The following is a 72089-nucleotide window of genomic DNA, read 5'->3' as shown; positions in this document are numbered from 1 at the left end:
AGGGCAATCAAAATGGGGTGCAACTTTTACCATTTTTTATATGTGTTTCAGTTGCAGAGCTAGGATACATCTAATAGTTTGTGGGGAGCAACTGTTAATGGCTCTATATGTAGTATATCTGAACTGCAAGAAGTACTAGGAAAAGTGTTTGAAGTACTAGGAAAAGTGCTTGAAGTACTAGGAAAATCTAAACAATTAAGTGACGAGTAGATTTTCCCGTGATTTATAGTTTTATCCTCTGCAAATAGTTCTTCAAACATATTAAAATATTCCCAGATGATGCGTCCTCTACAAGTGCTGGACTTTTTAATATTATCCTTGATTGTCTTATAGTGGTGTTTTAAATTTCGCATTTTTCTGTCAAGGTCTTCCTCACATACCGTGTAATTCACCTTATGGAAAACTTCTTTGATTTTACCCCATGTATTTTTTTTTTCATTTTTGGATTACGAAATTCAGAAATATGTTTACCGTATATAACACACCATATTAGAATTATTATTAGCTGTTAATTAATTGAACTCACCATCGAATCTTTTATGAATGTCTTCGATAGCCGTTATTTTATACACAAAACTATTATAAATATATACTATAATTTGTATAATTTTCATTTCCGCCATATTTTTCCTAATAGTCAACAAGTTTAGAAAGTTCAGCGTAAATATTTAATGCTTGCAAAAATGGCGATCGCTTTCCAAGCAGTACAAATTTATGGTTCTAATTATTTTTAACACAAAAATGATTAGGTAGTTATCATAAGAAAAAAGAGTTTTTTTTTAATTGATAAATAGGCCATCAATAAGTATGGATACAAGTTGCGGAACTTGCAAGAAGATTAAAGCATAGAAACAGATTATTCTTTGTAACTGTTGTTACCATTTCAAGTTACAACAAACTAACACCATTAAGATTATTAAAACAATGACCAGTTATATTTTTCTGCAGTGATTGTAATCTCTTTAAACAAATTCTATTTATAAACTAGAAAGTTATTTACAGCACCTTAAATGTCAAGAATTTAAAGCTAGAAAAAGAACTTTGTTTTAAGTAAGTTAAAGTTAAATTAAAAGAAAGTACTACTGCAGCATTCAATAATACATTGGAAATTATTTGTAGATGAATAAACATTATATTTGGATATTTGAATATCATTGGAAGCTATTCATATTAATTTACATCTTAGAAAACTACAGTATTATGCACACTACACCAAAGTATAATGTATACTTGTTTAATTAATATAGAAGTTTCATTATTCAAAAATCTTTAACAATGTAAGAATTCTGTTAGTTATAGCTGTTCTATACCAGTATACAAAATTATTTAGATTTTCTAACTCACCTGATTATCTTAATCAAATACAAAAATAACTTTTAAATAAATATATATTACAGAAATGTACTTTTTTTTAGAACAAAATTGCAATGCCTATATAATTCTTTTTTCAATAAAATTAAAAGACTTCAACACCACTATCAATACAAAAATCATCATCATCATCATGATCATCATCTGCTAAATCAATAACTACAGGGCTAATGTCTTCACGATCAAAAACAATTTCTCTATCAAACCAGCGCTTTATCTCAGATTCTGTACTCTTTATTGTATTGTACCGTTTACTTATTCCCCATATATAATTGGATTAAAAATACAATAGTATGGAGGAAGTCGAAGAACTCTATGCCCATATTGTTCAGCTATTCTATCTACTTCATATATTGGTTCTGGTTTATTCCTATAAGCAATGAAATATTAAAAGCATATCTAGTTGCACAAATTTAATTAAAAACCTACCTCTTGACCAGCTCAAGCAATTGAGGTTTTGACATTGTTTGTTTGTGTGCAATATTGTTATTTTCCAACCACTCTCATATTTCAGCTTTTTTTGAAACATATGTAGGAGCTTTATTAATTTTTGTGCTATGTTATGGAGCATTATCCATTATAATAATTGATGGTTCCTCTAAATTATTCAACAGCTGATGTTCAAACCATTGCAAAAAGTTATGATTTCTCCATGGTAGTCGCAGTTTTTTGTTTTAGATGAAAAAACCAATTCAGCTCTCTGAATAAATCCATTACAATTTCCTGCATGGAGAACAATGTATCTAAAAAATAGTTTAAATTACTAAATAAAATATATACCTAAAATATAATTTAGATTACCAAATATAATATAACTATTATGCAATTAGTTGTCTTGGCTATTATTGAAGGTAATGGTAAATGCTACAAACAATGTTCTTGTGTAGTGCAGCAGTATAATATTGATGAGTTCGATGAGTCAGTTTTGTTAAATAAACATGGATGAAACACATCCATCCATTTTTTTACTTCCCAATCCCCCAATGAGGTGGTGCTGCTTTAAAATATGTAGATAGAATTCTTTCAAATTTGTACATTGTTAATGGAGGAGCATAATAGCCCTGCGCATTCACGGCAATTAGAGTGGTGATGTTTTCTTTGTCACTGTTCGATGAGGTGGCATATACATGTTTACCTTTTTCTGCAATTACCCAACTACCTGAAGGGTTAAGATAAAATGATGTCTCATCCATGTTCCAAATTCGTTTGGGATCTTCCAATACTGCAACATTATCTCCAAGATCGACTAAAACATTTTGGAACCATTTTTTAATTTTTTCTGGTGTGATAGCTGCACGAGCTTTGCTGATGTACTCGGATTGTTTGACTGAAAGTTCTGGGTGTCGCGTCATGAAACTATCAAACCATTTGCGGCCGGGCCGATTGTTGGTGAAAGGATTCTTTCTTTTATTCTCATTCAATATTTTTTTAACAGAATAGCACAGTCCATCTTTGGTCACCGGGAAGCCTATTTCACACGAAGTTTTCATCCATGAGCATAATGTTTTTTCGAGATCATCTCCCAACACACACGTTGGTCCTACTTTATCAGTTGTTTCCGGCCGACTACCATACAATTTATATCTAAGGGTACTTCTGGGAATATGAAAGGTTTTGGAAGCGGTTTAAACAGGCATGCCAAGTCTAACTGCATCTAAAGCATTTTTTAATGCTTCTGGTGTATAATTAAACAATTGGCGTTTTAATTCCTTTTCTTTTCTTCACTTTTCATTTTTTTTAATTGTTGTCGTTTTGTCCCTGAAAAAAAAACATTGAAACACATTTGTTTTCAATGGGTTTCTAATTATAGATAACCAAATAATGAAATTCTTCAACTTTTAATTAGTTTTATTAAATAGTTTAATAATAAAAGCATTAAAAATTATAGGAAACGTACAATTTCAAATCGTTTTAAAATATTTTGTTGATATTGCGATTAATATGATTTTTATCCGTAAAAAATGTAAACATTTCTATTTGTTCTTCCTTTCAGTATGTCGAAATATCAGTGAAGAGGGTTTAATTTTTTCAAATATTAATTTATTACTAAAATTCATAAAAATGTGCTAATTCTGGCCACAGTGGCCCCAAATGAAAACATACCTACCCTGTTGAGGCCACAGTGGCCGCAAATCAAAACATGCATACCTGGTTGAGGCCACAGTAATGGCCTAAGCTGGAGCTTAATTCGATTTCCAAGTACCGGTTCCGGCCACAGTAAATATTAAATAAAAGGTTGATTTTATTTGAAGTTATTGTATGAAAACTGATATAATGAAACCTTTTAAAGACATTACAACTGATTATTTGGATATATCTTATAAATACAGAGAATGAACTACAAGTAAACTTACCTTTGTTCCTTAATAAATTTTTTAACAAATCTATAGAAGCTGCATACACACACTTTCATAATACGCCTAATTTAAACCAGCAGCGTCACCTAATGTCAATTTTTATAATTAAAAGCAAAAGTATTTGAATTTCTCGTTTTAAGATGTCGTTTTACATTTGAGTAAAAATGCAACTTAATAAATACAAAATAATAGACGGATGGTCGCAACTGGTGTATTGGCCGCAACCGGTACCTCTACCCTATCATAACAAAAAAATAAAAGGCAAATAGTTCGTCAACAAAGTTATAATTGAGGTATAGTAGTTAAAATAAATGCACTATAACAATTTTTTAGCACGAGATAAGTTGTGTGTGTGTGTGTGTGTGTGTGTGTGTGTGTGTGTGTGTGTGTAGATAGTGGATGGCATTAGAACTTGTCTATTTGCCACAGAATATTTGTATTTTTTTTTATTATTATTATTAAGGATAGGATAGGGATAAAAACATGGCCACTCGTTTCTTGTCTAGGGACCCATCAAGACATTTTTATTAAGACAAACTAGACTAGGTCACGGGCAGGAGGTATTAACAAATGGGGTAAAACAGAGGTTTGGATTCTAATTACATAATGTTTGTAAACACATATTTATATACACATATATACATATACACATATTTAACCATATATGAGCTAAATATCTATTTTTGCTTCTAAAACAAACTTGATTAAAAGGTTGTATATTTCTTTCTCTTGTTGTGCTAATAAAGTAGGAATGTTAGTTGGTAGACTTACAAACTTTTTCAGTTCTTGGTACAGCATATCTGTATGTGCAGTATATTTTTGACACTCTAAGAAAACGTGATTTATATCGGCTAAAGGTTTTTCTGGACAGTGAGGACAACACGGAGAATCTAAGATACCAATCCTAAACAAATGTGCTGGAAAGCGACCATGATTAAGTTTTAAACGTGATATAATTGATGACTTATATCTATTATAATCCCACGAGTTGATGTAAGGAATGTTCGTCGGTAAAACCGGTTGAAGTTTAAAATAGAGGTTCTCTGATGTAGTTGAAAATTTACTGTACTCAGTTTCCCATCTAACCCTTACATCAGCCTTATATAAATTAATAAGATCTGATGGGTTGCACATGTTTACTTTCAATTCTGAGTCAAGTGCTTTTTTAGCTGCGATATCAACTGCCTCATTCCCAGTTATCCCTGAATGACCTCTAACCCAGACTAGTGTAACTCATACACCATACTCCTGCAGTTTATATAGACTATTTTTTATAGATAGAAGAATATTTTTATTATAATGATTAAAAGGAGGGCTTTTAATGGCGTTCAAAACTGAGAGAGAGTCTGTTACAATTACCACAGATAAAGGTAATTTCATCTCGCACCAATCTGCACAAGAGAACTGCACAATTCGGTGACGACATCATAATTCCTAGACTTATTTTAATTGCCTTATATTGAATTCTGTCTAAGATTAATAAGTTTGATTTGCTAGTTGAGGCATAAATAGTACATCCATAATCTATTATTGAGCGGATGTATGACTTGTAAAAAGTAAGAGATATTTTAACATCTGCACCCCATTTATATTTAGAAACTACACGCAGAAGATTGAGCCCTTTCTCACATTTTTGCTTTACGTGTTTTATGTGGCTGGTCCATAGGAGTTTATTATCTATATGGATGCCAAGATATTTATATTCTTTCACTACGGGTATAGTAAAATCACCTATGGTATACAAATCGGGTGTTTTAAGTCTGTTCCTAGTAAGACACATAACCGCTGTCTTTTGCTGTGAAACACTAAAACCCATAGTATGTAACGAATCACGCATGCAGCAAAAAATATACTCTAAATCTGTAATACATCGTTCATATGAACTATGGATAGTATAGAAACAAATATCATCCGCGTACTGTATAACTTTTATAGTGTCATTCATCAAACTATGCAGCTCTGCTGTGTATACATTAAATAAAAGTGGACTCAATATTGATCCCTGCGGCAAACCGTTATATACTGTTCTTGGCCCGTGGAGTACATTTCTCTGGTCACGAATATAAATTTTTCTGTTTAGAAACAAATTCATTAAGTTATTTGATACCTGTTTGCTGATACCCATTTTACACAATTTTGTTTTTAAAATACTCAAATCAACCACATCATATGCATCTTTTAGATCCACAAATAGGCATAACATGTATTTGTTATCAGATAAGCATATTTGTGCATCTGTAACCATATGGGTCAATGCATCTATCGTACTACGGCCTCTCCGAAATCCATACTGTGTAGTGGGTAGGAGAGAATTGCTTTCAATAAAATGTTCTAGGCGAAACTTAATCATGCGTTCAAAAGTCTTGGTCAGACAAGACATTAACGATATAGGTCGATATGATGAGGGTAATTTTGGATCTTTAGATGGTTTTTTAACATATAACAATATTTTTTAAATCCTCAGCATAATCTTGTTTTACCCACCAGTTGTTAAAAATTTTTAAAATTATTTGTTTAGCTGAAACTGGAAGATTGTGTAAAATTTTATATGTGAAACCATCCAAACCGGGAGCCGTGCTTCTGGTTTGGTTTAGTGCCAAAATTAACTCTGAATAAGTAAAAGTTTTAGACATAGTATCTAAAGTAGAACCAAAATGAAAATTTTTTTGATTGTCTACATTGACATTAGAGACCGAAGGCGGGGCCAGCTGATTCAGAACATCCTCAATTAAATCTTCGTGCAATGGAGGTTTCTTTTGTTTATGATATTTGTTTCTTATAGCTTTTACACAATTCCAAATTTTTGAAAGGGGTGTAGATCTATTGAGTTGATTAAGAAAGGTTATCCAACTATTTTTTTGTTTTAACTTGAAAATGAGTTTAGCCTTTGCTGCGATATTTTGGTAATTCAGATAATTTGTAATATTTCCTTGTCTTCTGAACAATTTAAGTGCGTGGGAGCGACTTTCAGCTATATCAGAACATTCTTTGTCCCACCAATAGGGCCTTGGGACAGAAGGAATGAAAGGTTTTTTAACGGGCATGGATGCAGATGCTGCTGAAGATATAACTTCAAATAATTTTTTTGTTATTTGACAGTTATCTGCATCATTTAGAGATAAATTTGAACTGATTTCATTTTCAATAAATGCTTGAAAGGCTGACCAATCGGCACGACCGTCATTCCACTTGGTTGCCGGATTGATTTCGATAGATATGGGAGCAATTTGAAGCTGAATCTGAATAGGGTAGTGATCAGAACCTAAAGTGTCTTGATATACGGACCAATTTACCAAATCTGCCAAAAAAGGGGAGATAAGAGTTAAATCAACTGCAGAGTGATTACCATTGGGATTAACTCTAGTGGGCGATCCATCATTTAAAGTAATTAGTTCCAAAAAATCTAAAGCTTCTGTTAAATCCTTTCCCCCGCGATCTTCCGGAATAGGGCCCCACCTGTAATGGTGTACATTAAAATCGCCGCAAAAAATTGTACGAGAGATATCAAACTGTACCAATAAGTTTAACCAATCTTTTTTTGTGGCTGCTATGTCTGAAGGTTTGTATACTGAAACGAAAGAAATATTTATATCTGGAATAAATACTGCACATACTTCAATGCCCCTTGAAAAATTTTGAATTATTTCACTTTCTTGGTAGTTAATTGTTTGTAAGATAAATATACCAACTCCGCCATATCCGTCATCACGACACCTTTTACTTACTTACTTACTTAGTCCTAAGCCTTTCTACCGTTAGGTGTAAGGCTGGTGGGGTTAAGATTTGCACTGTTGTCTCCATGCTATCCGGTCTTGTGTTAGATTTCGTGCACTTTCCCATGTCAATCCTTTCTTCTCAACTTCTTTTCTGATTTCGTCTACCCACCTAACTCTTGGTCTTCCTCGTTTGTTTTTCCCTTGCATTCTCGTTTCAAACACTCGTTTTGTTAATCTTTCATTCGACATTCTACACACGTGTCCGAACCATCTTAGTTGCCCCTCTACTATTTTTTCGTTTATTGGTTCTAGTTTTAGGTTTTGTCTGATTGTTTCGTTTCGTATTTTGTCTGTCCTCTTTCTGTTTGCTATTTTCCTCAGGAACCTCATTTCCATAGCATTGACTCGAGATTTTTGTCTCCCAGTCAATGTCCATGACTCGCTATTATACATGATTGTAGGTCTAACTACTGATTTAACGACTGCCATTTTTACCTTCTTCGGTATTTCTTTTTTTCCCAAAAATGTTGTTTTCATAGTGTTAAATAAGCTTCCTGTTCGTCCCATTCTCTCATTTATTTCCATGTCTTGTTTACCGTTTGATTCAATTATTGCTCCTAGGTATTTAAAATGTTCCACTTGTTCTAGTTGTTTTCCGTTTAATTGTATTGCGTGTGTCTTTCTCTTATTTGAAATTATCATTGTTTTTGTTTTCTCTGTATTTATTTTCATATTTATGTTTGACAGTTCTTCTTCTAGGATTTCAAGGTTGTTCTGAAGGTCTTCTCTGTTTTCTGCTATCAAAACCATGTCGTCTGCGAATAGAAGCTCTGATAGTTGAGTCTGTTTCATTTGCCAGTATCCTAATATTAGTTTTCTCATTCTTCTCTTGGCTTTCTTTATTGCTGTATCCAGTACCACTGAGAACAGCAGTGGGCTCAACACGCATCCCTGTTTGAGGCCTTGACTTGTAGTAAATTCTTCGGATTCCTCGTTGTTGGTTCTCACCGTATTTGTATTATTATTGTACATATCCTTTATTACATCAATTGTTATCCTGTCAACTCCTCTTTCCTTTAATGTCCTCCATACGTCCTTTCTTTGTATTCTGTCAAACGCCTTTTCCAGATCAATAAAGCATATATGTATTTCTCTATTTTTATTGATTACTTTCTCACTTATTTGTCTTATTGTGAATATGTGGTCTTGCGTGCTTCTGTCCTTCCTGAATCCACATTGTGTATCTTCCATAGTTGGTTCTATTTGGGTTTTTATTCTTGTTTCTATTATTCTTGCGAATACCTTCCCAGGAATACTTGATATAGTAATACCTCGGTAATTATTACAGTTTCTCTTGTCGCCCTTTTTGTGTATTGGTAGTATAATGTCTTTCTTCCAGTCCTGTGGTATTTCTGCTCTTTTTATGATATCATTCATTAGTTCTTTCATGCTGTCCACTCCCTCTATTCCCATGAATTTTATCATTTCCGGGGTGATATCATCCTTGCCTGGTGCTTTGCCTAATTTAACTCTTTCAATTGCCTTTTCTAGTTCCTCTGTTGTTATGGGTTCTACTTTTTGTTCTTCATTAATTTCTTGTATCTCCACTATGTTGTCTACGTCTGTATGAGTTAGCTCTTTGAAATGTTCTCTCCATCTTTCCATTATTTGGTTTTCTTCTGTTATTACCTTTCCATTCTTGTCTTTTATATTCGGCATCATGTGTTCTTTCTTTTGTCTGAGCTGTTTTAATGCGCCATAGAAGAGTTTTTGGTTTTCTCTATAATTATTTGTCATTTTTAGTCCAAACTTTTCCCATGACCTTTCTTTTTCTGCTTTTACAGCTATTTTAACCTCTTTTCTTTTTTCTTTATATGCCTCATAATCTTCAGGGCGCTTTGTACTTAGATATCTCTTCCATTTTTCTTTTTTGTTCTTTACTTTCCTTCGTATTTCGTCCGTCCACCATTCAGTTCTCCTCATGCTATTATTTGCTATTTTTGTCTTCCCGCAAGTTTCCTCAGCAGCTATGATTAAGCTGGTCTTGAGATTTTCCCACTTTTCCTCTATACTAGCAGTTTTTGCCCTACCTTTCAAAATATTGTCTAATTTTTCTTGGAATATCTGCTTATATCTTTCTTCTTTTAATTTGTAGCTTTTTACTTTTTCATTTACTACCTTTCTCCTCTTTTCTTCATTTTCTTTTGCTGTTCTCATTCTCATTATTACTAGATGATGATCACTGCCAATCTCTGAGCCTCTTTTTAATGAAGTTATATCCCTTAATATTAAAATTACTATTAGACCTAAGCCAAGTTTCGGAAAGTATGATAATATCAACATGGTTTTTATTAAGGTAATTTAACAAATTATTTTTATTAGATGTTATTGATCTACTATTCCACTGCAAAATTACTAATTGGTTTTTAATTGTTTGTTTATTAGCCATTTTTAAAGTTTAATCAGTAAAATAGTTTTTCACTTGAATCTGATTCACTATATGTTTCCATGGCATCATTTGGATCACTTGGAACAAACGCACTTTCTACAAAGTCCCGGATATTAGATTCCATGAGAGTATTTGGTGGTAATTGAAAATTTTTTTGAAATTTATTTATGAAGGAGGTAATTAACATTATAGTTTTCTCTTTATAGTCCATAAATTCTTCTCTGTAGGGGTTAGGTATAATGGGTTTAGGTTTTTGACTAGGTTTAAAAGATTTTTTTACAGGCATCGTATCTGGTGTAGGAGAGGTTGGGTGTGTTCGTTTAATTGTTTTAACAGTATTCACTTTAGAAGCTGGTTTTGGTTTTTTAAAAGTACTATTAGATGATGGACTGTCGCCAGAAGTATTCGGTAAAGTTGGAAAATTGTTATCGTTGTTTAAAATAGAGAAACGGTTATTCGTAGCCACCTTCGCATATGATGGATTATTGTATATATTTTCGGCTTCTTTAAAAGAAATGTTTTCAACTGACATAATTTGTTTTATCCCCTTTTGCTTTGCATATACAGGACAAATACGTGAAATTGAGGGGTGGTCGTTATTATTACAATAAATACACAAATTATTTTCTTTACAATCCTCTTTTGTATGACTTGTATCTGTACACTTTTGGCATCTCTCATTTTTTGATTTACATTGTCTAGCTGAGTGGCCATATCTCAGACATTTGAAACACTGTACAACGGGTTGTATGTAAGGTTCAACATGAAAATTGCATAAATTTATTTGTATACATTTTGGAATTTCATTTCCTAAAAATTCTACTATTATCATTTGTCTATTTACCAAAACTACGTTTCCATCAGAGTCTATAATTTTCCTTTTCATACGATTGACACTTGATACCTGTTTGTTTGATTTGATAGCCGTTAATAAATATTCTTCAGAAAAGAAAGTATCTACCCTCCTGACAACTCCTTTTTTGTGAGTGTAGAATTTAGGTATAAATGCTATTAACTCATTTTTTAATATAACTTCGTGGTTAACTAAACTATTGGCTATTTCTAAGGTATTAAAAATAACCTTTACCCTATTAACTCCTACCGGTTTAATGTCTATTACATCTTTTTTTAAAATTTCATCTTTAAGTAGAAAGTGCCCTATTTTAATTGGAAAAAGTCTTCCTAAATTTTTATTTTTATGTTCCACAAACACATAAAATGGGCCATTATCTCCTGGTCTATAACTGTTATTCATATCTATTTGCTGAACATACCTGCTATTATCACTATCAGTGTTTTTTTCATCGGGCGGCTTATCGCCGCCCGTTTTTTCTGACATCACTTACGCCTTAAAAAACTCTAATATGCTCTCCGTAAATATCAATACCAAAACTAACAACTAATTACACTTCTTATATTTTACAAGAAACAATCACCAGCTAATTCACAAAACTCGAATACGTCCACCCACCTTGACTAACGAATTCGAACTGAGTCGAGATAAGTTATTGCACAATTTATTATTGAATACAGCAAAATATATCTTTTTTGAAAAATAATTACGAATAATTTAGTATTCCCAAGAATAGAAAAAAAAGCAAGGACTATTATAAATGGCGGTACGGCGGGAAAAGAAGTATAAGTACAAAAACATTGTTTTGAGTTATTAAAGGTTTTGTATAATTTACTTGCATTTTTTAAATACATAACCACAAAAAAATCTGGTTATTCCATAGAAGTAGACACAATGTGTTTTTTTAATTGTCGTAAAGTTAACATTATATTATTAATATTTAAAAAAAAAAGGATACTTATACTATTTGACACATTTATTTGAAGAAAAATACTATACTACTGTTCACTATTTCCAGTGGTAAAAAACTTAAACATAACAGAATATTGACAAATTAAAATAATATGAATAATAATTTTTGGAAAACAAATAAGTAGGTAATATTTGAAGTAATTTTATTCACTCTATATCGCTATCGCCCTCTATTGTGTCGGGTATTGTATTCTTGGATGGTAAATTCCTATAGAAATCGTGGAAATTTTTATCAACGATGGTAAAAGGTCAATAAGATTTTTTTTCTTTGCTTGACTAATTGGGTTTTCAGACTTTTATAAAAATGGTAAAGTTATATTTTGCGGTAAATTATTACGCAGATATCTAATTTTTTGGAAAGGTGCGCTTTCGTCTAAAGTAGTTTTATATTCTACTATTCCAATATCTTGGGAGTAGCGTAACCATTTTATATCTTTCCAAACAACTTTCTGGCCAGTTTCGTTAACTTTTTTTTGGGAAAAGTACTGCTTGAAAATACCTGAAAACTCATAAAAAATTTTGCTATCCATTTCTTTTACAATGAACGGTTTTTTGTTACCGCAAGTCCGGACCAACTGAAACCAGTCTCTTGGATGGTCAATGGAGATTGGATATTTTTTTTAGATTTTTCTATAATATAGTGATCGGAGTCACACTCCATATGAGTGTGACCAGGAACCAGAAACTTATGGTTTATGTAAGATATTCCTGGATTTTCTTTGATCACCATAAAAAACATTACAAGATATGAGTTTTTATTCTGTCCCGGGCGAGTGTCAGAATACAGTGTGATTTCCTTAATACTATTACTCAAATCTGACGAGAAATGATCGTAAATACATGATGCTATTTGACTACTTCGTGCCACATGTAACAGAAACACTGCTTATCATCACATCTTCTCATGGTGAAATTAAAAGTCCACAATTGCCGCTTGTAGAATGCTACGGATGTTTTTATATCGGGTGTAGGCAAGCACTGCTGGAGATCGAAAGTGTAAACTAACGTACATGGATCCGTTGCAGATTTTTCTTTATCTCTTCTTTTTGCTTCATAGGCTGCTTCTGCTTCTGTTTGATGAACCTTTAGTTCATCTCGCAATCTCTGTTTATCTTGTTCACCTGAATTTTTTATGACCATGGCGAACTTATCACACGTTGCACAGGTATCCTTATTTGGTTTTTTACTCTTTTCTTGCATAATGACTCTAGTAAGTCGGAATTGAAGTAGTATGAGATCTCAATAATTCTATATCTTCTCGAGGGATTTTATTATATGGTTCTCCTTTTCCTCTCAAATATCTTAGGTAAACTAAAAAACCCGTGACTTAAACTTTTCGGTTTGTTACATGCCAAACCATCTAGAAATTTGATGGAAAAAACCAAACGTAAAGTCACAAGCTTTTTACTATACCTAAACACTGACCGCGTACCCACTAGTAAAGAAATTATTTGATAGTTAAACTTTGGTATGTTAAGAAAATTCTATTGCTACACTTGTTATTATATATAGAGCTTGTTCCGGTTAACCCTTGACTCAGTTGCGGAATCAATTGGTTCGTCAAAAAAAGAACAAAGGATGTCTTTTTTAGCAGGTTGGTAGTTTATAAAAGTAATGTAAAAAAACCATTAGAAATTTTTATGTTGTCTTATTAGAGGCAGTTGGAGTTAACAACAGAAAAGGTGTATTACTTGAAACAAGAACGAGATTACCTAAGATATTGACCGCTTACCCATAAATAAAAAAATCGTTGGATAATAAGTTTATGGTTATTACAGTTTCATCAAAAAGCTTTACTATTCAATCGTAATATGGAAAAAAACACGAGCTTACCAGTAAACACAACTTCTGCTTCACCAACATCCACTGGAGTAACGTCCCTACGTTTTACTTTCACAGATAAAGTTGATGAAACAGTATTTTCAGTCTCTAAGATAGGATCTTCTTGTCCTCCTGTGTAAGTAATTAACTTAGTTGACCCTAAAATATTAAACAATAAATAGTTAACCTTACGAAGTAACAATTTCTATTTTATTTTAACGTGAAAGTCAATTCTTAAGGACAATCACTTTTATTTTTCAGTCAACTTTTCAACGATGTATACTGTCATACTCACAATATTAAAAAAATGAAGTCTTCTTAAGTCAACAGATTAAAAATGTAAAACGTACCTATTACAAACTAAAACTTGTAACTTAAACTTTTAAATTTTCGTTCGTATTCTTTTAATCAATGTTTTTGTCTAATCCCTAGTAACAATTTGGTCTCAATCTGTATTAGGGTGTATCATAATAAATACTCAAATAATGAATTTTCGAAATTCAAACTTTGATACAAAGTTGATACAAAGTTGCCTCTTACATTACTCTTTTAGGGAAAAAAAGTTTTGTTTTAATTAAAACATATTTAGGTCTTTCGGAATCGACTTAAACTTTAGAATTTTTTCTCAAAAACACGATTTTTCATCTTTTTTTTATTGAAAATTAAATTTTATATTTTTATTGTCAACTTAAAAAATATTAAGTACGTGATAACAGTGAACAATAAAAATTAGGATAATATCTGTAACTAAGCATAAAGTCACTCGGAATCTTTATGAAAATCTCAATTGTAACAACGAAAAATCAATATCTTTTCTTTATTATGATTAGGTGTTAAACCTGTTTATTGCTTCTACTTAGGTTAGTAGGATTATTAGTATTCTATAACATAATTAATGAACAATAAATTACATATTTACTTATTTAAACTTTAGGATATTTTATGTTAAAACAATAAAAGACTATTTTTGAGGTACGAAATTTATTAAAGAAATACAAAAGTTTACTTAAAGATTACAGATAAAAAGTTGACAAAGAAAAATTTTTAAAATGGTTCTTTATTTCATCTTAAATGATGTTGGCTAAACAAATCCAGTTAGCCTTCAAAGCCACAGGTATTGTAATGCTTCTTCGATCTGGAACCAAGGGAATTTGTTAGGGCGAGTGTTAGATTGTAATTATAGTACTAATACTAAGTTACTATTCAGAATAGAATGCTGTGATGTAATCCTAAATAAGTATGAAATAAATCTTACCTGTAATTTATTTTTGCAATACAGCTGTAGCAGATGTGTACTGGCGCTTAGTTTTAAACTTAGGAAGATACTTTCTGTCCAATAATCTTGATCTTATAAAGCCTTCTCGTTCTTGAACGCCACAAACATGCTTAGAAGCTGCAGTAACTTCCTTTACAACTCGTTCTACCGCTTGAGTGTGAAGTGGTATTTTGAACTCTTTTCTATCACTTCTTCCTGAATTAACAATCATCTCAATCTCTTCTTTGCTGAAGTCAGATATAAGTGGTGGTTCTGTAACTGTGGTGGATTGCCAGCCAATGAGCTAAAAGGATGTGTTCAGAATGAGCCATAAAGGCGTTTCTTTGCAAGGAAGACTGAGCCTTAGCCTTCAGTTCACTGTCTAAAAACTTGGTGCACTGTACGATGAAGAAAAAGTGTGGTGATGCGTGGATAATGTTAGGACGACATTTTATGGTAAACCATGACGTAGCATAGACTTTCATGACGAACTCAGCAAGCTTTCTAAATTGTGGAGTTGGTTCAATAGTCGAAATATACAGACGTAAGATTCTATTTGCTAATGTCAGCCACCGGGCGTGAGACAAGTTTCCGGGGTTTCTACTGGCCAACTCAGAGGGACAATCACCTTTGACTACAGCTTGACATATATCCCAAAGGTATTTCTGGTCCGTACTTAAGTCTTTACTATCGACTTCACTGCTGACAGTGACCCTTTCGCTGTGAGTGTCTTGAGTGGAATGATTTTATGTATTCTTGAGATTTTGCTCTAACATCAGAGGGTTTATATAGAGATACAACAGCCAGTTTGTGGTTACCACAATGATTTTGATTCCACAAACTTCAATTTTTGGATTACAATTATGATTAAATTGAATGACTTCGTATATAATTTTATGTGAAATTAAAATTGCTACTCTCCCATAACCTTTATCTCTATTAACCGCAATAACGTTAAAGGTATTAAACTTAATGTTATCAGTAGGCTTATACAATGTTTCAGAAATTATTACAATATCAAACTTTTCCTACATTAAAATTTGGTAAAAAGAATTTTTGTTAGTTTTAAGAGATCTAGCGTTCCACTGAATAATCTTAAGATTTTGTTTAAAGGACATCTTTGAGTTTTTTTTGTTTTGTTAGGTTTTATATATATTATCAACAATGTTTTTAAATTTATTTTCAAACTGTATATCTTCAAAATTTAAACTACTATTTGATAATGGATTCTGTGAAAATTGGTGAAAAAAAATTTGTTAACATGGTAATTATTTGATGTTTAAGTGTGAAAAATCATTCTGCGGCTCTTTTCTAAACTGGAAGACCAGTCTTGCACAAAAACTAGTATTATATTAAAAAATTAATTAAAATCCTTTGTAAAAGGTATATATTTAAAAACCCAAACGGGCTGTGTTAGACAGAACGTTTTCGGAATACATCATTCCATCATCGGTGTCTAGGAGTACATGAATGTAGCCACTAAATATATGGGTAAAAACCCGTTAACAAATAATTAGTTACATTTGTTCGACATTATATCTTATAAATACTTAAGATGTTAAAGTTACCGTTGGATTAGGTAACATGGCGACATATGACTCCACGTTGAAGTTGCAAGTCCTGAGACGGCGTGTCTACGAGGACTTTATGGAAGCAACTGTTCCTTCCATAAGTGACTATTATTTTTGAAGAATTGTGACTATTATTTTTGCAATAAATACAAAAAATATTGCATGCTTCGTACGCAGATTTATTCTCTGACCCACAATTTCTACACCTTTTCTTTCCCCTACACTGTGAGCCATAGAATATGCTTGTTTCTTTGGGAAGTTATGATTAAATTACTCCACATATCGATTGCCACTATATCTAATTTATTTCTAGAAACGTTCTTTGAGAGACAGATGTTCTTTGCAATATTTTCATTTTTCTAGTTTCTACTTTTATAGCTTTGGTATATGTATCATCTTTGTGTCTCTTTGTATGCATCTTTATGTCATCTTTTTCGCTATGTGGTAATCTTGTCGACAGATATAATAATCTCGGAAAGCTAATCACACCTTCCGGGTTCCAATATATCCGTTGTTGCCATGTAAATTTTCCATGATTTTCTCTGCTAATATGGGTGTTATTAAATACAATTATCTTCCTTCGATTCTTTTAAAGAAAAGATTGTCTTCCCTCTTTGCCCTTCTTTTCTCCTTTTCCTCCACACATTGATCCAATCTTATTTCATTTAGCGAGAAAATCCCATCTTCTTGTGACAAACGGTTTAAACCTACATTTAACGCAATAGTATCCTTTTTTTCTGTATCTTTATCCCTAGTTAGCGCATCGGCTATGATGTCCTTTCCTTTAATGTATTTAAACTCAAAGTCATATTCTTGTAATAACAAACTGCCTCGATGGATTCTTTTGTTTACTACTCCATTCTTCATTATCTGCACTAACGCGGGATGATCCGTCTCGATTATAAATTTCGAACCCAACAGATAGAGTCGTAGCTTCTGCAGACAAAATAGTACACTCGCGAATTCGAGTTCAGTAACGCTACATTTCCTTTCATGAGTCTTCGTCACTCTAGATACAAAACATAATGGTATTTAAATCATGAATGTGTTGCTTGTGTGAGTCCCTTTCAAAAGGTAAAAGAAATAATAAATTAGACTTACAATCAATTTAATTTAACTATCCAGACGACCGGTTTCGCTTTCTACAATATGCAAGGCATCTTCAGGTCTCGATACAAAGTTAAATAAATGCTGAAATAATAAACCCATATTAGGGTGTTGTCTAATAAAGATAAACAAAGATAGATGATATAAATTATATAAATTACAGTAATTATGCCAATATTACATGTCTGTGGTTTTTCAAAATGAATAAAATGTTTAAGCAGACAAGGTAAGACCCACAAATTGGTAAAATAGTCTATTAAATTGTAATAAATTAATGAATGAACAAATAAATAAAACATTACTTATATGCCGGTACTCTATTAATTGATGGTTGAAAGAACATGGTTCAAACTATCCTGTATTGTTGATTGGAGAACTCAAGTCTGCTATTGTAATTGTTTGACAGCAAACGGGGAAGTTGTTGAGGAGACAGATTTTATCCAATGAAGTAGAGATAGGTGTAATGTAATTGTTTGTTTGATGAAAGTAATGTTCTATAACATTAAGTTATTTAAAAGTTATTTATATTTATTCTAGAGATATATTTATGAAATATGTGTTATTTATTGAGATTTTTATTTTTGAAGATGACAGTTGTGAGACAATGAATGAGAATAAATGTACAAATTGTGTGGGTGTGCAATTCTATCAACTTGTAATTATCAAATTTCTTTGATAAAGTTCTGTTGTAATATGTGGCAAATGGTTGTAAAGTCCAATATTTAAAGTTAAAAAATTAAAATTGAGGACACTTTAAGACACACAGAAAACACTTAAAAAAGGGGAGAACGAAACAGACATTAAATTTAAAAAGGGGGAGGATTTGAAAGCACTACATCTCTTACTTGGAGAAAATGAGTTTTTTTATTAGATTTTAGAGGTAAATTTGACAAATGTAGGTTAAATTTGTTAAAACAAATGAAAACACACTTTACATGATTACTTCAGAGTAGATGAATATTTCAAAAAACATTATAAGTAACAAACAGTTGTAACCGTGGTGATTATTTTTTTAAACAATTTTTGATAAGACCAAAAATTTAAAATCTTTTCGGTATATTACGATTATTTTAAAATTGATTCAAATGAGACTAAATATTATTAATAAAAGATTAAGCTCTGAAACTCTGAAGATGGTTAACAATTTTTGTTCAAAACTTTTTTCAATAAACGTAAAAATTTTCTCTTTTTACCCCTTCTTAGATTACCAAGAGTATTATCTCCAAACAGATACAAAGTTGGCTATAGGAATAAAGTAAAACATTTTAAATAACACAAATCAATAATTATTTTCGTTTTAATAAAGAACTTGAGTAGAAACTTAAAACTATAGTAAACTAATACAAAATACATTCTATTGAATAAAATACACTGAAATCAAACAATAACTTCGAATATGCTATAAGCACAGAAGTAAGAATAAACCGTAAACTATAAATAATATGTTTCGTATAAAAACTTTAATTTGGAGCCGTGTTTTATTGCTAAAAATATTTGGTTTTGCTGGATTTAAGTTCTTCACACTCTCCTTTTTTCGGTGTTCTCTTGTTTCTTATGTGATCTGTAAAGAATTTTTTTGGATTTTCTTTTTGCTCTACAGTCCATGGCACAAGAGGATGACATTTTTTGTTTATAGTATAGACATTTTCAGGTTCGCCTTAAACTAACTCACTACCATCTAATTCACTTGTTTAGTCATCGTCTATTACCTCATCCTTCATGTTTAGGTTGATTTCATCTAAAGTCTTGCCTTTATATCCCCCTGCTTCTCCTTTTTCCATCAGCATAAAGAGCTTGAAAATTTTTGCCGTTTGGTATACGTCATCAGGCAATCTATACACCTGTTTATGTACGTCATTAATGTTACCCATAAAAGTTGTTAGTTGTTCGATATCATTCGGCGACATGTTGAAGATTTGGGTGGCTAAATGTTTGCACAATCTCGCCGATATAATGGCACCAGGATTTTATACTCCACTCATTTTGTCATGTATTTCCTTAACTTTATAATCGGTCACGGATTATTTGTACCGATTTTCGGGAACAAATATATATTTGACAAAGTTTTTTCTTCAATTTGTCAAAACACCTGTGTGTTCTTGTAGATCAGTGCTGAAGAGCACTGAAACACCCCTTTCTCGTTTGTCACGAATCACGACTATTTTGAATTTACTTAGCAATGTTTTTTCAGTATGTGTTATGGCTTCTGAAAACTCTTGATATGTTTGATGAGTACTTATTTCAGAATAAACGTGAAGTGCCATGCTCTCCATTTCGCCAACTCTTTCACGATTCAATAAAATCAAACGGCAGACAATTGTTTTCATTAACAACTTGTAGCTTAGTTTACTATTTTTATTATTCTTTAAATGTTGAATAGATTCATCTGCTTTCTTTAATAGATAATTTTTGAAAATTTTTATATCAGTTGCTATTCGCTCCGTGCGTGACCATGGTAGGGGTACTTTGAAACTATGCCAGCGTGCATAGCGGCGAAATATGACAAAATTGGCCCTACCCTTTTTACGCATATATTTTATCAAAAATGTGTGCAAATACATATTGCGTATTTAATTGTGCTAATAATAGCAAAAATAGTAAGTGTAGTTTTTATAGGTTCCCAAAGATTACATATAAATTAGAGAAAAGAAAAAGATGGATCCGTGCTATTAATATGAAAAAGTAAATATCACATAACTTCATTTTTATGCAATTGAAATAGAAAAAAATTTAAATAATTTACCTTAAATGATATTTTATAAGGCTTCAAGCTAACTGCAGAGTGTCTGATGACTTTAGCTTTTATATTATAACTTTTACTATTACTGTTTTTAAATATATGCCCTTTCACGTGAAAAACTTGATTTGCCAGTACAGTTATATTAAAAAAAAGGGTACAAGTATTAGAAAGAGAAGTTGTACAAGTATTAGAAAGAGAAGTTAACGTCATCCTATTTGTGTAAAACCGGCTGGGATTTTTGGAGGTTATCAAATGTCACAGGTTATTAAAAATATAAATCATTGGCGTTGAGCATTAATTAGACGAAACCATTTATTCAATAATTATATAAAGAATAATTTTAATGACTGTTACAAATAGAATTTAGTATTTGGTGATAGAACCGTCTGCTTCTATAACTTTATTTAGTATATTTGGCATACTTTGAATTATATTAGATATCATATTTGGATCAAGATCTTCCCAGCACTCTAAGATTGTATCCCACAATTGATCTGAATTTTGTGGCATAAAATTTCTTTTATATATTACAATTATGCCCCAAATGTTTTCAATTGAATTTATATCTGGACTGTGCGCATTCCATGGCAATACTTCCAGGTTTTGCGTTTGAAACCAATTCCTTACGGCATGGGCAGTGTGGACTGAACAATTATCTTGTTGATATATAAAAGTATTATTAGGATACAATTGCTTAATAGAAGGGAGCATTACGTGCTCCAAAACATTAATGTAATTGTCGGCAGTAAATCTTCCCTCTAATCGCCAACAAACACCAGGTCCATGTATACTAATCCAACCCCATACATTTACAGAAAAACGTCCAGATTTATTATGAGAGTGAATATATCGTTCTTCAAACCTAGTATTGGCTGGACGATAAACACGGATTTGACCGTTATAGGTCGCCTGAAAAGTCTTTTCATCAGTAAAAATGACGTTGTTCCAAAATTGTGGGTTGCGGTAAATATAGTTTAGTGCAAATATTACTCTTGCTTGCCGATGTTCAACAGTTACTAATGGTTTTTTAGTAGCTGGTCGGTTTTTTAATTCAGATTCATTGATCCTTATGCTTACAGTAGGTTGGGCACCAGGAAATCCCGTATGAATCCTTGAATCCTTGGACGTCGCAAATGGATTATCTCTTAAGAATTAAACTAAAGCAGCATCTTGTTGAGGAGTGGATACTTTGGAACGCCCTGAACCAACTTTTCTTTTTAATGATTGTTGTTGGACCCATCGTTGCTTAATTTTGAAGATTGTTTTCAAATTTCTATTATAGAAATTTGCTAGCGCACGAATTGACCATCCTTCTTCCATGTTCGTAATTATTTGAGCCTTTTCAATCTCACTTAAATAACGAGGCATATTAATTTTTTATTGTATGTAACATTAAACCTTCTATCAAATTAAACGTTTTTGACGTCTATGAGTTGCATTTTTGATCACTTATGACATTTGATAATCTCCAGAAATCCCAGCCGGTTTTACACAAATAGGATGACGTTAACTTCTCTTTCTAATACGTGTACCCTTTTTTTTAATATAACTACTAGATTTTTCCCTTCTTTACCGTTTGTGGTTGAAAAGATATATTATGATGAATTTTGAGAAACCCAGTTTTTAATACTACATTTATTTTGTACATAAACTAAAAAAATATAATTAAAAAGTTAATTATTAATAATTGTCAATTCGCATGTATTTAACAATGTCAAACATATGTCATATGTTTAACCTGAAAATTGGTATGTCCAAAACAGTCAGATGAAGGCGGTAGGTGTCGCGTCAGTCACGCACGAAGCGAATAGGTAAAATCGTTAACTTGTGTTCCATTTCTTCGTATTAAAATCTGCAATAGCAACGGTTGATATTTCAAACTTTCAAGTATCCTACAGTAACTGCTTAATAGTTTTAAAATTTGACGCTGCTTTGGCTGTTGTCAACGTGGAAATATGGTATTTTTGTTTTAGAGTAAGCAATATGGCGATATCACAGGATTGTTTTAAAGAAGCTTGAATATTCAATGTATATGTAGGAGAAGCAAAATCTTCTCTGTCGGCATCATACCTTGCTACTTTTTTAGTAGCGTCAAAAAATAAATCGAAATATACTGGCTGAAGTGCATCATATAAATTTTTGAATATTAGTTGTAAAGTCTGTATTTCTATCAAAAATTTAGTAAGCTCTCTCATTTTTCGAGAGCAGACATTGGTAAGGTGTTTTTCTCTGTGAGTTTTTAAATAGCGAGCTCGGAATTTACAAATCAATTAATCTTTCTTTGCCACTAAAGAAACTTTCCTTAACTGAGGATCTACTGGTAAATATTTAACAACTACCCACAAAAATACATCGGAATACACTAGCGTAGTGCGTAGTAGACACTTTTTTTTATTTTGTGTGGCTGTGCTATTATTACTGCATCAGTAGTAATCGTGAGTGTACACCAACCTAACATTTTATTCTTCAGAGATGTCCCTTTAGTGATTTCATGATTTGTTATGGACCATTCATCTTTTAGCAGATTTAAAATTTTCTGACTTCTTGACATGTTCAGTTTTCAGCCTATAGATCAATTAATACTGTATAAAGCAAACTCAATAAAACAATCTTTTTGTTAAATTAAGTAACGTAAGAATATCCATTTAAACTTGTGCATTCGTGTTTAAATTAAATATAAATAATTGTATAAAAATACACATTTTGGAAGTATTTAATTTTGTTCCGAGGAATTGTTTTACTATCGTACTTTTTTCAATTCTCTACTCACAAAATAAAAGCCAACTTCTAACACTGTTAATATCTATTAAAATAGTAAAAAAATCTGATGTTGACTCGTCACGTACCTGACATTGTTTTAAGGTGGGTGGTTTATGCGACTTTCGTCATCAGGTTTATCATGCACAAAAAGATATTAGTATCTAAGTTTTTATCACTGATTAACCACCCCGAATCTGAATATGTTCTTTTACAATATCGAAAGGCTTTTCAAATAAAAGTCGGAAATATACATACTTGAAAAATCACAAAAAACAAAAGTAAAAGAGTAAAGTACCACAACTTGTAGATGAACGTTGCTGTAAACATTTTCAAAGGATGCGATTTTAGTAAAACGATTAAATATGAAATGTCATCAAAGTAATATCGTAAAAATAATATATTTACAACTTAAACTCTATTACCTATATGTTACTGTTACTCCAATGCGAAACATCTATATATTTGATGGTATTTCAGACGGTTAGCAATGTTGCCAAATTGAAATGACGCAGAAAAATCGAGAGAATGAAAATAATATACATCAATGAATTATACTCCATTATTTCATGCGCCTCCTGAAGGAGATATCGTGAACTAATATATACACAAAACATTCATACCAACACCATTGTTGCGTCACTTAAAATCCTCAATAAATTTGTTGCTATAACTTAGGACTATATGCAAATTCGCCACCTCCCTTGTTTGGATTACCAGTGTCCCCTGATGTCAGTTAGGAGAAATTGGTACCGACCATTTTTGAAATATAAGCGATTGTAATACTGCGTCCGTATATTGACGCAACAATGCGGTGGATGCAGCATTACATGTAAAAACATAAATGTAAGTACGCATGAAGGTCTGGAGAATCTATATATATATATATATGAAAAGAGATGAAGAACGTGAGTATGCTGCCCTTTTCGAACAATCAAAGAAACAACCAACAAAGTTTTTTAAATACTCTATAATGTCGCCATTAACATTTGAATATTTACTCGAAAAGCTGCATAGCAGACTGGAGAAATACTAGAATTTTCGTAAATGTATCGAACCTGAAAAAAAATTAATGGTAACCCTTAGGAAAGTATAGATGCGTAGTAATATCCCTTAACTATTTATTTATATTTTCTTAATAACAACTTAGTCTTACGTAAAAGTATAAAAATATCGAGCTGCATTTCTCTCCTGTTCGCTGTTGGATGAAGCATTCAACATTTCGGGGTACTCTGTACTATTAGAGTTTATTGGAACCGATGCTCCAGTAGACCCTGAAGTAAAAGTAGCACATAATGAAATCTGATGAGTAGGAACGGTAGCTTGTAGTGGATTTGAGAGTTGACCAAAACCAGACTGCATATTAATTTGTTCGTTTAAAAACAGTTGCTGAATAATCACACGTATTTGCAAATTTCTCGTAGGTGTAAGTTGTTTCAACTGTGACAAAAGACTCATTAAAAAGTAGTAATCACTATCAGCAGCAAGTGACGACCATGCCGAATATGTTTCTAGCTTTTGTTGCTCAATATGCAAAAGTTGTTTGTATATATTATCGGTTTTTGTTTCTTAGTTGGTAATAACCGATTATATTATGTATATTATAATAACCGAAATTATACAATTTTACAAACTTAAATAAAAAATGTTAACAATAAGTATTATTACTGTTGAACTTTAAGCTATGAAGTGACTCTCAAGAATGAATGAACTTTTTTATTTGTATCTCTATTTATAAGGTTTAAGGTAATAACTTATAATCTAAATGGTGTTGTTGGCTTCCGTCTGTGTGGTCTTGGCGGAGGTCTCGTGGCGTTGGTATTGCGTTGCGTTTGTATAGGTGTTATGATTATATTTCTCCTCCTTCCTTGGGATTGAATTCCGTCTTCGGAATTTCGAGAAGTTCTTGAAGGGCTGCTACCTGATGCTGTGGCATTTTGGGTCCAAATAACAGTCTGTAGATTCTTCTTCTCTTACGAATTGCTACATATAAAATTAGTGCTAAAACAGACATGATTATTAAAGTGAGGATGAGGCTGATGCTGGTTGTCATCAATGGCTGTAGATTCGATGTTTCGATGGGCTCGAGTCGGTGATGGGTTCTTGGAATTTCCAATTTTTCCAATATAAGCGAATGTTTCGGGTGAAGTTTCATTTGTATGATATTTGGAATTTGTAGTTCTTGGATGGTCTGCGGGTTTATCTTTTGTCCCATGATGTATAATGTTTCATCCGTGGAAATCACGCTGGAGTGGTTGACAGTGATTTCGCCAATTTTGAGGGGTTCTGCTAATCCTAGTAGAACGACGTGGTCAGTCTCTATGATGAAGTTTTCTGTCACATGTGCAGTGAGGCATCCTTGTACGTCTGGGATTTGGCATTTTGAATAAACTCTATTTTGGCAAATGATGATGTTAGATTTTGGCGTGCTATTTTCGTACCATGTGTTATTTGCGTAGTACTTTGCAGGTGGGATTATGATTGCTTGTTCGTTGTTCGGTATCGAATATATTTTGGAAGTTGGGTAAGAGTGGAGAATAGGAATTTTTAGGATTATAAGCATACTTCTCTGATTTATACATACTACTGAGTGTGAGGCTTCTAAGAGTTCATAGGGGTGTTCTTCATTAAGTATTAGAGCGTCTCGAGGATAAATTGCGAGAAGTATATTTTGAAGATTGAGTATTTCATGTAGGACAAGAAGTTCGATATTCGGAATATTAGATTGAGAGATTGTTATTGTTCTTATTAGTTTTTTGATGTATTCATTTATGCTTTGTATTTCTAAAATTTTATTGATTATGGCTAATTGTTTGGAAACGTGATCTAATTCATTTGATAATAGAGCATTGTTATCATTTAACTTTTTAAGAAGTATGTCGAATCTGGTATTAAAGGTTTGGCCATCAGAGATTTGATTGTTATACTTTTTTATTATTTCGTTTTGTTCGACTGCAGCGAGATGAGATTTGAGGAGTTCGAAGTCTGAGTCGTCGGGATTGCCAGTAATGTATTTGATTACCTAAGTCGTCCCTAAGAAGTTGAAAAGACCTCGTTTTTTATTCTTTTTCGTGTGATTTTATGTAAATTATCTTCTGCTTCTTTTAGTAGGTGTGTTAATTGGTTTTTTAGAAGTTGTATCGTGGGTATGTTTGGTAAGACGTTGTTGAAGTTGTCGCTACTGTTGGATAGTGTTTGTTCGAGTTTGACTAAGTCAATCTGTAGTATGTGTTTGTGGAAATGAGTTATAATTTTTGAATCTCCTATCGATTCCATATAGTAACCATTATTGGGTATCTCCTGGATTTTGACCAGTGCTTGCAGATGTTGGAGGGCCATCCTGTAAAGAGGATTTTTTGTAGTGTTTTCTTTGTCTTTTAACGTATTTTAGGTGTGTACTAGTTTTGTTATTTTTTGCCGTTAGGCCAGTAATTTTTGTTTTGTTTTGTGAAGTGGGGGTTATTGTCTGATATAGAGGGTCTAGTTTGGGTTGAATTTTCTTTTTCTTTGCGTAAACTTTTTGTGTAATTGTAGGTATTTCTTCTGTGTCTTTGTTGGCTTTTTCTAGAGCTTTGTCTCTTTTTTCTTTTGTTTTTGTATATATGTGGTCAATAAATGGAAGTAGTTCTTTTTTATGTTGTTCATTATAAGTTTCATAGATAGGTAGATCAAAATTAAAATTAATTTCGTTTAAATAAGGGCCGTAAAGTATTGAAAATGGTGAATAACCGGTAGAATTGTGAATGGATTGATTGTACACAAGGACAGCTTGTGTAAAGGTGTCATCTAGGGAGTTTTGCGGATTTTGTGCCTTTAATGTTCGAATTTTTTCTAACAAGGTTGAATGAAATCTTTCGACTGGGGAGTTTGATGAAGAGTTATTAACAGTGGTTGTATGAGTTTCGATTTTGTGTAGATTCAAGAATTCTTTGATAACTGAGGAGTTGAATTCTTTTCCGCTGTCGAATACAATTTTCTTGGGATGGTTATGGTGTGAGAAATAATGTCTAATTTTGCTTAAGATTGATACGGAGGCTTTGTCTGGAAGTTTATAGCATTGTGCATATTTTGAAAATGAGTCGACTAATGTTAGGTAATAAGATTTATTGCATTGTAGTAAGTCTACATGCAAAATATCAAATGGTTTTTGTCCTAATAGCGGACCTAACTGAGGTAGTTTGTACATGCAAAATATCAAATGGTTTTTGTCCTAATAGCGGAGCTAACTGAGGTAGTTTGTATGGTTGGCGTTTATATTTGTTTTGTAAACAAATATCACATTTGTTAATAAAATTTGCTATTGTGGTTTGCATTGAGGGCCAGTAAAACTTTTGTTTTAGGTGTTTATATGTTTCAATTATGCCGTTGTAATTCATAACGTGGTAAGTTTTTGTACATTCTATTTGTTTTTCTTCGCTTTCTATATCTTGTAAGAGTTTGTCACAAAAATTTGCTTTAACATAATTATTTATGTGTGTTCTAAAGAAATTACATATGAACGGTTGGAAGCAATGTGGAGTTTTTATGCCGAATTTTTGGCTGAGTTTTAAAATTGCTTTAAATGCGTCTACAAGACAATCTTGCCAATTTTCAGTAACGTGAACGGAGTATTTATGTTTTTTAAATATTCTTTTCTAAGTGACGTCGTATTTTTCGCTGTTAGGTATAATTATTATTTGGTTAGTTGATAAGTTTAAGAGTTCTTCTGATATAGGTATGCCGTTAATAGGGTCTTCTAATGAAGTGTGTTGGGTTTGAGTTTCATGGAGATTATTTTGAATATTATCGAATGTCTCTAAAAATTCGTCTGGGTCAAAGTCGTTAGTATTAGGTGGTTCGGCTATGACTGAATATTTCGCAAGGGCATTAATTTGTATTCTAGATAGGGCGACGCTAACTTGATTGTCGCGACCTCGGCGATATTTAACTTCGAAGTCATAATCTTCTAATTTTAATCGCCATCTGGCTAGACGGGATGTAGGATCTTTTATTTTATAAATCCATACCAAAGGGTTATGGTCGGTTTCGAGTTTTCGAGTTCCATAAAGGTAAGGGCGGAAATGTTTACAAGAGTCGATGATCGCGAGCAATTCGCGTTCTGTTGTACTGTAATTTTGCTCGGCTGTATTTAGAGTACGAGAATGATATGTAACGGGGTGACCGTCTTGGGTTAACACAGCGTCTAATGCGATGTTGGAAGCGTCGGTTATTAATGTGAATTGTTTTGAAAAATCAGGATATTGTAAAACTGGAGAGTTTGAAAGTAACTCTTTGCATTTAGCGAATGGTTCTAGATAGGTGGAATTTGTTGGGTCAATAATCGCGTTTTTTTCTTGTACACTGTGTTAGGGGAGAAGTGATTTTTGCAAAATTTGGGATGAAGCGTCTGTAATATCCGATTAGTCCTAAGAAAGATTTTATTTCTTTTATTGTCTTGGGAAGTGGATATTCTCTTATCGCTTTGAGTTTTGCGGGATTTGGTTTGACTCTTTCTGGGGTAACAACGTGGCCTAGGAAGGTGACTTCTTTTGTTAAGAATTCGGATTTGTCAAATTGGCCTTTTAAATTGGTATCTTGGAATCTTTTGAAAATTTGCGAGATGTGGATAAGATGTTCTTGTAATGATTTTGAAAATATGATTACGTCATCCATGTAGATGAAACAAAATTTGTGTATAAAGGGGCGTAGAATGTTGTCCATTAATTTTTGGAAAGTTGCTGGACTGCACTTTAGACCGAAAGGCATTCTAAGAAATTCTAAATGGCCATGAGGTACAGTGAAAGCGGTTTTTTCTATAGAGTCGGAATGGACTTCTATTTGATAGAATCCTTGGGCTAAGTCTAAGGTTGTGAAATATGTGGCTTTACCTAAGTTATCTAGAATTTCATGTATTTTTGGGACAGGGTATTTATCTTCGATTGTGTTTTCGTTTAATTTTCTATAATCTATTACCATGCAAAATTTCTTTTTGCCGAAGGCGTCAGTTTTTTTTGGGACGATCCACACGGGTGCTGAATAGGGGGAGATTGAAGGTCTAATAATATTATTATCAAGTAATTTGTTTATTTGTCGCGTAATTTCTTCTTGCATTGATTTGGGGTGTCTAAAGTTTCTTGAGTAAATAGGGTTTTCGTCTTTAGTCCTGATTGTTTTATTTCTGATGTGAAAGTTAGTTTGTATTTTTCATCGTAAAATATGTCTTTGTATTTGTGGCATAGTCTTAGTATTTTTTCTTTTTCTTCGAGGTTTAAATGTTGTGTGCGAATTATGCTAGGGTCGAAATTGGAAGGTATGTCGTTTGTTATTTCGTAGTTGTTTAGATTTTCTACATGTTTGGGTTTTATTTGTTTGGCTAATCGAGAGTGATATTGTCGATATAACCGTTAGTAACGTGGTGAATGGATTCTGGGAAGATTTCGTTGTTTATTCTTGTTTCGGGTAATAATATTTTGCCTTGTTCTATGTCAACGGGTATTTTAAAAGAAAGTGTTTGAAATGGTATTTCTATGTTGTAACGTTGTAGTGTTAATGTTTTATTTGTGTAATTTAAAATGGCTTGAAATGAATCTAATCAAAATTTCCTAATAAAATGTCGAAGTCTTTACTCCAGTCAGCGATGCTTGCATCGATAAAATTGGGTATTTTTAATTCTTTAAATAGGGGAGTTTTGATATTGTCTGAATATTTGGTCGTTTTTTTCATTGATGTAAGTGCGAAGTCTTTTTTGTAAATGTAATGGGGATTGAATAATTTTGAAGCTTTGGGAGAGATGATGGTGTCAGATCCACCAGTATCGATAAGGATTTTTAATTTACTTTTGGGTAATATAAAAAATGGGAGTCTTGGAAGATTTTTGATATTATTTAGATCAATTGAGGTGGACGCTCTCATTGCTCTTGCAATGAGATGTCGTGAAAATTTTCTTCTTGGGGAAGATCTTGGGTATTTTCAGGGTCGTCATAGTATTCGGTCTTTTGGGGATTATAGTAATCTGTTTCGTGGCAATTTTCGGGCAATCAGGGCAGTTTTCTGATTCGACGTTGAAGTTTTGGGTCCATCCAGTCGATGTTGTCATGGGTCGTGCTTCTGTTCGAATTGTTTCTACACCACTCATTGGTCGAGGGTTGTAAGATTGAGGGTTTTGTGTTGATCGAGGTAGATTTGAGTTTTGGTATTTATTCGTCGTGTTTTTGTGGAAATTTGTCTCTGAAGGTCTTGAATTAAATTTATTATTGTTGTGAGGTGTGGCAGGATTTCGATTGAAATTCGCCCTAGTGTTTTGAGAATTCGGTTGATTAAAATTTGAGTTAAAATTTTGAGGAATTTGTCTATTGAAATTTGTGTTGGTATTATGTGGTATTGGTCTAGGTTGATATGCCTGTTTTGGTTTCACTTTTTGGTTTTTAAGAAAGTTCATATAAGAAACTTGATTTCGATGATTATCATAAGCTACACACTTTTGTAAAGCTGTGTCTAGTGTATCGAGTTGGAAGTGCGAAAGGTATTCGCAATAGGGGTTGTTTACACCTGTAGAAAAGGTTTTTAATGCTAAATTTTTAAAGTAGGGTGATTTAAAAAGCACCGTTTCTGCATTATTATGCAGGGAAATGTGTTGTAATAAATCGTTTAAATGAGTAGTTATTCGTTGGTAATATTCATCATATGTTTCGTGTGGTTTTTGTACGGTTGTAGTTAGTTGAGTGACTAGGATTTCCTCGGATCTCCTGTCGCCGTATTTAGCTAATAATGCTGGTCGGACATCTGTCCAAATAGTTTTATTTGAGAAATTTAGGTAGTCTCTGAGCTCACCTTTAATTCGCGAAAGAATATTTGCATTTAGTACAAATGCTTGAACTTCGGTAGGGTTTTGGCCTGCTAGAAATTCAATTAGCGCATCTACTGATCTAATAAATTTGGATAGGTTTTGACCTGTTGTGTATTCGGGAAGAGTAGCACACAGGCTAGAAATATCACTATTTGAAATGGGCATTTTATCTTTATCCTCTATAATCTGAGAAATTTCTTGGATAATAGGAAGTCGATATAAAGGGCTTCTATCACCAAGATGATTTCTTTGAGATTGACTAAGGATATTAGTCAATTCAGTTTCAGTAAACTCAGCAAATGTGCTCATAAGTAAAAATAAAATAAAGGAAAAACTTACAGGAATATAAGCAATGTTGCTGGTTTATTCTGCATTCTTTCCGGTTCGTGGGTCCTCTACCAAACAACTGAAGTTGACCAGGAATGCTTGCAATTCTGTGTAGGGATCCTGTTCGCAGCGCCAATTATATTTTCTCACTTAGAACACTTGTTAAAAATGTTAACAATAATTACTGTTGAAGTTTAAGCTATGAAGTGACTCTAATGAATGAATGTACTTTTTTATTTGTATCTCTATTTATAAGGTTTAAGGTAATAACTTATAATCTAAATGGTGTTGTTTTCTTCCGTCTGTGTGGTCTTGGCGGAGGTCTCGTGGCGTTGGTATTGCATTGCGTTTGTCTAGGTTTTATGATTACATTTCTATATATATATATATATATATATATATATATATATATATATATATTTAAATTATATTTAATAGTTGAATAGCAGAGATTTGATCGGTCAATAATTGGTAAATGAATGTCATCAACTACTTCATTGATTTATTTGAATACGTTTCGCTTTTATTCATCATCATTTCACTACAAATAGAAAAGATCTTAGACTATAAGTAAACAACGAACAGGGTTCATACTTACAAAAACAATTTGTAGGTTTTTTCTAGATGTTATAAAAACTTTACGATATCTTAACATTAAAACTTTCTAACTAAACGAGAAAAAAAAAATAAAAAAACATAAGAAAACCCGTAAAAGAGCACTATTGTTCATTTAATTTTGACCGTTGGCTTCATTTGAATGTTGGTTTAAGCTCTTTCAGGTTTCAAGCTAAGCGGCTTGAAACGTGAAAGTCGCTTAGGTGTAGAGAAAATATGGGAATTTCAAATAAAAGATGGCGACCAGTTGGATGGCTGGTATGTGGCGTTGAGGCCGTAGAAGTAGCCTCTGGGGATGTGGGGGTGATGTACAAGAAATATAAGTATGAAAGAAGTACACCCTATCGTGATAGGGTTGAAAAAAAGGGTGAGAAGTAGAAAATACGCAATATTGTTGCAATGAATAATTTGCTGACAGAGTTGGTTAGGTGGCGTTGGGGCCTGCGTAGATGTACAAGAAAGCCTCCCCTGACGTCAGAGGGGGTGTGTGTTCGAAATGGTAAAGAAGAAGCGGTGAAAAGATGAGTAAAGAAAATTGTATGGTGTTATGTAGATATTTAGTAACAAAATATGATAAATGGGGAAATTAGGCAATGCAGATACGTCGTATATATTGGTCATTAGCAAGCTAAAAAGCAACGATTTAATTTTTTAGTATTAAATAAAATTTCATTTTATTCATATAAAGAAACGAATTTTTGCAATTTAAACCATCAACTAGATACGCCCACTTTCTGATAACGCGTAAAAGTATATACAGTTTTAGAATTAAGAGAAAATGATAATTTCATTTTATTCGAACGAATGTTTTGTAATTTAAAACCATCAACTGAATACACCCACATTCCGATAATGCGTTAATGTATATAGAGTTTTAGAATTTGGAGAAAATTATTATGATTCTTGCTTACGCGAAATTTAAATTAATACGTACATACTATTTAACACATAAGTATTTTATTATTAGAAACAGGTAAGGACTAACGAAAATTTCAAACAAATATAAAATTACTATATATTTATTCGTTATGTTAAACGTGTGTCATTTCATCAATGTCTTCCATACGGTGTAGATTAGAAAAGTTTTACGAAAAAATACAAAAGTTAAAAGCCGATATACAGTGGTACGAAGATAGAACTGCAATTGAAAAACGATTTGCAGACCTACATTTGTCAGAAAGGAAATTACCAACAACAACACAATACCCGTTAAACAGAATTCAACCGACAAGATGCCTCAATTAACAACCTCATTCATCATCCTCACAGCTATTGTTAACAATGTCCTTTATACAAACGTTCCAAACAATGTTAAGAACCTGGCGATATGTTTTAACGATGTAAAAACTGATTGCAATCGAACTGAATGGGCTCTAATGGATCATAATGTGGTAAATTATGGACAGCTTCCAGTATTTTTTAAAAAGATACCAAAGTCAGGAGGAACATTCTACAAGATCATCCTAATATCTCCAAATAACACCGAAAGTGATTCAGAATGGTACAAAACTAATAATGATGTCGTCGGGAAATATGGTTCATCGATTATATTTTTAACTATCGTGTTAGTAATAAATGTATTTCTAACGATTAATATTATAAAATTTTTTGTAAATCGCAAATGTAAGTCATGTTGCATTAAAGTAAATATGTAAAAAAGGAAGACAGTCTTTTTTAATAAAACTAAAATAATACGTTTAATCTTTTATTTAAAAAAGTCTAATTTACATAGGTAATATCTTTTCACAAAACCATTGGCGGAGGTGATCCACATTTCTCTCAGTGCAGGAAAATAATCCAGTGGCGTGGCAATTGTTAGCATTATGAATAAAATTCCCCGTAGCGTAAGGTGTATCATCAAATTTGCAGACATCAATAATTGTAGGAAAAACTCCAATTATTTGACATTTCTGCCTTAAAAAATCTATTTTTTGTTCTCCTCGAACGTAAATGTAATCGGCAGCATACAATAACTTGGATTCTAGTATTTGATTTATTTTGGAATATTCAACATCCCCATTAGAATACCGAAGACCATGAACGTTTTTCTCCAAGTATGCAGCAGTCTTCTTATCTTGATTACTCAATGTAGCAAACGGTTGTGGAGACGTAAATATATAATGACATCGTTTATATCCAATTTCAATGGTAAGCTCTTTAGGTACAAACCACCCATCTACGGTGAATCCCTGAATGTCTACGAACGCTACTCTCATGATGACGGCTTGTCTGCTACTAACACTTCATTCAACTTATCTAATCTTTTTAAATGATATTTTTGATAACTTCAGTTAGAGGAAAGTATTCGAGTAGGCTGTCGTGAATAATTAAACAATACGCTCGAGTGCCTGCTGGAAAACCTTCATCTGCTTCGATTTCCAACTTAACATCAACAGTTCCTGATCTGAATGAAGTATCATCCTGTTTGGAACAGTCGAACGTAAATAAGGCATATTTTTTAAAAGCCTGATAATCCAAGATGGGATGTTTTGTTGACGAATGAGCATAACTGGGAAAGAATTCGGTATAGTTGTAGTGAGCTATAGCATAGTCATTTTTATCAAAACCTAATTGCATTCTCTCGTTAGGCCAATATTCCCCATTAATAACCACTCGTATGCTTGACATTCTAATGTGATCGAATAACGTTGGATTGGCGTGAATGTCATCTCGTTTAGAAGTTTGAAAAGCTACAATGACATAGCGTGGACGTTCAACAGCTGAAGTTGTCTTTACACTCCATATCTCACATCGAGATCCTGCCTTAAGTGAAGGTAGTTCATTGAGCTCCCATTTACGGAAAAGTATAGTTATCGGCGTATTATTCTTAATCGGAGTCATTAATTCAATTTTCACATTATCATTCGGAAAGACATGTTTGACCTTGAGTTCCATGCTTGTAACAATTAAAGATACTGCCGTTGTCGTTGTGGCGTTAGGTTCTTCCACTAAAATACAGTCCCTATCATTACGTGCTCGAACAAATCGAAACACTTGACGGCCATAGGTTAATTTATTGTAATCATTGAAAATGTTAAAAATATGTTTTATCGGAATCAGTAAACTAAAGCCGTCTCCTGATAAATGTGGATTATTTGGATGGTTCCATCCTGCGGTACTGAGAAACTTAGAATCTTCAGGAGTATAACACAACAAACTGCGAATAGTGCTAACTACACCTGGATCTCGAACTATTTCTATATCATGTGAACTTTGGATATATGTACATGTATCAAACAAGAAGGCTCCAGCATTCGGTGCAAGAGAAACAGTTCCATTACCCGCTTTCTTTATACTTCCTTTAATTTCCAAAAGTGTTTCGTGTATAGCAAAAAATGCATCTGATTGATTTATGATAAATTCAACAACGTCGCTATTGTTAAATGACTTGATGTAAGGTGTGTATGTACGAAATTCTTCTTTTCTAATAGTATCGTCGAACAGAGGTTTTTGGTAATGTCGAAAATAGGTGGCTGAGGTTCCTGAACCTGTCGTCGAATATATTGACGTTTTGGCATCCTTCAACTTTAATCCAATGGAAACAAGAAAAGCTTTATTTGCAGCAGACACGTCACGCCGCTTGTAGGATTTCCGTGAGACTAGTGGATATTGATGTGTAGAGTTTTGTTTTATAATTAAACCCATCTATATCGTTTCCTTAAAATCCAAATGCAGCGTACTTTTCTCTCCTCTAAAGTTGACAGGTCTTAATTCTTGATCGACTACACTAACGGTAATTTTGGTAATTTCACGTATGTTGTTGCTTACTGGTATGTATATAGGATTATGAGGACGTTCGTCTATAGAAAAACCAGGATCCCCACTTATCGGAAAATGTAGAATGGTGTGCGCAGGTTTGTCCTCGTAGAAGGCTCCTTCGGTAATGTTGCATTCAAAGAGTAGACTCGATACTTTTATAATGTTGACAGGTTGATCTGAAGAATGCGTTTCTCCTGGTGCCAAAACTCTATTTGAAGAGAAACCCAATAATTTTCCAAGACTATCATCTTTATCGAAAGTAATGGTGTGATCCTGACAGAAAATTTACACATTTAAGCGTATTGTTGTTCGGTCTTAAAGTAAACTCCCGAACCGAATTGTATTTATGCATTAATTCATTTCGAATGTATGCTTCGATATCAGTAATTTCATAACATCCGGATGGAATTTCAATGCTACGCAGCTTTGTATGATCATTGTGCTTATAGAAATAAAACTTTTCACCATCAATGTTTGGAATTGAATTAAATGTATGAAATCCTAACACTGCTACATAATACTGTCGAAACGGATTAAGCACAAGAGGCACTTGAGGAGTAAACGAAAACTCGTTTGTAGTACTCGTTAGGGTCAACAATCGAGACATGACTGATATGCGGTAAAAGATGTACTAAGTTAAATAACAAAATATGTTAAAAATTTCTTTATTCTTCTTATACTGTTACATGTTTTTTTTTTGTTTCATTTTTCTTATAATATGACACTTTACAAAATACACATTTACTTTTCATATACATTCCACAAACATCACTCCATTCATGTTTATCATAATCTTTCTTGCAAGGTAAATACTCTTCTAGTGCATGACGAATATCTTGAGGTAGTTCATACCAAACACCGCTCGTTATATTTTCCATAAAAACGCGAATGACACGTCTTAAGATTTCGTTAGATGGTTGCATTGTAGAGAAACTTTAAGCACAAATGTCCACAGTTTATTTGTTTATAACTTTGATATTGATCGTTATTGTAAAAAATTCTTCCACCGTTCAAATATGATATTAGTTCTCGCGGTGGCTTCAAGCAACCATATGAATCAAAGTACTCTATGTTGTTGTTTATCTTCTTGTAAGCTACCCAATGTGTACCGGGGTTCGTTGAAATGTCGAGATTAATTATAGCACATTCATGTTTACGAGGGTTACGCGGTAAATTATCTCTCATAAACACACCACGAAAATTTGTAATTTTAAGTATTTTAGCAAATTTAATCAAGTCCACATTAGTTAAAGGTCTATTAGGTAGCTTCAGCGGGAGTTTTTTGACTTCTTTAAATATAATCCAAAGCCACCTTTAGCGTTTTTTCGAAGGTATAATCCTTTGCCTAGATGTTCCATAGCTTTATTGTGACGTTTATCCTCTTCTAGTTTCTTTTGAGCATTCTTTGAATCAATTACAGTCTTGGCGATTGCGCTTGCGCCCCCCGCCAAACTACCAAGAGCTGATAAGCCTGCAAAGATGGGGATTAAAGGTAAAATACCACCTGATTTTGGTTCCAATGGAATGATTCTTGGAACCCGTATATTCTTTTTCCCACCTACGTTCTTAACAGCTGCTCTAGCTGCTGCAAGTGCAAGAAGGGCTGATTTGCGCAGATTTGGTAGCGGAGGAGATCGTTTCAATTTTCTGATAATTGGTTGCAGAACATGTCGCCTAAATGAACCAACACCTTTACCATGTTTCATACCCATACCCAGTTTTCGTTTAGCTTTCATCGCTGTAGTAGTCAACCAGGCAGTAGCTTTTTCACCCAAAGATGCGTCTTTTGCTTTAACTCGTTCCCACGCTTTGTTTTCCAACACCCAATCTGCTTTATGTCGATCTTTCAATGAATTACTTTGGGAATATGCGATATCGTGATCTCTCGCAGCTCGATCTAATGGATTTATCCCAGGATCTCCACTAGCTAGACGGTTCTGTAATTTTGTTCCAGGCCCTAGATATTGGTAGCCAGGAGCGTGCAATTCAAATGGTAGACTATTGATCAGAGAATTCAAAACTCCTTCACCTTGAACGACCAACATTGAAATGGATTGTTTCTTACAAAAATTTCTTTATATAACCAAGTGTATAAAATACATCTCAATCACAAGATGAATGTAGTTCAGCAAGATAAGACACTAGTAGTGGAAAACTTGGATTTTGTTGATAACATGACAAGAACCAGTAAACATGGCGCATTGCTACCACATTCTTTTCGTGCTATCATATGTGGTCCAAGTGGGTGTGGAAAAACTAATGTTATGTTGGCATTATTGTTTGATCTGAATGGCGCTAAATTCAAAAATGTTTACGTTTATTCAAAGTCGTTGTTTCAACCTAAGTATCAATTTTTGAAAGAAGTGTTGGACTATATAAAAGAAGTGGGCTATTTTCCATTTAAAGATAATGATGATGTAATAAGTCCCAGTGAAGCTAAACCAAATTCTATTTTCATTTTTGATGATGTATCAACGGATCCACAACAAACAATACGTGAATATTACTGTATGGGCAGACATAAAGATATTGATTGTGCATACCTATGTCAATCATACAGTCGAGCAGGTAAACAACTCCTACGTGATAATGCAAACCTTATTGTATTGTTTAAACAGGATGAGCTCAATTTAAAACACGTCTTTGATGATCACGTCTCACCTGACATGACATTTGACCAATTTAGACAATTTTGTTCTGAATGTTGGAAAGACAAATATGGTACGTTCGTCATTGTTAAGGAGTTCGATATTTCTAACGGACGATATCGTAAAGGCTTTGACAAATTTATAAAATTGTAGGTATGATCGAAACACACGCATTGTATAACAATATGTCAGACAAAGAGGTAGCTGCACGCAAGCGTAAAGTTGTTGAACTACAGTTCATCCGTTTTCAACATGAGTTGTGGGTACACGCGGACGGTGGGTGTGGCGGTGTCGTCACAGCAATCCCGAGTTTTATCATTGGTTAGAAATTAAATGCTCACGTTTGTCAATTTTAACAGTGACGAACCGACTTACTGTGTTTCTTAGTTACGTTTCGTATTTTCGTATATTAATAGCGTTATACTTCGTATATTGAAACTGTGTGGATAAATATTGTTTATAGTGTTGTTAATTTAAACTGTGTGGATAAATTTGTTTATAGTGTTAATTTAGACTTAAAAACTGTGCTATTGTACCTGTGTGTTCATTCTATTTTCGGCTTAATTCTGCAAGTAAGTATGCTTTTGTTTATTTATTTTAATAACTATAAGTTTACTATTTTATTTGGGAATAAAGCCATAATTTAAGTTGAAAATTAAATTTATTTGACGTGTCCATTTCCACTTCGGAAATCATTATTATTATTCAAATTAGATATTGTTCAAAACACATTCTTTAGATTATTTCTATAGAATAGTATATTGAGGATTTCAAAACTGTAAATTTGTTTATAATTTAGGATTATAATGGTCAGTTGGATAAAGGTATTTTTTTATCTTATCATTAATCTTGAATAGTCGATAAGTATAAGTATGAGTAATCATTTATTGTAATTACGTGAGGATGTTAAACCTATTTAAGTGGTGTAAGTCATGTTGTGTGATTTATGAAAAATAGAAGGTTTTGTTAGAATCTTTATAATAAATTACACAACAGATTATTAGCAATTTTTTTGTTGTACATTGTAGGAAGATATCTTTGTCTAAATGGGATAATCATTGAAAATCATGTATGTAGTTCTTTTGTTGTATTTTATAAGGTTAAAGTAAATTGAAATTTAAAAAATTGAAAAAAATTAGGCACAAATTTCATGTTTTACTCAAATAACTACACTAATACAACCATAAAGTAATTTCTTTGCAGTAAAACATTTCAGTCATGTTCAATATCAACTAAATCTTGTGTTTCTGTTGTTTCAACAAGTTCCTGAAAGTAAACATGGTTGATAGGTGGAATGTTTGAAAGCAAATCTAACATGTCTCTCTTCTTTTCCTCAGCTACAAGTCTTGGCACAGGGTATACATTTTTCAGATCAATTTGTCTGAATGAAAGTGGCCTTCCTAGTTTTGCTGACTTTAGACATAGAGCAGAAAATGTCTGTTATTAAAAACAGCTCTTCATTCATTAGTTTAATTGTTATTGCCATCTATGAAAGTATAAATAAAGTTAGAAGGTATACCACTTTTCCTTTTAAGAGATCTGTATCTCAAGATTATAAAGCAAGACTTACACCAAAATATCAAAAATATGACTTACACCACTTTGGCTTTTGGCGAGAACACCCTAACGTATCAGTGGAAAAACTAAATCCCTAATAACCTTTCCTGTTATTTACAGTTTCATATTGTCTGATACGGATTCTGCAAATGATCTTGCTATTCCTTTGAGTCCTTCCAGAAAAAGAACAAAGAAAAATCATTTAAGTTTGGAAATGAAATAAGTAATTTTAAATGTCTATAAGAACGAAGTAATAGAACATCCAACAACACCATTAAGAGACATACAAAAAATAGTAGGAAATAAGGTTGGTGTGTGTGGTACCAGCGTCTTTAATGTAATTAAGGAGTATAAAACTACTAACAAACTAACTGCGCCAAAAACAAATAAAAACCGCAAGAGCAAACTGGACAATGTTGACGAATTTACCAGGAATGCTATAAGGAGGATTGTCCATCAGTTCTTTTTTAAAAATGAAATTCCCACAGTGGATAAAATTTTAAACCAAATCAATAGTGATCCAGATCTGCCAAATTTCAAACGTACATCGTTTCACCTACTATTAAAAAAATTAAAATTTCAATTTCAAAGGCGTGGCAGAAACAGCATGCTAACAGAGAGAGACGACATTAGGATATGGAGGAGGGAATTTTTGAAAAAAATTAGGCAGTTGAGGAACGAAAAGAGGAAAATATATTATTTGGACGAGACTTGGGTTAATGCAGGTCATACTCGTTCAAAAGTATGGTGTGACACTTCAGTGGTTTCATCAACACAAGCGTTTTTGGAAGGACTGTCTGTGGGTCTCAAAAATCCTTCAGGTATTGATATGTTAAGTACTTCAATACAGTTATAATAAGTTATTTTTTTCAGGAAAAGGTAAACGTCTTATTGTGTGTGGCATTGGAAGTGAAGACGGATTTGTGCCTGGAACGTTGTGGACGTTTGAATAAAAAAAAAGTGGGGACTATCACGAGGAAATGGACGGACGGTCATTTAAAGAATGGTTTCAAAAAACGTTACTGACTTTGGAGGATAAAGCCGTTATTGTTCTAGATAATGCCCCCTATCATTCAAGGAAAGTCGAACGAGTTCCCACGACAGCTTCAAAAAAGGCTGAAATTATAGACTGGCTGCGTTCTAAAAATATTTCCTTCGAAGATTCGCTTCTTAAAGTACAATTACTAGCAATTGTCAAGGAACATAAGAAACGTTATGACCAGTATATAGTTGACGAAATGGCTAAACGCCAAAATAAAATTGTTTTGCGACTGCCTCCATATCATTGCGAGTTAAATCCCATAGAACTCGTATGGGCGGATATAAAAAATTTCGTTGCAGCCAAAAACACTACTTACAAGTTTCCAGATTTAAAAAATTTATTTAACGAGGCTGTAGCGAACATAACTCTACAAAAATGGCAAAAATGCGTTCAACATGTTGTATTAAAGGTAGAACCAAAAATGTGGGAATTAGATAATATAATAGAAGTCCAACAGGAATCTATTATAATAAATCTTGATGATGATAGTAGTACTGATAGTCTTTCAGAATAGAATTTATGTACAAGTAAACGTGCATTCGCATTTTTATTTTCTTCTTTTATAACATGTTAAATACATTTCATTAGTTTACAACAAATTTATTATGCTATTTTTAATTTTAACTATATTTTCGTTGAAACGTTTTAAGACCGTTTTTGGTTCATAACGAATGTATTAGGTTATTTTCAACCGTAATTCTTAGCTAGTAGATGTTACTTGATTCTATTATATTTGCAATATTTCCTTTTTATTTAATTTTCGCTACTGTCAGGTAGTAGATCTTTCTTGTCTTACAATTGCAGTGTTTACAGTATTACACGCCAGTGCAAAACATATATTTATTTTATATACTTATATAAAGTATTAACATTTTATAAAAAGTAGTTTACGATTAACTATCAACTGTTTACATTAGAAAATTGTTTACTGTAAATTACTATTAATTATTAAAACAACATTTATTATCATAACTACAAAAATTGTACTACGAAATGTAAGGATTAAACATAATTTAGGCTTTAATTAAAATATGAACGCTCTGGCTTATTGCAACTCTGTACAACACATCTTCAAATTTCTATCACGTGCATAAGCGTGTTTATGTTTTGATGCCGCTCATCTCGAAAACGGATAGAGTTTAGCTCGGGTTATTCGCAAAAAGTATTTGGCACTAAAGTTAGGTAGAACAGAACAAGATGAGTCGCTAAATAAACTCTTTAAACCCATTGCTAAACCTTTAAAAGATATTGCGCAATCCTCAAAAACGTTGCATCATGCTATTAATAACAAACTTAATCATGTCAAAAAGGAAGAGGTGAAAACGGAGGAAGAGATGAAAAAAGAAGCCGGCGCAGCAGTATCAACTGATCGAGCTAACGAACATGAAATTTTTGATCCTAATAATGTTTCAAAAGAGGTTATTGATGAATATATCGAGCAATATCCTCCAATGAGTCATAAATATATAAAAGAGTTTTGGATGAAAGACGATAAAATTGATAAAAACTATGGACCTATATACAATGACGAAATTGGTTGGATGTTAGGTAAACGGCGAATAAACTTTAACAAAAACAAAGGTAGTGTAGAAGTCATCAGTGACGGTAGTGAGGGAGGAGGATGGGTACCGGGAACGCCAGGTTTATACCAACTAATTTTTTATAATAGTCCAGAATATTATGATGATAATGATTTAAAACACTATAAAAGTTTATTAAATAGTACAGGAGCTCATCTGGATGCTATAGGTCGTCTTAAAGGTGCAACTGGAGAAAAATATCATCATATTATTAAGCCACTATTTAAACCTATCGATGCAACAACGAAGAAATCACCACCAAAAACTCGATCTACTGCATTAAAGAGACCACCTTTCGAAGGTCTCGCCCGTTTAGCAAAAGCGACTCGTTCATCGTCAACGTCTCCTCGAACATCGTTATCTTCACCATCTAGCTCCAAAGGATCTGGGCTCGTCGGTGATTCTCAATTGATCTACAATGATAATCCTATTGAATATGTGTATTGGGATGATCCAAACGAACTATGTGACAGATTAAAATTGCTGATTGCTTCCCAAGAAGCAGGAAACACATCCCACAATAACGAAATTGTTGCCATTATCACCGAATTACGTGAAGCAGATATATATTAATGTTAGGTTGGATTATTTGATATCATTTTCAATATGAGTGTTGACAAGTTTGGTCGTCATCATTATCGTTCTAACGAACAAGTTGTTAAAAAGCTACGTGATGGTTTAAAGCAATCCATTTTGGATTTACAAAACCAGATACATGCAGTCAATAAGGATATTAAACGAGATCCTCCTGTAGCAGGTATACATCTTTCCAATAAGAAATACGTAGATGATCAAATTGTTAATGTCAAAACTTTTTTAAGAAAAATATTTAATTTGATACACAATGAATATAATGCAAAAGATGCTCAACTTGAACAAAAAATCTCGAACTCAATTAACAAAATTGAAAGCAGTTTTAATAAATCGATTAATGGGTTAGCTGATGACAATAAATTGGTTGGTTTGAAAATATCTGATTTATCAAAAGACACATCATTTTAAAAATGATCTAAATATATTTAAACATGAAATGGAGAAGAGTCTTACGGATGCTGCCTACCAAACTACACAAAATATGATGAAAGCTCTGGAAATAGAAAAAGAGATTAAAACAATGGATCTTAATTCACAAGATTTGAAAATTCGTATTAAGGTAATAGAAGAATTCATTGAAAACAATGACTTAAAGCGTTAGAAGATTAAAAGTTTTGGAAAAGTGATGTCCGATGTAAAAAAGATGAAACGTAAAACCATAATACATTACGAAGCGAGTTACAGTTAGATATGCAAACAATAAATGATAATAGGATTCATAATATTGAGCAATGGCAGAAAAGTATTTGAGATGAATCGGATATGAGATCTTTATTAGATAATAAAGTATCAGATCTGTCAAAGACTTTGTTCGAGCTGGATGAACGTTTATCTGCAGCAGTAACATAAATACAAGACTCACTTGCTATATTAAACACATATTTAAACCCTTTAGTCCAAAGAGGCAAAGCGTTAGAAGGTAGGCATGGCCAATTCCAAAGAGAAGATAGAACTGGTTAACGAGCTCCATAAGCAAGCACGAAAAAAATATCCGAGACGACGTACAATCATTAAAGGCTTAGACGATTTATGGCAGATGGACTTGGCTGAAATGCGATCTCATTCTCATAACAATAGAAATTTTAAATTAATTTTAGTTGTTATCGATTGTTTCTCGAAATACCTTTGGACTCGTCCATTAAAGACAAAAACGGGTGAAGAGCTAACTCAAGCATTTTCGGATATACTTAAACACAGTAACGAACACCGAAAAATCTGCAGTCGGACCAGGGGACTGAATTTTACAACAACAAGTTTCAAAATTTAATGAGAAAACATAAAATAAATCACTACTCTGTTTTCACTACCATGAAAGCAGCCATAGCTGAACGCGTCATTAGAACGTTGAAATCCAAACTATACAAGTATTTCAGCTTACACGGTACATACAAGTGGATTGACATATTACCCAAAGTTACGTCTGAATACAACAATACAAAGCATTCAAAAACGGGATATAAACCATCACAAGTGAACAAATCCAATGAAAAGAAGATTTTAAATAACAAGTTTAGGTATTTAAAAATCGCAGGTCCACGAAAATTTAAAGTTGGTGACATTGTACGCATCAGCAAAACCAAAATGTTATTCGACAAGGGGTACGTTCCAAGTTGGACAACAGAATTATTCAAAGTTACTAAAATTAATATTACCAACCCTGCAACATACATGCTCGAAGACATGCAAGGCACACCGATAAAAGGAGCCTTTTACAATGAAGAATTACAGAAAACAGCCAATCCTGATATTTACTTAGTTGAAAAAGTTTTACGTCGCAAAGATAAAAAAATGTACGTCAAATGGCTTGGCCTTGATGCAAAATATAATAGTTGGATTGATAATGATGCCGTCATCTAAAAGGTGGGGGAACAGAAGTATGAAAAATTGAGGATAAACACGTAGAAACACGTTTTTCTTTTCTCAGTTTGTTGCAGTCAGTTAGCTAGTCAAAATGTATTCCCAAGATACTGGACACTCAAGCGGCAGCGAGTATGATGTCACCCTTTCACCATCATCCGAAACATCAATCGTATTTGAAGGCTATGACCGTGAGCTGGATGTACTCCTAGAGAAGTACGAAGAAGCGGCCAAGAACGAGATCCATTACCTGCTGTACACACAGTTTTTAAATGAATCATACCAAATTGGATGTGGTCTAAGTCCAGCCAGAACATACACTCCTGCGATAATTATGTGGAAATCACCATGGCAGAAAATATCTTTCAGTACATATGAATGGGAACAATTAATTACCCAACTCAATGAGAATAGTTTTTTCTATGAGAACGTAACCTTTCCTGATGATCCTGCTGAAATTCAGTGCGGTGACTATTGCAGAATTCGACAAATAATCTACGACAACATCAAATTCCTCGAAATAACCAAGCATGACATTAACTTTTGTCTCTCAGAAATGCAAGTGAACACCCTTTTAGAAGCAAACAACGAACTTTTAACACCATATGTGACAATGTTAGAGACTATTGAATTTCCAAATTTTTATTATAATACGCTTAATATTGTTCGAGATAGTTTTAGTAATCAAAATTATACGTGTTTTGACGCCATTCAAAAGTTGTATAGATTTGCACGTGAAGGATATACTTTACAACATGTGGCGTTAGGACAACTTATATTTTTCTGTAAACATAGGATCGCATCGCTAATGATCTTGAAAGAATTTAATAAAGCTTGTAAAATATGTATCTATTGTTTTATTTATTTAAAATTAAAAATAAGATTAGTCAAGTTGGTGGGGTCAAAGAGTGTCAACTTTTACTTGTATTAAACTGATTCTTTTTATTTGAATCAGTATCATTCGAGATGCAAACCAATAAAGTTGTTCTGCTCATCGTAACTGGCATCGTAAGTTTTTGCTTAGGTGAAAATTTTAACGAGACAAATGCGGTATCATGGTTAGAACAATATGGTTATATCACCACAAGTGAAACTGCACACACTGATATTGCTGAAATACTACAAAAGTTTCAAGAAAAATATAATTTACCTGTGAATGGAAAATTAAATAGAGAAACTGTGGAGTTAATGCAGAAACCAAGATGTACACAAGGAGACAATGCGTACGCTGTAAAATCAGCATGGAAAAAATTTGATATAAAATGGTATTTTCCCCAATTTACTCCTACAGCTTTGGAAGTCGCTAAAAGAGTATTTAAAATATGGGAAGAAGCATCAAAATTTAAGTTTACTTATCTGCAAGTCCCAAATCCAAATCCGGATATAACTATAACAGTCGTTCCAAAGCAGCACTATTTTCGATATAATTGTCAGGGTAACAGCGCATGTCCTTATACATTTACAAGTGGTGTATTAGCACATTCTTATTTTCCACCAGTAACTGGATGCATAGAAATTCATATGAATAACAATCTAACATGGGATTTCAGTTTGAATTCTACAGCAGAGGGTCGAACAAATTTCTTTCCTGTCCTTCTTCATGAAGTTGGTCACGCTTTAGGTTTATCACATAGTAGCGATAGGAAAGCTGTAATGTATCCGTTTTATCAAGCTTTACCTACCAACATATCTGAAGATGATAAAATGGGCTTAGAAGAGTTATATGGACCTAAAACTAAATCTGCATCTATTCCAACTCAATCTGTTGTTACTAGGGTCAGTTCACCAACTTTAAAGACAACCACAACAGAAAGATCTAGGAGTAAGGCAACCACAATAGCTAGGAGTAATAAATCGATGCAAAATGCCATAACGAATGTATGTGAATTAGAATACCCAGATTTAATATTTTTAGCATACGCCCCATCATTTCCAACATACCGAATGTATATAGTAAGTAAGGATCTGATATGGAAATATGACTTAAATAATGAAAAGATACTCGCCAATGCTGAACAATTTGTAAGATATTTGCCAAGGGGAATTACGAACGTAACACATGTTTTTCAAAGTACCAATGGAGATTTAATTGGTGTAAGTAGGAATCGTATATACGCAGCAGCATTTCCTAGCTTAAGAATTCATACAGATAACATGGTACCTGAAGTAAATAACGCAAGAAGTATTACCGGAAAAAAATTTGTTTGTTTTGATGGCTCATTTATTGAATTTAATGATAAAGGCGTTATCTCAAGAGGACGTATTAGTGATATTTTTCCAGGAATACCAAATGATATTACATCAGCATTTAATTATATTGATGGGCATATATATTTCTTAAAGCAAAACATTTATTACAAGTTTAATGAATTTACAAGAAGTGTCATTGAAAAAGGTACTTTTAATTGGAATATGTTAGGGTTCCCTTGTCCAGATAATGGATTAATAAAACAACTGAAATCCTTATTAGCTAAAGTAAATTTATATTATAAATAATTAATGTCTAAATGGGAGTTTGTATTGGGAAAAGGTAAATAAAAATAAAGAATATTTTACAAAAAAGTCTTTTATTCGTTATTCGTTCGTTATTCGTTAATCGTAATCGTAAAATCGTATTCGTTTTGATAGAGTTAACATTTTTGTGGTTATGATCAATACAACTAAAAAAAAAAAAGTAAATAATTATTTTACAAGAAAGTTTTTTATTATTTACATTTTACAGATATACAAATATACAGATCGTCTTTAGCAAAAAGTTAAATTTTATTAACATCTTAAATGTTGGAGAATCTTACTCTTTTATTATGATTTCCGTGTAAATCCTCCTCACAATCATATCTATCCTTTAGTTCAAAGAGTACTTCACAAAACCCATTTTGACACCAGGATGATTTTTTTCTAAATATCAAATGCAAGTCTGACGCTAAGCAACTAACATGAAAATTATCAGATACAGCTTTTAGACATTTTTGTTTTTCAGAGAAAATTAATTTAAATACTCTGTAACATGTGCGACAGAGTAGCAAATTATATTTTGATATTTTATAATACCTAAACCATAAGCAATAGTAATCATTAAGTGCAAAAGATTCAAAATCCTCACAATCTATAATTGCCTGACGAAGTGCAGGTGAAATATTTAATTCTAGATCATGATTCTCAAAGTCACAAACTTGAAAAGGTTCATAAGGAACGGGGTTAATTTTAATTTGCGTCCATTTAATTTTACTAAATTGTTGAACTATTTTTTCCATTAACACCCATGGTAAAGGCGACCTGCTAATAAATTTTGAAATTTCATGTGTGTTTTTGATAATAGTGCTTATACATAAATTTTGTAGACTTTCCATCTCCAAATCTGAAAAATGAATTCACCTATGTGTTATACTATAGTGACCCCATGGTAAAGTATCAAAAGTGTTCGACAGTAAGTACCGTTTATCATCAAAAGGGTTTAAGGCTATTTTAGTTTGCTCAATACTGTAAACTTCATGTAATTTGGATTGTATACAACGCTGTGTTGCATAAAAAAGTGATTTTGATTCGACAGTTTCACGAAAATGTTTCAAACAATTCAAATAATCGGAGAACGATTTGAAGCTTTGGCGAGGTTGGACGTATTTAATTACCAGTCTAATCGCACCTAGTTTTTGTGCTTTTATTTATATCCACTTAATAATTAAAGTGTTGTGTTATTATAAATAAAAATTAGTGAACTTATTGGAGAAAATCTGTAAGTAATTTTAATCTAATTAGATACTTACTCCACAACAAGTTCATATTGTTTATATTACCTGATGTCATTAAAAAACGAAAATGGATGATGTTAATAGTCCAGGGGCGTCGAGGCCCCAAATGTTATTGACATCACATAAAACTTCTTCATATTCTGCAGCGTTAATCAATTCAACTCCAAAATTCCCATCCAAGAAACAAGCTATTTTATATAATGCTCTGGAAAACGCCAAACTTGAGGAATATCTACTTGCACTGGGAAAAATTATAGAACCAAGATATATTATTTTTTCATCACGAATTTCAAATCACCGTATTTGTATTTACCTAGCTAGTGAAGAATTAGTAGAAACTGTCATGAATGCTGACAACGGAAGAATAACCATCAATCAACAAATAATTTATGCTCGACGCTTAATTACACCAAATGAAAGATTACTGATCTCTAATGTTTGCCCTAGTATTCCTCACACTTTCATAGAATCTGAACTTAAAAAGTTAGGCCTAAATTTATTAACTCCAATTAATTTTTTACGAATAGGTACAACAAACCCAGAATATAGACATATACTAAACTTTCGAAGACATACATTTATCTCTCCTTTAGAAGCTACATTAATTCCTCCCTCAATTGGCATAAACCACGAACAAACATCTTATCGTATTTTCTTATCTTTAGAAAAACAGATGTGTTACTATTGTAAACAATCTGACCATTTTGTTGCAAATTGTCCATCCTGTACAAATCAAAACTTAACAACAACAGTGCCAACTACTACTACAAATACAGTAGTGAATACTCTTCCACATGACGTCCCGACCACATCAGCATCTTCAGCGAATTCCTTTTCCTTACAATCCTCGACTATACCTTCTTCATTAACTACACCAATATTAACTGCATCCCAAATATCACCCTCAACATCATTCCCAAGTTCTCAAACTACATGCACAGATACAAATATAACAACTACCCAGTTATCAACAACACCTAATGTTTCACAACCTCATACATCAATCCTAAACTCTTCCTCAACACTAGCATGCCCTATCAATAGCATATCAATAGATACCACTGATACACTTGAAATAATTAATACACCTAGTAAAGAAGTAAACAGCTAAGCGCACCCTTGATGAAATTTTATCCCCACCTTTACAAGAACCTAAAGAAAATTTCACAAAACCAATACAAAAACTTAAAAAATCCAAAACTATTGATAATTCTGAGACTATTGCTAACAGTATGGAACCCGTAAAAGATTTTATTACTAATAAACTTATAACACCGACATTAAATTTTGAACAACTAACAGATTTTTTTGAAAATGCTTTAGGATCTCCAGATAAATTGAGTCTATCTAAAACTTATACAGAAGACACATTAGGCTTACTTAATCTGTTAAAAGAGATCTATCCTCACATTATATCAAAATGAAATCGCGATGTACTAAAATAATTAATTCAATTACTCGACAACTAAAACCTCAGCTCGATAGCGACTCCTACATAGAACCTTCTACATAAGCTCACGTTCAAGTCTATTTTACAGTGGAATTTGAACGGGTATTATACCCGTTTAGAAATGTTACAATTAATAATTACTCAAAATTCACCTTCTATAATTTGTCTACAAGAAACTCATTTTAAAAATAACAAAATTCATAATTTGAGAAATTATACAAGCGTATCTAAAATTAGGCAAAATCAAGAACATGCCAGTGGTGGAGTTTCAATTTTTATCGAGAATTCCTATGAATATTGCAGTATTCCTCTAATAACAAATCTAGAGGCTGTAGCGGTAAGCTTAGTAGGTCCACTAAAAGTTAACATCTGTAGTCTTTACATCGCACCTAATTCTGATCCAAGTATAGCAGATATTTCTAATCTTTTATGTCAGATTCCTACACCTCGAATTATACTGGGAGATTTTAATGCACATAATTCATTATGGGGCTCAAAAAAATTGACAAAAATGGGAAGAAGAATAGAAAATATCCTAAATAATCTCAATTTAAATCTACTTAATGACGGCAGTAATACTCGATATAATGCTGCAACAGGAGAGTTTTCAGCAATTGATCTGTCAATTTGTGAACCAAACTTGCAACCTAGTTTATCATGGGACACTTTACCTGATCTATATGGAAGTGATCACTTTCCCATCTTAGTTAACAATCTGTTGTACCATAAGCACAATACACACATCACCAAATGGTCCTTAAATAAAGCCAACTGGACACTGTTCTCAACATTGATTTCTTCATCAGCTATGAATCTTAGAGAAATGTTAGACTCAGAACAAGATATTAACGAGAAAACATTATTTTTCAATAAAGTCATCATTGATGCAGCGAATAAATCCATTGGAAAAACAGCTTTTCATCCAAAACATTCACCTGTACCGTGGTGGAACGATGCGTACAAACAGGCAATAAGGGAATCTAAATCGGCTTTTAATAGATATAAACGATATAAAACTACTGAAAATCATTTAGAATTTAAAAGAATAAGAGCTAAATGTAGATTTATTATTAAAAAAAGCAAGCAAGAATCATGGCAAAAGTTTGTTTCAGAAATCAATAGATCTACTCCAATTGGTCAAATCTGGAACATGATTAGAAGTATATCTGGAAAAAATTCACAACACTCTATAAAGTACTTAATAAAAGACAATCAGACATTTACGTCCGAATGCAATATATCTGAAATAATGGCAAATCAATATTGTACCGCTTCTAGTGATGAAAACTATTCAGTAGAATTCTTAAATAAGAAACGATTTGAAGAAAATAAAGGAATGCCAATAATCAATGACACTTCACCAATAAACAATCCTATAAGCTTGACTGAACTTATTGAAACTCTTAACTCCGTTAGAAATACTAGTCCAGGACCAGATAATATACCTGTGCTTTTTCTACAGAACCTACCACTAGTAGGCCAAGAACTATTATTGCAACTATTCAATTTTATATGGATGAATAAGGTATTCCCACACATATGGCACTCGTCAATCATAGTTCCAATACACAAACCAGGTAAACCTAAATTTGAAGCAGAATCCTATAGACCAATCTCGCTCACGAATGCAATGTGTAAGTTGCTAGAAAAGATCATTGCCAATCGACTCATGTGGTATATTGAACATAAACATCTTATTATACCCGAACAAAGTGGATTTAGGAAAAATAGATCAACATTAGATAACTTAATATCATTAAAATCAGAAATTCATGAAGCATTTATATGTAATCAAGAATGTTTAGCCATATTCTTTGATGTAAAAAAGGCTTTTGATACAGTATGGCGCTACGATATTTTAACCACACTCCACAATTGGAAGATTCACGGTAACATGTTTGCTTTTATTTCAAACTTTCTACGGCAACGATATTTCCAAGTTCGAATCAATAACCATTTGTCTGAAACTAAATTACAGAAAAATGGAATTCCACAGGGCTCGAATCTAAGCGTAGCACTATTTTTAATTGCTATTAACAATGTTGTGTCGGACTGCAATCGCACAATTAAAACTTTTTTGTATGCTGATGATCTGGTAATTCTAGCAAGAAATAAAAACATATTATCGGCTCATAATCGTATTTCTGCAGCTCTTAAGTCGGTGGAATCGTGGTCTAACAATATTGGGCTCCAGTTTTCCAACACTAAAACAAAAGCTATACATTTTTCACGAAAATCAAATACACAAAAGCTCCCAAATCTATTTTTAAACAATTCTCCTATAGAATATACAAAAGAAATTAAATTCCTAGGGATGCAACTGGACTCAAAATTAAGTTGGACAAGTCATATACACTCGCTAAGAGTATCGTGCCAAGCTGGACTAAACATTATAAAATCTGTATCACATAAAAATTGGGGAGCAGATTTTCCAACTCTAATAAATTTATATAGAGCTTTAATTAGATCAAAACTGGACTACGGATGTGTTGTGTATAACACCGCAAACCAAGCATTGCTTAAAACTTTGGATACTCTTCAGAGTACAGCCGTTAGACTTGCTCTAGGAGCATATTGCACCAGTCCTGTGGACAGTCTACTCTGTGAAGCTGGAGAGCCACCCTTAAACCTAAGAAGAAAATACTTAACTCTATCGTATGTCTCGAGTATAAAATCTAACCCAAAAAATCCAGCTCTTCATCATGCTGTTGCTAACAGGTTCCAGGAGGTCTATCGAAAAAGAGATAGGGGTCCTGTACCTTTCTATGAACGAGCTAATAGATACTTATTCGATTTTAATATTGAACTACCACCCATTTATCCTATCTGTGAAATAAATTTATGTTTTCCTTGGGTTGTTCCCTCTCCGCTTTGTAACCTTAAACTTACAGCATATAACAAAAATAACGTGATACCAAATTTTATTAAAACTCACTTTCTCCATGTTCTCACACAGTACAAAAATTTCCATTTTATATACACGGACGCATCTAAGACCATAAATGGAGTAGGAGCATGCTTTGTGACATCCCATGAACATTCCATCTATAAATTGTCTCCTAAGACAAGTATTTTCACAGCAGAACTATTTGCCATCAATAAGGCCCTAACCTATATTCTAGAAAAAAAACTTCCCAAATCTCTTATAATATCTGATTCACTTAGTTGTCTGACATCAATTTCTCAGATCTATCCCTCTCATCCAACATTGCAGCAGATACCGTATATACCAAAACAATTTGACAGTAGAGTTCCTCTGGGTACCGTCACACGTTGGAATAGATGGTAACGAAAAGGCAGATAGTCTAGCTAGGTCCGCAGTAACCAATACAGCAGCATTAGTGGAAAATCTAACGGTGCATTTGGATTTAAAACCTTACTTAAAATCAAAATTGCACGATGTTTGGCAAAACCAATGGAATAGAAGCACCACTAAATTGATAGAAATAAAATCTTCCATCCTTCCATGGAACTTCTGGCCTTCAAAGCGACAACATCAAGTCCTAATAACACGTCTTAGATTAGGACACACTTCTACAACACATGAATACTTGTTGAAGAAAGAAGAGGAACCAGTGTGTTTTGTTTGTGAATGTAAAGTGACAGTGAAGCACATTTTGATTGAGTGTCCAATATACTCAGTGGAAAGACTATATCATCACTTTGCAAAAACATTAAAAGAACTTTTAGGAGAATCTAAATACGTAGCTGACTTGATAGAATTCTTGAAAACTATAAACCTTTTCAATAAAATTTAATACAATACATTAATAATTAAAATATATATTGTATACATTATTATGTAATTGATATTTTGCATATGCCTATTTATGTCTTTATCACTTTAGCACTTTATCACTTTATCACTTTTGTATTTTTCTTATGCTAATAACCCTAAGTGATTGAAGCAAAATAAATAAAAAAAAAAAAAATTCAAATAATCATCAAAGTTAATTTTAGTCTTTGCAACATTCATCTTAACCCCTTTTGACTTTTTAACATCTTTCTCTCCAGCCACTTTATATGTATATTGCTTTGAACGAAGACCTATGAAGTGAGTCATGATTTTTGAGTTATTCTCATCTTTCATTAGACCAGGCACTTTTTTGTTTACTAAAGGAATATTCCAAGGATTCTTTGGAGGATAATCGCTTGTATCAAATCTATGAATATCAGTCTTAATCATTTCCTCGTATATATCATTACATTCAGTTTCATAAATCAGTCCATCAGTATCAATATAAAGCAATTTATTTTGATTTAATGGGAATTTTTGTAACATATAGTCATAATGAAATTCATATATGCAGATTTTAGACAGTTCTAAGATTGCCATTCCAACATACAATGGTTTATTGAAAATAATTTCAGTTTTCTTTAATTCTACTGCCATTAATGATTCATCGAAAATAACGCGACTATGAAACTTCGGGCTAGCAATCAAATTTCGAGCACCTATTCGCCCCTGCCATTTATTGACTAATTTCACCAACCTATGCTTCCTCTTGTTTTCCATAGTTTTTCCGAATACAGCGTTATTTATGAGTTTGTATAAGTTTTTCTCAAAGCTTGTTTTAGCTTGAGCCCTCAATTGTGTATTAAGAGCAATGTAACCTTTTAACCAAGCCATCTGCTTAAATCTCAATACCTTATGAATTCTAGTAAGAACTAATCCATGTGATATAGCCTGTTTTAGGTTCCTGTAGTGAATAACGTAGTTAGTTTTATTGTACAGAGTAGACAAGAGTTTAGATTGTTTGGAACCAGGAAGTTTGCAATGTTCTACACAAAACGGTAAATCTTTATGGTGGTCATGTAAGTTTTCTGGGTAAGAGAGATCAACTTCAAGAATGTATCCCTCTTTTGCATCGTCAGGTATTGACATAACATCGATATTTGTATCATCCCAATGGAAACCTCCATAAGGAAGTGGTTCACTCATCGCCCAACCATATAAATTGTTAACATCAAGATACATGAGATATTTAGAAGGTTTAGTTGGATCGTAATTCATCATGTATTTGTTGTTAGCCTCCCCCATACGGTTACAACACTGTGAGATAACTCCACGTATACCTCGTTCATAGAATAAAAGCATATCAAGATCTTGTATAGTTTCCAAGTGACATCCTGTATACTTAAGCATTGCATATGTCTTGTAGCATGTGTCTCTAAAAGTTTCGAAAGCTACAGCCAAAAGAAGTATATCTGTCTTCATGTATAAATTACTGTAATCCCAAAGAGTTTTCATGTTAAATTTCTCCCAAACTAATTTAGCGTGAGCATAATTTAAATCTGATATATGCTCATCGTTCAGTTTATTGTAAAATTTTTCTTTATTTGGCAACTGGTATCATCCAACCGTTCAATTTTATCTAAATAATCATAAAAGAACACTCCTTTTTTAGTTAACAACTTGAAGTTTCATCATCTAGATTTGGAAATTGTTTTCTTAAAATTCCGAAATTTTCTGGCTTCAAAGTTGAAACTAGGCTATCTAATGAACTCCCCATAAATCTAAAAGTATCAATGAAACGGAAACTAATATTTGTCTTTTTATGGTAAACTGTGAAACTAATATATTTTTCTTTGTTGATGGATAAAATGGAAATGTGGTACATTTTCGCTAAATCCTTTATTATGAAATGTGAGTCGTAACCACTCATATTGTGGAAGGCTATTGGAACCACAAATGATTTCTTATAATTTAAATTGCATCCACTATGTGCAAAACCTCTAAAATTGCCAGTCAAATGACAATGGTCTTTTACAATATGATCCTTTTCCAAAAATTTTCTATTGCAAATGTGACATCTCTCAGTAGCATCTTTTAAACTTACTTCAACGTTCATGGGTTGAATATCTATTAATTTTGAATAAATAAATTGAGCCAAGTTATCAATTTCATGTGAAAACCATGACATACAATCCATACCCACACGGCTTTTATAAAATGATAAATTATCGTCATAATTACACTTAAAATATAATCCAGCACTGTACGCTGTGTGTCTTCGATATGGATACGTTGATGTCGTTGATGGTATTGGGTGGGATACGCGCAGAGGAACGAGCAGTGATTCAAAATCTGCATATACTAGGAGCGACAATTTTTCTTTGTAAACAAAATTTTTAAATTTAACATATGGTTCCTTGGTGAAACTTATTTTGCAGTCATCTATCTTTTCACAGTAGATGGTATGAGCATCCAACTTTTCTTTTGTATAAAAATAATTAAGACATCTATCACATATAAATTTTTTCCCATGGTGTTTAGAAAGTTGTGATTGGACAAGTTTACCTAAATCTTTTATCCAAATATAGTGAAAATGTATTATATCTTCATCACGTCCACCACTCCATGGTCCGACGTTGTCCACTTCATTATTAAAATAATATTTATTTTGAACTATCAACAAATTGACATGTTTTTCTCGTTTGTGTTTAGTTAATCTTACAGGAAGCACTGAAAAGTTGAAATGCTCGTCTTTAACATTTAGCTCGAAAACGTTAACAGAAATATTTTCATTATTTTTTTCAAAGAGGGGAATTTGATTTAGAGTTACTGGAAATGTAAGACCTTTTAAATTAAGGACTTTGGTGTAGTGAGGGTATGAATTAGTTTGGTTAGCGTTTACGTTAACTGAATATAATGCTGATACAATAGCCCAAGCAAAACAAGCCTGGTCGTTATTCTTAACATTAATACAAGCTCGTTTTTTAGCAACTTTCGGATGCAATTGAATATACGATGAGGCTCCTTTAGCCATTTCAAATTTATTAATGTTTATTTCTAAAGATATAATTTTATTCAGTGCCCAACCACTTTGAGATTCCGCAAATTCAGATAAATCGTTCAAAACAACATCTTTAACAAAAACTTAAACCAATAATTTAAATCGGTAATCACATCAATAATTTCATTTTTAGTTTGAAAATATTTTCTTTCTAAAATTTCCACATCTTCAGCTTTTTTGATAAATTTCCCACAAAATGTAGTATTTACTTTTAGTATGCCCATTGTTTTTAAGTTGAATTCAATTTTTTTTTTAAATAGTTTAAAAGCATCAGCAAAAAACTGTAAAATATCTTTATGCTCTTTATTGATAATTATTCCTATTTGTACTCTACTTTGAAAAATTGATACTATATTTCTCCAAACAACTTTTGCTTTACTTTTACGTCTAATATTTAACCCACCACCCGCAACAGAATTTAAATTTTGAAGTATAATTAGAAATCTTTTAAGGATCCCTACATTAGTTTGAAGTTTTCGTAGCGTCCCTATACTTAAATCGCCATCCTTAATAGCTAAATTGCATAAACATATGTTTTTTAACTTGCTTTATATAATTTTTTCTTTCTCTATCTGAACAACGCTTTTTTAAAAAAAGTAGTTTTTCAGCTTCATCAAATTTTTTAATTATCTCACTACTAAGTATAGTAATTTCCTCAGAATTCATTTTTCAAAATTTGGAATATGAAAAATCTACTTAGTTTTCTTTTTTTCTTAAATTTCAATTATTTCAAATGACGCTGCTGGATTTGGTTTGCCCGTGCTCACCAGGCCTCTGAAGACGACAGCGTACTTTTCAGTCTTAAACTGTTCTATATAGGGGATGTAGTCCTTGGTAACTCGCTTCGGTAGGAACACCACAGTTTCCTCTAGTTCTAATAGCACCGTTTGTCCAAATGTTGTGGTGACAATTTTAGAATTTACTATTTTAAATGGTTTGTCAACTTGCAATTGCTGCAGCTTTCTAATCGGCTTTGCCTCCTTCTGGATAACAGAAACTTTGTTAAGTTTGTTTAAATCCATCTGAAATAATTTTAAATATAAGTTTATTTGCTACAGTGTAGATTCTATCATTAAAAAAGATGAAAAAAGACAATAACATGATAAAAAATCGAGGTCGAGGCTACAAAATCATAGCTATATATAATAGGATACATTACATACGAGTTTTACAGCTCGTAATACAAGGTAGACGTGGACTAGGACACAAACGACACTCATAACTTAAGAATGTAGACAAAAAAAACCAACAAATACCACGCTACTGTGTCTCTTGCAGGTCTGAGGTAAAATTGCAACAGTAAAACATAAAAGATGATAAAAAGCTAAAACTGACTTAAAATTCTAACAGTAAAACATAAAAGAATATAAAACATTAAAATGGCAAACAAGCAGAAACTACAAACTCATAGTTATATACGTACAAGTTTCTACAGCTTATAATAGAAGATTAACGTGGACCAGGATGCAAACAAAACTCATAACTTAAGAATATACACAAGAAGGCTTAAAATACTAAAAAAAAACATTTACCAGCAAATACTACGCTATTGTGTAGATTTCAAGTCTTTAAAGTAAAATCGTAACAGTAAAACATAAAAATATGACAAAACATTAATATGATGATGAAAAAGAAGAAACTACAAAATCATAGTTATACAATAGAATGCATTACCTACGAGTTTCTACAGCTTGTAATAGCAGGTAGACGTGGACCAGGACTCAAACGAAACTCATTACTTAAGAATATGTAATAAACGTGGACCAGGACTCAAACGAAACTCTTAAAAATATACACAAGAAGGTTTAAAAAAAAGCATGTACCAGCAAATGCTATGCTATTGTGTAGATTTCAGGTCTTTAAGGTAAAATTATTAAATTAAACATAAAAGAAGAAGATGAAAGACGTGGACCAGGCTCAAGCATTACCTACGAGTTTCTACAGCTTGTAAAAGCAGGTAGACGTGGACCAGGACTCAAACGAAACTCATAACTTAAGAATATGTAATAAACGTGGACCAGGACTCAAACGAAACTCGTAACTTAAGAATATACGCAAGAAGGTCTGAAAAAAAGCATTTACCAGCAAATGCTATGCTATTGTGTAGATTTCAGGTCTTTAAGGTAAAATTATTAAATTAAACATAAAAGAAGAAGATGAAAGACGTGGACCAGGCTCAAGCATTACCTACGAGTTTCTACAGCTTGTAATAGCAGGTAGACGTGGACCAGGACTCAAAAGAAACTCATAACTTAAGAATATGTAATAAACGTGGACCAGGACTCAAACGAAACTCGTAACTTAAGAATATACACGAAAAGGTTGGAAAAAAATCATTTACCAGCAAATGCTATGCTATTGTGTAGATCTCAGGTCTTTAAGGAAAAAATTATAAGATTAAACATAAAAGAAGAAGACAAAAGACGTGGACCAGGACTCAAGCATTACCTACAAGTTTCTACAGCTTGTAATAGCAGGTAGACGTGGACCAGGACTCAAACGAAACTTATAACTTAAGAACATACACAAGAAGGTTTGAAAAAAGCATTTACCAGCAAATGCTATGTTATTGGGTAGATTTCAGGTCTTTAAGGTAAAATTATAATATTAAACATAAAAGAAGAAGACAAAAGTCTTCTGAACACAAGTAGCAAATATTTAAATAAAAAAATATATACTTACTTTTTTAGTTGTATTGATCACACTCACAATGACGGAAACTCTATGAAATGGCAATCCGCGATTTCTGCTTAAATAGCAGCTAATTCGGAAATCCCTTGTGAATTTTACGCCCCTTTTAACTAGTAATTTGCAAATACACACCATTGGACTGTGGGTGTATTTGGTTGATGGTTTAAATTTCAAAACCTTCGTTTCTTTATATGAATTCTAAACTGTATATACATTAACGCATTATCGGAATGTGGGTGTATTCAGTTGATGGTTTTAAATTACAAAACATTCGTTCGAATAAAATGAAATTATCATTTTCTCTAAATTCTAAAACTGTATATACTTTTACGCGTTATCAGAAAGTGGGCGTATCTAGTTGATGGTTTAAATTGCAAAAATTCGTTTCTTTATATGAATAAAATGAAATTTTATTTAATACTAAAAAATTAAATCGTTGCTTTTTAGCTTGCTAATGACCAATATATACGACGTATCTGCATTGCCTAATTTCCCCATTTATCATATTTTGTTACTAAATATCTACATAACACCATACAATTTTCTTTACTCATCTTTTCACCGCTTCTTCTTTACCATTTCGAACACACACCCCCTCTGACGTCAGGGGAGGCTTTCTTGTACATCTACACAGGCCCCAACGCCACCTAACCAACTCTGTCAGCAAATTATTCATTGCAACAATATTATTACAACAATATTGCGTATTTTCTACTTCTCACCCTTTTTTTCAACCCTATCACGATAGGGTGTACTTCTTTCATACTTATATTTCTTGTACATCAGCCCCCACATCCCCAGAGGCTACTTCTACGGCCTCAACGCCACATACCAGCCATCCAACTGGCCGCCATCTTTTATTTGAAATTCCCATATTTTCTCTACTCTTAGGTTTCATAGTTTAAAACTCATCTATTTAGTCTTCTGGCAGAAATAATTTTCCCGTTTTTATATATAGAGTCTTCGATTATATTTTCCATAGAAATATTCAAACTGACACCTCGAATAATGCCTCTTGATGTTAACATTTTTTGTGGAATATACGCTAGAAATCCTTTCTCAAGGAATTCTGTATCATTTAGGATTGTATTTTCTTGGTTGGAGGTATTAAATTGAACTCAGATTCTATTTATTTCTTTTATACTGATGTCTTTAATACCAGTTGTACCCATTATATGAATAATTTTACCAATATCCATAGGATTGAAATAACCGGCTTTTTCTTTGTCGCTCTCATTCATAACAAGAAAGGGACCGAAGTCAGTGTCTTTATAATCAACTTTTCTCCTACTGATGTTTTCAATCCTATAGGATAAATTATTAACTTCTGTTAACATAATCTGATCATGTTGAAATCTATTTTTCAATTCAAAAAGTTCCTTTTCAATTTGACTAATATTTTGTTTATGTCTAGAAGCTAACATGTGAGTAGATTTCAGAAAATTTTAAGAATCCAATGAAAGCAAAGCAAAAATCCTTCCCACTTTGTCAGGGGGACCGGGAGTATTAACATCTATGCCTTACGATCTACTGCTACTTATGTAATTTAATGTAAAAAACTTATCCCTAGTGGGTGGTAATTTAATCGCATTTTCATTGGAGGAATGAGTGACATTAATTGCACTAAGATTGTGTGACATAGAACCTATTTCATATTTTCTTAAAATTTGCTGTGTCTTACTGAGCTAAACAGTCTATTAGAGAATTTGAAAAAACATCCCTTTCTTGAAGTGTGCTTCGAGATGATCATATGTACAAACATAGTCTATTTCTGATTGAATTTCTTCAAACTCAGTCTCTAGCACTTATAATTTGGTTAATCTTAATTGTACCTCTAGAACGTCTTTAATGTCTAATTGATCCTCTGCTACAAATTTTAAATAGATAGGTTTAAAATAGGTTTTAAAACTTGTCAATTTATGCTTAACACTACCGCGTTTGCTTATATGTAAACGTAAATCCACGGCCATTTTCTAATCTAATAAAGTAAATTTCGTTAATACTTAAAAATACAATTATTGCTTTAGTCTACGTAACTCTTAAACTATTTATCAAATTATTATTAAAACCAAAGTATTATAATCAAATTGTAAGATATTATACTAAAATCGTTTAATTGAATTTATAGCTTAAAATTGAAGTAACATTAAAGGTAATGGATAAAAAAGTCGTAAAATTGGAATAGAACTACTTGAATTCACTCAATATCGGCTTCTGTTCACCTCCATTCACCACTAACACGTGCATTAACTGTTGAAGAATAGAATACTTCTTTGTTTTATCGGGTTTGAATGAGCATTTGTTTTTAACTTCAGAAGTGTGTACTCTATGAAATGGTTAACTTTTATTGATATATAAAATTACATATTACTTCACAATGATTAATTTGAATACATAAAAATATAAACTGAATAATTGTTCTTTTCACACTAGATGTTGGAATTATAATGATTTCTAGACTTCTTGTTCTTGTCTTTTTGTTGTCCTCACTGGTGTCTTGTGACGTCGACGTTGCCGTACTGCTTTAAATTTTTAAGATCTTAACAGTTACTGGTAAACAATTTAGTACAAGAACACTGAAAGATCATTTGGAACGTCTAATTAAATCATGGCTTTAAGAATATAAAATCTTACATGACAAGTAAGTAGTATTCTATGAATTTGGGGAATGAAAAAAGTGTTGAAATTAATCCATAAATAACATTCATTTTGCATTTATTTTAATTATAGATCTGGCATAGAAGTCACCTAAACAGAAAAAGATCTTTTGTGTCACAATATATATGATCTTATGGAAGAATGCCTGTAAAGTTAAAAAATTTAAATCACAAAATTCGAAAAAACAAAAAGGTGTGGAAGCAAGAAACAAATGGACATTATTGCAAAGTCCAAATTCACTCAAACAAGAAGCTTGTATAATTGATGCAATTGATCATGATTATGGTAGTAAGTAAATTAATATTGATTCTATACATTTGAGTATATGCAAACATAATGAGTGCATTTAGCGGATGTCAACTGGTGTCGCTAATACAAGAAGTGTTAATAAAAAACAGCTGATATGAATTTAGCTATGTCCACAGCTTTCCCTGATAATGGTTTGACGTGCCCTACATATTTTGATCCTGGTTCTTGAATAATAGATAAATGATCTTCTTTATAGACACAACGATGTTTTTTTCCCGTCTTCACTAGTTTCAATGAAATAGGTCTTTCCATCAAAATAAAGCGCTTGCAATAAATTGGTTTCATCTAAATCTTTGCTTAAAATTTCCTTACGAATCTTTACTCTTTCCCGTCTGACTTTATTTTTGTCAAAAACTAGGCTACTTTGAGACGTCTCTTTTATTCCCATATCCTTGAACAAAGCCGCTGCAGGCCTATCTAGTATTCCATATCTATCACACGTTCTAGCAAAAGTACGTATATTAATTCTGGTTTTTTTCTATTTCTGTAGTATTATTTTGAGAAGGGATTTGTGGCAAAACGGTTTCGTCTGTATCGTGATGGAAATCTAAGTTGTCGTCAACTTCTTTCTTTTCTTTATCTTCCTTTTCCTGTCTCTTCATGGTTTCTTTCTCTTTTCTTATAATTCGTTTTTTATTTTGTGCCGTACTTTTCAGGTCTATATTACCAATCATCATTTGGCGTACAGTTCTTTGGTCTATTAAAAACTCGCGCCCTATTACAGGGACCTTTTTTTCACGAACACAACCACAAGAGTTTAAGTCACTACATTTACAAGTGCACACATCAAATAACTTGCTAGACTTTTCCAAAAACATATCTCTCATAGTTTTGTAAGATATCATAGGGATTGAAGCTTTACGCCAGATCAATTGAACTTTATCCAACGTTTCTTCAGCTACGCGAGAGAAATTTGGATTATTACCGTTTTCCTTAAGTTGAAGATCGTGCCACACATAGTTATAGTGTCTCATAGCATCAATTATGGTCGGTAACATTGTATCACGAAATTGTTTGTCACTCCCTATAATTCGATTGTCACGATCTCTGGTCTTTAACGCCATCGCACGACCGGTCCTTAAGTAATCCTAGTACGTAAAAATTATTACTTTGGTTTTAAATTAAAACAGAACTACACTCGCACAATGTGCTGCAAATACAGACACAACCTTTCCGCAACACAAATGTTCTGTCTTCCAACTGCGAAGTAGGGCGCTGCCGACAGCGGCCGACAGATCTCGACTCGACGTTACAGGTCTCAACTTGTCTGCTTAGGAGGAAAGGGGTGAGTGGGGGGTCTAAGCGCACCGCTTCGTCAACCCCGTACAGACAACCGCTATCTGATTTCAATTCTATATTGTTTTAATGTAATTTATCAACTTAAACGCAACTATTTTTGAATTTTCAAATATATCTACGACTAATCCCTTTAAAAAGGCGACCGGTTGAGATATTAAATTTTCACACAAAATGGTTGTACTTGCGCACACTGAAGATGTTGCATAAGACAAATGAAAGTGTTTGGGGTTATTCTATTAGTGTTAACAAACATATATAACGCTACCCGGTCATTTTATCTCATTTCTTAATGTGTATAAAATTATTTCCAAAAAGTTACTTTTTACCAAACAAACTGAAATTTTAAGTCAAATGCGCAGACTGAAGATTTTTTTTTTTTAGCAAAAATATTTTCCAGTTTTCTTTTACGACCCCAAATGCAACTTTTAAAACCTACCCCGTTTCAATCGGATAAAAAAATATTTTTTCGGTCCTCCCTAATATATATAGTGGAAGAGAAATGAAGAAACCACGTCTGCACCTTTCTTTCCAACATTTTCTGGATAGATATAAAAATAGCCGTCACTACTTGAAATGTATATTAAAGATATATACAGACAATTGTCTTTTGTAGTAGACATCGTTGGTTTCAATGTTAGGGCACGGAAAATTTCTGCTATAATCCATAGTAATGGCTTCTATTTTTGACGATTTTATAGCATTTTGTTTAGCAGTCCTCTTCCTCTCATAAAAAGTTATTTGTTTTCTCAAGTGAAGTTCTTGTTTAGTTTCAAGTGCTTTTAGTTCTTGACTAAGCTTGTGCTTATTTAATGCATCTCCATCCTCGTTTATTTTTAAACTTAACGTTCTCTTTTCCGCAGTATACCTATCAGACGTGCTACAAGTATCCGATCTCGGATATCCAAATTCAATGTTGAAATCAAGATTAAAAATAGACCTATAGCTTTCATAAGAAAAGTTAGGGGATTTTTGCATTCAATTGGAATATTTCTCTTTAAACATAATAAACATTTTTTTAATGTTTAATGAGTCATCTAAATAGGTCCTTGAAGACTTTTTGAGGCTATAATGCCTATTTCTGCTAGAGAAAGGACTTATGTACTAATTGTGTTTAATTTTTTAAATTTATTTACAAGAACTTTACCTCGTGTTATACCATAAAATGACACAAAAGCATTCTTGTAAACCTGGATATCTTCCAGACTGATATCACACACTATGTTTTATTTTCACATGATAACAGACAGTGCAGTCTCGAAAACCAGCCTCATTCTTAGGTTTTCTAGCCCTTCTTCGTTGTACTGGAACCAAAGTAACCAAAGCCGCTAAATATAAGTTTATTTCATCATTATTTTTAAAAGAGTTCATATTTTTTATAATAGATTGTCTTTCATATCCAGAGATTAAATCAAAACATTTCTTAGCACATGTACAAGCTTTGCCAGTTGCATGAGACTGTAACTTTAGTTTATTTGAAACATCTTGCATCCTTCCAAAACTTTTCCTTTTCTTAGAGTTTTTCCCATAAGCAAAAGGTAATTGATCACTCGAACACTCACCCGTCTCTGCCATGATTATTTTGATTATCAGATAAAAGTATCAAATGTTGTAAATAATCACTTTCACTTTAAAATAAAACAAACTAAGCACTAACATAACCTTTAAAACACAGAAACTGTAGGAATCAGGTTACCCAATGTCGCATGCCCTTGTTGCCAACTACTAGGATTACCTGGACTTATCAAGGTTTTCCCCTGTTTGGAATGGTTATGTCAAGTTCTTTTCCTGTACAGGGTTTTTTTAAACACTTTAAACACAAGTTATTACTCTGTATTGTGTTAATCTTAGAAACTATGTAATTAAAGCTACAAAGTGGTATTAAAAACGATAAATGTCGAAAAATGGACTTATCAAGTTCTTTCCGTGTGGTCTTCAAATTTGATACTTTTTTCCAAACTCTGTCATAGGTAGCTGGCATTAAACTAGTTCTAAAAAACTTTTCCGTTTTTTTTTTCTGTATTGGGAAGTAACATTAGGATCTCAAAAAATTTAAACGCTGAAAAACTTCTCCTTCAACGGTAGAGTATGGTAACATGTCGACAATAATAAGGTCCATGATACCCTTATCAATCCTAGATGATATCGGATGATCATCAGGTCATAGAACAGGTGACTTAATTTCCATTATTTGATGTAGGTTGGGCTGAAATGCCCTGGAAACTGGTTGTGTAACATTATGCGGAGTTTTCATATGTTCAAATTTTCGAACTATTGTTCCCATTTCAGTGTCACAAAATGATTCCTATTCTTCTGGATGAATTTTTTGTAGATGATTTTTGAACTCCAAAACTTCCGATTCTTCACAAGTAAGTACATCAATCTGATCACCACAATGAACCTCATTTGTTATCTCTCCAAAAGGAGCATACTTGGAAAGAGACGTTTTCATAGTTCCTGTAAAATACAAAATACATCTTCTTAAGGTACAGGTAAATACACCTTCTCCATTACTGAAGTTTGGCTATAACTACAGCAAATTGCTCTCTATCTTGAGCTGTTCTTAGTATCGAATGTGTGTCCATGCCTGTCCAGTCTCTTACATTCTTCAACCAGGAGCATTTTCTTCTTCCTGGACCTCTTCTTCCTTCCACTTTCCCTTCCATTATAAGTCGTAGGAAGTTGTATTTTTCTCCTCTGTAAATATGTCCTAGATAACTCTTTTTCTGTTTTTTACAATATTTAGGAGTTCTCCCTCAGTACCCATTCTTCTTAGCACCTTGTTGTTGGTCACGTGCTCTGTCCAAGAGATCTTCAGCATCCTTCGAAAAACTCACATCTCAAAGGCTTCTATACGTCTCATACTTGTAATTCCGAGAGTCCATGTTTCCAGTCCGTATAGCAATATGGAATAAATAAACGTTTTTACAAATTGGTATCGGATATCCAACGATAACGTAGAGTTTATTAGGAATTTTTTCATTCGTTGTTAATTTCATTCATTGTGCTCAAGATCGTTTGTTATCCAGCAACCAAGATACTGGAATCTTCGTACTGGTTCTATATGTTTGTTATAGATACAAATATTAATGTCGACATTTGGTGCACGTGTAACAGCCATTACTTTTGTTTTATTTGTGTTTATATTTAGTCCCAAGCTATCCTCCTCTCTGGTTATAATATTCAAAAGTCGTTGTAAACCCTCAGCACTGTCCGCAATAATGACGGTGTCGTCTGCGTATCTTAGAGGGTTTTCAGACGAGGATACTGTATGCGAGATACAGAATTTGCGATGGCTGCTGTATCGGATTCACGGGCATGCTCGTCAGTATGAAAACAGTAGCAGTGCAGTGCGGTTATATTTTTGGATTATGGATGTAGAAGAGTATTTTATGCTGTGGTACATATTAAATAAAAAGAAAAAGAAACTGAAAAGATGACGTAATTTGTTGGTTCATCCTATTGTAGAATGAAGTTTTTTAATTATTTTCGAATGTCTGTGAAGTCGTTTGAAGAACTTCATAAAGTTTTGGAAATTCAATTGAGTAAAAAAGCCACAACTATGCGTAAAAGTATTTCATCAAAAGAACGGTTTTCTATGACTTTAAGTTAAAGTCTATGACTTAAATTTAAAATAAATCTGTGTACTTATCTCCAATTTGTAAATTGTTTACCTCGCCCTAAATAAAAAATGACCGTATTCCTTTCACAATAATGTAGTTTTATATTCGTTAAATAATCAAAATTCCAATTAGCAAACTTTTAAAACTAAACTGTATACGTATGAAACAAAATACCTATGTATTTATAATGAAAACATGTTTATTTCTTACCATATTCATTTTGCTGTACTGCAGTCATGGCCTCAAAATTGTCGCACATTTGCTTAGAAATTTCGACACAGCACTGTTGCTTTTTATTTCTATTGCAGTAATCGGGCGATGCTGTATCCCATAGACAGGGATTTGATTGTACCAAACAAATAAATTTGTCATTATTAAATTCAGCACGCTCCATTATTTAACTATATTCAGAAAACACCTTCTTTCTTTCGTTGCTCATTCACAATAATTATTCGACAGAAAATCGCGCGTCTATGGAATGTGGTGCAAAAGTATTCGTGTCTGAAAGCGTTCATTTAACTTAATGTTTCTTCTGTATCTGGCATACGCATTCAGTCGTCGGTGACAGGAAGGTCCGAGATACTGAATTCGGTATCTCGCATACTGTATCCCTCGCGCGTCCCGTGTGAAAAGCTACATTTGAGTCTATGTAATATCTGCGTCTCGGATACAGTATCCTCGTCTGAAAGGGGGCTTACGTTGTTTACCTATTCTTCGTTGATTTTTATTCCTTCTTCAATATTTTCGAGGGCATTTTGAAAGATCTTTTTGGAATATATATTAAATAACAGTGAAGAAAGTACACAGCCCTGACGAACTCCTCTTTTTCGAACAAATACATATGAAATGATATTCTTTATTGTCAAACACAGCAGTGATAAAAAGGTGTTGTATAATATTCAGTAGATTCTAGGCTCAGTAGGATTCTAGGATTCAGTAGGGTAATAATTTATCTTTGAAAGACTGGTAAATTCTGTACATACTTGAATGAATCAAGGAAGTGAAATAAGAGTATATTAAAGTGTGTAAATATTTACACATTTTAATATACTGTTCTTTCACTTCCCTTATTAATTTATCGCTACTATCCGTTTTTTCAATCTTACCCTAATCTAATAGGTTGCGACAAAAATGTCAATAGAAAGAATGAATTATATAAGCAGCTGTTAATGTTTAACAATGTGCCGGTAACGCAAAAAAGCCTCATTGCAGTTTTATAGTACCTTAGAAAGAACATCGAACGTTTAGATTTAGTACCCCACTGCCAATGCACACAAAAAAAGATAAATTTGAGGTTAGTTTTGCGATGTCGTTTTTAAGTAGGTGTTTACTTAGTTTTATAAGGAAAACAATAAATGGTACTTAACATTATATATATTATAACACTGATTTTAATGTGAAAAATACGTAGTTTTGACAAGCTTTCAATTATTTTAACACAGTTTTTCACTACGAGAACACATTTCTTGCGTCGTGCACGTGGGTATGAAGAACTGTCAAATCCGTTATGTGTTATTTCAAACACATAACTGATCTTCCTATAACGACTGTAACACATAAAGGATAAGCAAGTGCTAGGTCGAATTTCAGAAAACGGATAATACCAATCGATAGAGCGGCAAAAATGGAATCGAACTGCCAAATCAAAAAAAAATTGCAAAAATGCACATAACGATTTTGGCACCCCTCATGACGATATATATATATATATATATATATATATATATATATATATATATATATATATATATATATATATATATATATATATATATATAATATATATAAATGAATGTTACGTATGAAAAAAAATAAACAGTTTTAATACCTATTTTGCATTGAGTATTATATATTTAGAAACAGATTATTGTCTATAATTGATTTATTAAGTAAATCCATAAGTACCTCTAGATGTCGAATCCATCATAAAAAAGCACTTAAAATTGCACAGAACTCAGAACAGACATGTACACACATTAGCGTTAACGATCATACTAAGCTGCTGACCTTGAGCAGGTCATCGTAGGTTGGTTAGTTTAAAGGGTTAAATCTAGGGTTAGTGTAATTTTAAAATTATTTTATTGATAAACATAATACAAAACAAAAAATAACAACTTATTCTTGTTCAGCTAAAATTTCAAAAGAATTTCTTCTTCTTTTAGTTCTTCCTGATCTTGATCTTCCAATTGTTTTTGTCCATACATTTTAAAGGATGTCATAGACTTTTATCATTTCATCTCTAGGTTTGAAACTTGCACGTCCAGTATCCAAATTAATACGCTGAGATGAGTGCATAATTCCATTTAATGTTTCGGTAATGATTTTATTTCCGACTTTAGTTTTTATTAAATTAACTTTGGAAAAAATTCGTTCGCCGCTTGCACTAGACTGAGGCAATGATAACACACACAAAGCAAATTCACTTAAGTCTTTAAACAAATAATTGTCCTCGAAATTTGTGATCTGACCTAACATGCAATCAAATAAATCAAGATCCTCTTTAAGTGGCGGTTCTTCTAAATGTTGTAGAGTTCTCCACTGGTCATCGATTTTCTGCATTTTATCAAAGTCTTGTTGTGGATCACAAACACGTGGTAATAATTTCATCAATGGAAAAAGCGTATTAACGTGTTTAATACTACATTTTTCTAACAAACTTAGTTTGCTGAGAATAGGATCTGTAAAGTCATACCTCTTTTTAATTTCTAAACAAGAATTAATTAAAAAGCATCTGCATCTCTCATAAAATTCTTGCTTAACCCTTTAACAGGCAACTTTTTTGGAGAGACAAAATGAAAGTTAAATATTGTATTTTAGTTAAAATGAACTAAATAGGTATCCTGAAGGTCATTTTGAATTAGTTCTATATGTCAAAATGTCAAAAAACAGTGGTAAACCGTATTACCAGTGTTTGTTTGCAACAAAAAATATTCTTAAAATTTACTGGTATTACAGGTTTACCACCACAAATAATATATAATATATATCCGGAAGAAATGGTTTATTTTTAGAAATTTACTGTTATTGATGGTATGGCATAAAGCATTCAATACACAAAGCGACTTCACATTTTAAACATTTGACGGAAGTTTTTTTCTGCTTTCCCTCTTTGCTACAATGAGCGCAACGCCGTGAGGTAGTTTTAGTCGCCAAATGTCCTATCTTGTTCGTTGCTGTTACTAACAGTGGACGACCCATTTTTTTCCTGGCAGCAAACTCTCCTATCAGTTCGTCGGCCAACTTGCTCCGAAATTGAAGGTGACTAAGGGGCTTTTTTCTCTCTTTCTTCATTCCCAACGCCTAAATGATGTAGGAGTTGACGACACTTGTCTCAATCATATAATAAAAGAGCTCCATCCACCACCTACGGCTCTTCCAGCCTATGTTGTAGACCGCTATCCTTTGATCACACCGATCCACCCCTCCCATATTTTTGTTATAGTCAACTATAGACATCGGGCAAACAAAATTCTCTTTGATACCTTTTGTATTGGTTCGAAGAACGTGTCCTTTATCGCCACCATTGTGAAAGTTGCTACATAGTGTAACAGGTTTACTACCTCCGTCTTTCCATTTCACGACAGATACGTCGCCACACATTGTAAAATCAGACTGGCTCATCGCTTTTCATTAACTTTTTATCTTCGAGAAGTTCGCCTTTCAGGAAGTGCTTTCTGTTTTGACTCATTGTCCCGCATCCAAACAGTAGTGATGGGCGAAATGACTCATTTGAATGTTTCGAATCATTTGAATTAACTCACTGTGATGTTTCGAAACAATGATTCGAAGCATTGAAACAATTGACACATTCTACCCGATACTGTAACTTCATATCATAACAATTCATTTTCGGTCGCTATGCAAAGATGAAATATTTCGTGCAGACTGGAGATTCATTTTCTGTAAGGCACGTGACAACAATGTGATTGTTAAAAAAAAGTTTTGTGAGGATATTTGAACGATTAGGGATTTGAGCTTGTTAAGCACAAATTTATTGTCTGGTTTTATTTAATTAGGTTTTTTTTCTCGGTAGTATAGATTTTCATTACCATTTTTAAATGAATACTTATCATTATCAGAACCAAAATAGGTATGTGCTACGTGGTGTTATTTACATTGAATACTTTCAAATAAAAATGACATTTCATTATTACAGACTGGAATATAGAAATTTTTAACATTTTTAAAATTGTTTCGTTTAGCAAAAACAATTTTTTTTTTTAGTTTAAAATTTAATCGAAGAACTGAGAGTATTTGACATAATAGAGACATACTAAATAACAATTACAATCAGTTACTATTAGTTTCGCGGCTATAGAACATTTATCTAAAATAAGCTTTGTTTTTTAACTAAAATTAATGCTAGAGAAATAGAACATTTTTTATTGTCACAAAAACATAAAACAAAAAATATAAACGTAAAGAAAAATGACGAAAATAATCCTAAAATAAAATAATTTTAAAATAATAAAATAACAAATACTGAAAATGGTTTAGGATATAGGGCGGACGTAATTTCGGCCGGAAAAAGAGCAGGTACTAAAAGCCGGTAGGTAAATTCGGCCGGAGGTTTTAAGTTGCTTCCTTATCTCATAGGTATTTTCGGCCGCAAATCAAATAAAATAACAGAATGCTTTATATTAAAATATTTCTTTATTTCAATAAAATTATTACATCAACTTATTTCTATAAATTAAGTAAACTATAAATTTTTAAAAAACGTTTTGATGTGATACAGATTTA

The 72089-nt window shown here is 32.7% G+C and overlaps 2 protein-coding genes across 2 annotated transcripts; one reads left to right on the top strand and one right to left on the bottom strand.

Annotated features, from left to right (window-relative positions):
• Positions 1 to 40680: 40680 nt before the first annotated feature.
• LOC140450939 (uncharacterized) lies at positions 40681 to 41256 on the top strand. Its single transcript, XM_072544634.1, has one exon. It carries the CDS (start codon positions 40681 to 40683, stop codon positions 41254 to 41256), a length of 576 nt encoding a protein of 191 aa, XP_072400735.1.
• Positions 41257 to 55380: 14124 nt separating this feature from the next.
• On the bottom strand, positions 55381 to 56742 carry LOC140450938 (uncharacterized). The gene has a single exon (XM_072544633.1). It carries the CDS (start codon positions 56740 to 56742, stop codon positions 55381 to 55383), a length of 1362 nt encoding a protein of 453 aa, XP_072400734.1.
• Positions 56743 to 72089: the final 15347 nt, after the last annotated feature.

This window comes from Diabrotica undecimpunctata, chromosome 9, assembly GCF_040954645.1.
Source record: "Diabrotica undecimpunctata isolate CICGRU chromosome 9, icDiaUnde3, whole genome shotgun sequence".
NCBI lineage: Eukaryota > Metazoa > Arthropoda > Insecta > Coleoptera > Chrysomelidae > Diabrotica > Diabrotica undecimpunctata.
The sequence above is the reverse complement of the archived record's forward strand: the minus strand, read 5'-3'. Positions and strand labels throughout refer to the sequence as shown.

What these genes read in the sequence shown, in the direction of transcription:
- LOC140450939 (XM_072544634.1), top strand. Translation starts at nt 40,681, where the DNA reads ATGGACGGACGGTCATTTAAAGAATGGTTTCAAAAAACGTTACTGACT.
- LOC140450938 (XM_072544633.1), bottom strand. Translation starts at nt 56,742, where the DNA reads ATGGCTAAAGGAGCCTCATCGTATATTCAATTGCATCCGAAAGTTGCT.